Source organism: Diadema antillarum, unplaced genomic scaffold (assembly GCF_040938485.1).
Source record: "Diadema antillarum isolate AM-2024a unplaced genomic scaffold, OU_Dant_1.0 scf00000172, whole genome shotgun sequence".
In the NCBI taxonomy this organism is placed as follows: domain Eukaryota; kingdom Metazoa; phylum Echinodermata; class Echinoidea; order Diadematoida; family Diadematidae; genus Diadema; species Diadema antillarum.
The window spans coordinates 1,563,637-1,622,146 of NW_027271061.1; the positions used below are offsets into that span (position 1 = coordinate 1,563,637).

Sequence of the window (58,510 nt, forward strand, 5' to 3'; positions counted from 1 at the left end):
CAGGTGCAGAAAACAACATAAAAATTACATATGTGTTCATTCTTTGTGTTTTTTCAAATTTTTACGACTAGACCACTAGAAATCTCTAGTGTACTAGCTCTCATCAAATCACCAGCAGAAGACTATCACTCTAAAACATTTTTATGAATACAATTCATTATCTACTGTAGACACCTAAAGGCTAAAGCTCACATTCATAACTAATGAAACAGCATTCTTTTAGTTTTATTTTGGTTTCTGTTATAAATTACATATCGCAAAACTTTGCCAAAAGACAATCTTTTTCAGATAAAATGATGTTAAATATGATTACAAATTTATCACATCATTTAGATTCTAGCAATAAGATTTATAAAGGTGTCATAGCCCCTACAGTATATAATCTTTTTATTATCATTATTCGTACGATCAACGATAGAATAGATAAATGCATTTCTAACAATCAATTTGAACACGTTTGCTGGTTTAAACATTCAATTGCCAATATGGTAAACAGTAAATTAAACTAAAGCTTGATAATCCTTATTTTAATGTGATATTGAAACTTTAGATTAGAATCTAGCGTAGTCTCGTAGACCATATCACTCACAGCTTGGTGTACTACCTTGCCAAGTGGCCCTATCCTTGATTTTGCGGCGTAGGCCTAGCTAGCTAGCTCGCTTTGCTTGAATCCCTTCACTTTCGCAAATATAAGTACATGGGACTATGCAATAACTCAAAAGCTGACCGTTATTTTGACGCAAAAAGTCGCGGTTTTTTCGTCGAAACACAACGAACTGGAATCACTTACCACCTAATTGTATAAATCAAACGGCATGTTTCGATAAATACCGCAAGATCCACCGAACTTCATTGACTAGTCTTGCGGACCATGAAACAAATTCAATTTCGACTCCTTTCCGCCGGTCGGGATTTTCGTAATTCATTCGCATTTCCTTAGTGATGGCGTCCCTCATTAGCATAAGATCGAGTGCGAGCTAGATTGACGAGTGTACAGCTGAGTTGAGGACACGCCCTCGATTGATTTCAGGCAGCTTTACTCGTGTGATGAGTAATACTAGAATCATCATTATCTTGTCATTCAGACACAAATCATAGGCCTGTACATTTGATGTGTTTCTCTCTCCCTCGGATCCCTCTCTCTCTCTCTCTCTTTCTCTCTTTCTTTTTTTTTCTTTAATTCTTCTTCTCTCCCTCCCTCTCTCCCCTCTGTGTAAATCTATGTAGGCCCTGGATGTAACACAACACATTACATTATCTCAACATGATATCCCTCTCTCTCTCTCCCTATCTCCGTGTCAGTTGTGTCGTTATGGAACTGGTTTAAAGAATAACTGGATAGGTTCTACTATAAGAAAATCTAAGAAATCTTTACTTCGAAGGAATTTCATTTAGAAGGTCTCATGCCAAAAGTGATATTGATGGGCCTACCTATAAATGATTTTGAGGGCCCTATATTATTCTCACCTACTTGGCTCGATCTATTTCTTTTATCCACCATTATTATTTGTGCTTTTGAGTGCCTTTCATCTTCACTGAGAATACAACTGATTATACAAAACAATACAATCAATTTAATTCATTCTTCAGTGTCATATGCCTACAGAATTTCATGTCTAGTACTATCTATTGCAAACTTTGCAATGTATAGATCAATTGCAAGTTTTCATTTTTAGAAGGGTGCTACAATTAATTGCAAGTTATAATTGATTGCATATTTGTAATCAGTTGCAAGACTTGATGTTGATTTTGGGGATTTGCAATTGATTGCAAGTTTAATTGCAACACCCCCTCCAAGTATAACTATATACCTAGATAAGTACAGTGTACATACCTTGGTATGACGGGATTGCCCTTACAAGTGTCTGAGAGAGGGCGCTCTTCAAGAACAGTTGGTGAACTGCTCATTTTGACTCTTTTTTTGTTTTTCCATAATCTTTTATTGATTCCATATTCAATACAATTTCATGATAAATCGAATCACATATATTAAAGAATCTACAATTCAACAAAACACAATTATAATGAAATCAAGCCAAGCTGTACTTCCAGCAGAAACAGTGCATTCGTAAAGAATATACAATGCACCGGAAAAACAAAACAAAACAAAAAAACAAGAACATACACTGCTTACTTACTTTCATTAAAATCAAAAGGAGATGACCTTTTAGCATGACAGTGCATTCATAAGAAAAAAAGAATATTTATATTAAATGGAGCTGTACTTTCAGCATGACAGTGCTTCATAAGAAAAAAAGAATATTTAACACATCAATATACACCCAAATAAAATTGATATACAACCAAATGGAATCGATATTCCCTTTAATCACCCCTCCCCCTCCCCCTCCCCCTCCCTTCCCCCTTCCCCGTGGACATCTGGCTCCGGGTCCTTCCATACTTATTTTCAAATTTTCCCATTTACTGAAATGAATGGTTAAAGTTCCCCTCATTGATGCTAATTTCTTTTCCTCAAATCTATCCTCTAAAATCTTATTTTTTTATTTCGTTATATGTAGGCGGCTTTCCATATTCTCTACTTTAAAAAATCAAATATTCTACCAAAATCAAAATATGATTTAACAACTGGTGTTTTCCAATATTGTCCTCCTTCCACCCAAACAGAATTTCTTCCCAAGTACAATTTTTAAAATCAACATCCTCCATCATTTTTTCACATAATTCCCAGATTAATTTCACATGCTCACAAGTGTAGAATAAATGTTTGTATGTTTCTTTTGTTTTGTTTTATCGATCAAAAAAAAAATGCTCATTACAGCGCGACCATTACAAAGGGGGAAGGGAGAGAAGAAGCAAACAAATAAAAATACAGTATACAGCAAAGAACACGCAGTGTAAAGTGTGATATAGCAACCAACCTTAAATCTCTGCTTCCTTTTTGCCACTCTCGAGTTTGTTTCCTGGGTGATGTTCACATACTTTTTAAAACTTTGGAAATGTGGAAAATTTTCCGAAGTTTAGAAACCTAAATATAATTATATGATATGAAAAATATGTAAGTAACATGGTATGTTAATTTCAATCTACTAAAGCTCCGAATGTGCAATCCATAACTTTACCACGCTTGCCAACAGATAAGCTTTTCTGAATTCGGTACAAGGCTGTAGAAAAACAACGTTTATAAACTTTATCTCTGAGAGCAGGAAATACACTTTTGGATCATGCTTCTCCGTTTTAATCAGCTTTGTGATTTTACATTGTTCTCCTTACTTTCCGTAATCCTCTCGACTGACTGCCATCGTCCTTTTCTGTTGAGAATCCGTCGTCAGATAGCACTCTGAACTTTGTTCTCGATATTCCATTGCAATTAATGTTCTCTTCTCTTCTGCTTTCTCGTTTGAGAAATTACTCTGGGATGTAAACCTTTGAAATAAATGCCATATAATGTTTCTCCCAATCTGTGTGCATCTTTATTTAAAGAACATCTTCTTCTTCTTCTTCTTCTTCATCATCATCATCATCACCATCATCATCACCATCATCATCATCATCATCATCATCATCTCCTCCTTCTCCCCCTTTACGTCTTTCAATGTCTCCCTCCTTTTTTTCCTATTCCTGTCTTCTTCTTTTTCATCCCTCATTAAACTTGCGACTTCCTTTAATGTATACTCAAAACTGTTTTATCTCTATAGTATCTATATAGGCTAATACTAATCCTATAAATGTAGTTTCATATCTTAAGATTGATTACATTATATTCTATAATAGGGAAAGATCGGACTAACAGACTTGTTGAAGTCTCATCAATATTGGACAGAAATTGAGCAAGTTATGGAATATGGTAAAGTTTCAACCGTTCGGGCATCATTGGTTATACCACCACATCGATTATGCATTAGTTTTGTCAATCATTTGCGATACCAAAATGATTATACATCGAAATTTGGGTCTGCAGTTTATTTCAGCAGTTACAATCATTTCCCTTTAAATATCATCATTGCTATGAGTTATTGCAATATAACCAAAATGATTATTTTGGGACGAAAATAAGTTTTCCATTTTTATTTAATGGGGAAAATGAAATTAGTGCAAAAATGTTTGTGTCAGTGAGAGATTTACAATGCCAATAGCTTCCCCACCTCATCAGATTTGAATAATTGGTTGCTATACTATTAACGATAATATTATTACTACGAAACTTTAAACATCCAAGACTTTCATATCTTTCCTCCGACTTTCGAACCTCTTATCAATTTTATGTTTGATTTTGCTGTATCCTCACGCATTCAAATCGAACAATAAAAGAAAATAAATCTCATCCTCCCAGTACTCCCCCACAAAACAACACTACCATGGCTACTACTAAAACACTGATCAATTCAGTGCTTATTTACGTCGATGTCATTTGTCAATCAGTTGCAACACTACCATTAGAAATCCCTCTCCACATAAGTGTCAAGTTTGATAACATAATGGGACAGAAAATTACTTGAGTACGTATTTAAAATTCCCACTGAAGTTTTCATGTTACAACAAAAAATGCTTTAACCGGAACCACCATGACATGCAAGTTGAATGAGGCCACGAAGTATCTCCTCATAACCCTTTGACTTCCACAAAAATAAATAATGGTTGTTAAATTTCGTTGTTGATATGATGATTTTGAGGACATACATTGTGAAATTCGTATCTATAAGCCAACGGATATATGCATGCATATAATGATTTGACAATGATGCCTATCAGGGGCGGATCCAGGAATTCTGTAAAAGGGGGGGGGGGGGGGGAGGGCAACTAATATTTCAAGTGTCACTTCCGGGTTTCATTTCATTTTTTTTCTCTTTATTTCTTTTGTTTTTGAAGAAAAATAAGGGGAGGGGGGCTTGCGCCGGTTGCGCCCCCCTTTGGATCCGCCACTAACTATTAAGACGGACGAAGTATTAAATACCAAAATTTTAAAAGTATCGATTACAAACAATATTTCTGTCTATGTTCAAGGTTTTCCACCCCATCCTATCTGGTGGTTTGGTATAGTGACTTATTGATACTTTGTATTGCAACTGCCTCGTGAAAAACAATGATGGGGAAATCCATTAACTGTCCAACTGCAGCGAAATTGCTCCATTTTTGTAAGAGTCACCTTACAAAAGAGATCGAAAAACAATTGAAGATCATACACAGGCTTTGACTATTCTCGTAGAAGAGCCTTACCATCTTTGCTTTCCTCCCTCTTGAGCACCTGTGTTGCACCGTATGCCAACTGATAACATCTTGTTCTTTTCTCTTTCCTTTCGTACATTGTTCACATTTTGTAACTTCACTATAATTATTTGGATTTAATCATTCTTGTATATGGTGATATAAAAGTCGACAATGGACTAGCAGTAGTCAACGGGATTTGCCGGCCAAGTGTAACCGCCCATGATACATGGTTACATCGGTATTTCATGTCGCGTCCTTTCAGATAATGTTTGACCGCAATCAATCACAAAATCTTTCATCGGAGCAGTCCGATGCCGGCTAATACCTTTGTTTTGGGGTTTCCTTTGAAGAATCGATTGATCTTGTGGTTGGATGACTGCATGCGCAGGGGGTAAATTCTCGTTTTCCAATGGTGCAGAACACCTTGTTTGTGATTATGATTCAAACAACATTATGAATATATTATTTTCATCTGAGCCCCTCAAACTTCTAAAATATTTTATAGTCGACAGTTCAACTTCATTTCCCTGTTATTTCAAGGCGCCCCAAGCGCATAATGAAATCCATGCTAGTATTGAACCACGTTAAATAGGAAATAATGAGGATGGAAGGTCACCGTGTCTAACGCGTCGAAGTACAAAACCGCCTCAGCCCGTCCCTTTGGACCACGAATTCCAATCGGTGTTGTATTGACAAAGCATATTACGATCGAAACAGAGGTCACGGGTTGGTGCCGATAACAACAGGCTTGGTATCGCGGATACAGGGCAGGCGACCGTGCTGAGCTGAGGGGCGCATCGGCAGTGCGTGGCATTCGGTAATAAATCGGGGAAATATTTTACAGAATAGTTTCTTCAGTGTTTCAGGTAGGTATAAGTACTTATTAATTTGTACTGAGTATTTTTGTGGTGATATATTGAGTGACATAGATTAAAATGCCCGATAAATGGCCACCAAGTCTTCGCCGGCAAGACTCTATTAGCTAAGGCGCCGTATACGAGCGTACGGCGTGTCACTTCGGCCCGCACTGTGTGAGCTAGAAAGCAGGCAGTTTCTGCAGCAGAGAGTGGTCCTAGCAACGGCCATACTTTTCGTGATATTACCCAAATTCCCCCATAGTATTGTCATTCAACCCAAGTGAGTACTTCTGGTATGTGTATAATCTCTTCTTGGTCGTGAGATTTGTTTATCTACGTTGAAAAAATTAAATTGTAAGCAGTTTTTAAAGTACGTTCACGCCCCGTTCACGGCGGACTCCGTGGTCCATAGCAACCAAGCGTTGTTTATGACACCTGTTCCGTGCAGTGCTTCACCATGTGCGATATGATCGTTCGAGCGCGCCGCTGTTGGTCGCTGCTTATTACCGACCGATAGGCAATTTATTGCTGTCCCAGCCGGAACAGCTTGTATTCTATCAACAAACGAAATCATTTGCAATGGTAGTTCTCATTGAATATGAAGATGTTGTCCTTTGTGTAATTCAACTACATTTGAGAGGTCTGTATGATGATAAAAATTGATTAGATCTACCTTTGAGTATGATAATAAATAATAAATATCATTTATAAAGCACTTATTACAGCGTTTCTAACCTGCCAATATTGTCAGATGATTTCATACACCCAATCATAATGAAACATTAAATATTCCTGTCCATAATCTTCAAACCCTGACTTATATTCTGATACACACAGGTGATTATGCTCAGGTGCACAAGCTTATAACAAATCTAGTGATTGTAGTACCTAATCATGTATTTCCAACATAAAGATGGATCATATCTGTCACCAAAAGCTAGCATATGACTATATAGATAATTTATTAGATATCTATTTTTTAACTACAATGCGAGTCTCCAATTATAGTGCTGTTGACATTTTGCTAGTTTCTGAATATGCTTTTGTGTTCATTTATTACACCTCATTAAGGTAAACTGACTCACATATCCTATGCAGGAAAACTTATAAATGTTACTTTATCTGTAGGATTGAAGCTGAATTATTTGTTGCCCATTGTGGTGGAACAAAGTCTCTTGGTACACTAGCCTTTAAACTGGCAGTGTGTTTTGGTTAGCGTACCAAAGTTCATTGCCATTTGTTAAAACTACTACTCTACATTGGCTTTCTGTGCCAGGGACTTTGGACAGTGTGTAGGCTGATCTGTGCAATGCTATATAGAGTTTATTTATTTTTTTGTTGTGTGTGCCAGCCAGCACTCAAAGCACACAGAGGTTTAAAAAAAAATGGTCATTTCTACATCAGACATACAAATTAATGAAATAAAATGGTATACTTGAAGAGTTTGTTCGCAAAAACCGATAAGTCCATTTTTGAAGATTTTGAAGTACGGTCTCTGTCATAAAGTATACAAAATAATACCTTTTAAATGATATATTGGTCACTACATATAAAGGTACTTTTTGAAGTTATGGTCAAATGAAGCAAACATTTTCTTATTATTCTCCTTATTTTTCTTGACCTTTAATCACAAATATCTCCATTTGGCAAATATAGACTTATCGGTTTTTGCGAACAAACTCTTCACTTTATAAACATGCTTTTTACCTCTCGGGTCGCAAATAGATGCATGAGAGACTTATCAGCTTCCTTTTGACTTTTTGACATCTACTTTCAGGTGAATTACTTTTGAAGATAAATGATAGATATATATACTGCATTGATTCCATGTATACATACATATTTTTCATATAAATTTCTAACTAAGAGCAGCTCTCATCAAAGACAAACTTGCTAAATTTCCCTCTTTGCATTGTTTTCCTAATTTCATCCAGTATATTAAAGCAGACCTCCGGGTGATTCTCAGATTTTTGCATTTGTACAACTATAAATTAGTTATACTGAGGACAGAGTTTCAGAATTTGTGATAATTGGGATGAAGAATAAGAATATTTTCAAAAAATAGAACAAATTGCAATGAACAAGGATGATGACATGGCAGAGTCACCATAAGAATGCCTGAGTTGGGGCTCAAGGAAGCAGAACAAAAGAAAAAGGCATGCATAGATTATAGACAGGTGAACTGGCAAGCAAGCGGTATTGTTATGGAATTACACTGCTATAATTTCTGAAATATGTGAACCTTCTATGTCATCATCCTTGTTCAGTGTAATTTGTTTAAGGTTTTTCAAAGTATTGTTTCTCTGCTCAAGAACCACAATAAATTCCACAAATCTATACAGGGAGTTGTCGATTTATGTACTACATGATGTGAAATTATGAAAATTGTCTGGAATGTCCCTTTAAGTGAAATACAAGGAAGCTGATTCACTCTTTCATACAGCTTGGGATGGGGGAGTAATCAGTGCATATCTCCTCTAGTTTTGAATGGAAATACACATATTGGTAATTTGTTGTTGTGAAGTACTCTTATGTAATTTTAAACCAAGAAATTGCGGTGGTTGAACTCAGTGAGAGAGATTTCATTAAACCTTGACATGAAGTAAGGATGCCATGATATTTTGATATAAGATTTCACAGATATACAAATTAACTATATTTAGGATATTTTGTTGCAACCACACATGTACATGTACATGTACATATATTGTAAATCAGAAGAGATGATGGCGTCTCTTTCAACGTGATCTACAGTCATGTTGACACCCAGTACCATGCTTTTAGAAGTCATGTCAAACTATTAAAAGATTAGCAATACTTGAAATCAAAGAAAACTTCAATGGAAAGGATTGTATACCATTCTTGTCACTTGTTTTTAAAAAAAAAATAGAATTACAAACTGATCTAAGTTAGTTTTTATAATATTGTCTGCAAGCTTTGCATATGTGTGCAAGGTCAAGCGTATGGTAGAAATTTGTAAACACTGTAGAAACCATTACGGAGTCTATTTTTTTTTTTGAGGCATTGTTTGAAACAAAACTGGAGGCAAGGTTTTCTTTCCTCATTTTTTTCTTTTCTGTTAAAATATGATTTCATAATCTATACAATAATGTAGCAGTGTGTTTAGATGTTTCATGTTTTGACCACTCATTAATTTTTTGAGAGTAGCATGTATGGTACAGACCATTTCTACTGATATATTGAATTATGAATGAAACATACTATACAGCTGTATCATATGTGTAGGCCTATGTATGAATTCATAGTTGGATCAACTGAATATGAGATGAAACATATATTACCAAGAGAAACTGTAAAAGTGGATACTTTCACACATTGGTGGGCATAATGGATTTTGCTTGTTTTCAATTCCACGTAATTGAAAACATTAGATAGTGTCATATATCACGAGCAAAAAAAAATTGCATGCTTTTATTTCACCTTAGTTTCTGGTTGTGCAAATTGCATGAAAATTTCCACACCACAAAAATTCCACATTTACAATATCATGGATCATTCTGAATACAATTTTGTTTTTACCTAAAATGACACTCTAGATCATGCCTAATTTTCCACATACCCCTTGTACCCCAATCTAATCTGTAATATATCTCCCTCTCATTCTCTTCCTCTCCCTCTCTCTCTCTCTCTCTCTCTCAATCTCCCAGTATCTGTATAAAACTCTTTTTTTTTCATGCTTTCTATCTTTCAAAGCCCTCCTCACTGTCTGAAAACTTGGACTTCTTCTAGAAGGAACTAAGATAGAGCAGGTGGATGTTCAATGAGCAGTGTTGTTTGGAGCTCTCTGTGAAGCTTGTGAATGCATGGTTGCTATGGAATTGATTGGTTTCAGAATACAGGCAGTGCACAAGCCATCAATTCACACATGTGATTCAGACCTAATTTCTCAAGAGGAGTGTTTGGAGAAGCGTATACTGTTTACCAATACTTGGTTGTCATGGTTTCAGCATGGATAAATGCTGCAGGGAAAAAAACAGAGGCAGTATAAAGTATGAAGAAAGTTGTGATAAAACTGAGAGACACCTCAAGGATATTGGGAGTAACACATCTGTGTGCTGCCTGCATACTCACCAGAGAGGAATTAGTATCTTTTTTTTTTTTTTTTTTTTTTGGCCTGAATGGTAGGTAGTGTGTAATTGGCAATCATCTGGCAATTTTCACCGGATGATGTTTGGCTAGTATGCTTATTATAGATTGGGATAGGGATGTTGAGATGCTAATATTGATGTGCAATTTTCATTTAATTTGTGAAAGAAGGGTTAGGGGCTCCAGTCCTGAGTAATGTATACAGTAATGTATTTGTCAGGTAGTCGGGTATTTCATACAACTGTTTTGCGTCTTGGCTAGTCAGTCTTTTTTTTTCATATATTTCCATCTTTTGATGCAAGGTACATGTATCCATGTTATCGGTTGTGGACAAATGCAATTTCAAATGTTTTTCAAACTCACTAAAATGCATACATTGGCATATGCTGATGCCATGTCTAAGTAAATGCAATACAGCACGATTTAGAATGTGTACATTCAACATTTCATTATGTCTAATTCTATATTGAAAGAGGGAAATACAAGTGTACATGTATGTATGAAGTTATTTGTATTACATCTAGAATCTGCTTACATGCATGGAACTGATGCTGGAGGTAGCTTTTATAGTTTGAAAACATTTTACACTCCTTGAATATCTGTCTGAAGATAAAAAGCAGTATCTGTGCTGTGCATGTGTGTGTGTGTGTGTGTGTGTTGAACTTCACCTCAAAGTCATGCACATGCTTTATGTTGTAGAAATTAATAATTAAGTATATTTTGAAGTTAATATCATTTTGTGTTCTGTTTCTATCATGTTTTAATTCTTGTAAGGTGAAAAGGTTATGACGTCAAAATATACATTGTATTTTAAGTTGTGTTCACAATTGATGGTACTACATGTCTGGTCTTGTTTAGAGATTTAAAAAAAAAAGAAAGAAAAATAATTTGGTGAACGAGGGCTACCATTTCCAGACAAATTATCATTCTCTATAAATATTTAAGTGTCCTCCATTTTAATTTATCAATCTTTAAGGACGCCATGGATGCAATACGCCGAGATGTCTCCCGTCTGAGGGAACGATACAAGGTTCTCCAACAACAGCAGTTCACGTTCATCAATGCTCTGGACAACACACGGTCGGATGCTTATGAGAAGACAAAGCCTCTCAGATCAATAAATCAGGTATGAAATCTTTTGACCTACAGGTATCTGACTTATTGATTTCTTTCTCTGATATATCCAGCATATTTTGTTATTAAAAAGTCACATATACATGTATAACTTATAGGTTCATCTCCTACAATTCTCATTTTAAATCATGAGAAAATGTTGACTAGTGTATTAAAATCAAAGTGGCTACAAGCTACAATGTAGATAGACATCGAAACAACATTTCTGTTAACTGTACACTTTTGACTCAAAGACTTTTTCAAATATTTTCGATTTTATGACAAGCCATTATAACAAGGCTAACGTGAACTTGAATTTACCAATGACAAATATGGGCTTTTTAGCTGGTATTCCTGTTAACTCCAGATACAATAATGCAATCAGACTGTTTCTCCTATTCACACCTGTCAGTAGTTTCATAACATAAGTAAACATCTGAATTGCATAGAATTATAGCAAAATGTGACAGTCACTGGTATGGGAGGTATGGAGAAACGTGCATTAATAACTTGAAAATAACAAAACTTCAATGATTTAGGAAAGAAAAAAACACGAACAAGCATAGATAATGATTACTTGTCATACTACGCAGATCGCTCATCTGTCTTTTGGGTACATTTTATAATTGTCATACCTTTGCTTAAATTACACATGTAACAGTGGCTAAGAACAAAAAAATCATCTTGATTTATAGATAGTGTTAAGCCATGCTGTTAACACTCCAAGTTTTCAGAACGATGCAATTTCTTTTTCTCATTGCCCATCCAAAAAAAACAACAAACAAAAACGTTATGATTCTATTATCACGTTTGTCAATATCTGCTATACTCTTGTCCTGTGAGATAATGCAGTAAAACAAAAATTATCCTATATGTCAGCGTTTTTTCCTTCTAAACTATTTCAGACAATTAGTGTACAACTATTTTATTTTGGGTTGCTTTTCATTGTTCTTGTCCTTGTACATAGGTGAAAGAACTCTTTGAACGTAGCCGGAATGCAACTGACCGTCGTGCCATGAAGCAGTGGTTAGATCTTGTTGGCGAGCTGACCAATGTCGTGATGCGAATATCAAATATCAATCCAGACATTCTCAAGGAAAATCCAGCTAGCCAGGCTCTTGACCGATGCCGTACTCTGCTCAACCCCAGCAATGAATTTTCTGCACTGAGGGCAGGCTATCCTCACCAAGAGGTTAGTAGTTTGTGTTCAAAGTCTAGTCAGCTAACATACAAACAGGGATGTAAAACTTGGCATTGTATTAATTTTGTAGTGAAAAATTAAAGGAATGTTCTTTGGTCCATATTTTGTCTGTTCATCCATATCATCCATTACTCATTCATTCATTTAGCTGTGTATTCATAAATTATAATCTCCTTGTCTCTTCATTATAAGTTAATTCAACTTAAGCAATTAATTTTCTGCCTGAGGCTAAAGCTTTGTTCATGGTCATATCAGTGGCAAATGAAGAAAATCTAGTGGAGGCAAGTGACACAAATAAAATTAAATGGTGTTCACTGCAAATTAATAGATTAAAAACACCAAAAACAATAAAAATTATATCACCTGGGCATCACAAATGGACTTTCTTGGTACAGTATACTTCAAGATTACTAAAATATAAATTCTTTTGCTTTTGTAGCATTCGCTATCAAATAGTTGTAACTTTTTGGTCATTGATGAAGGTGAGAAAGCTTAAAATGCACACGAATAAAAAAATTATATTCCTAAATACTCTGTTTGATAACTACCAACAGGTCAATCATCTAAGTTGCTCTGAGGCTCGTGTTCTATACGGAGGATGCGTCAGTATAGTTCCGCTGGTGTTTGATAACCTCCTGAAGATATACGCTATCTACAGAGAAAGTATGAGCGAGCTGAATGAGACATGGCCGACACAGTCACAAAGACCCCGCAGCGTCCAAAGTGCTAGACATCAGCGATCAAATACTGAGAGTAAGTAGCAAGTCTTGTAGTAGACTGCTCTGAAATATGAGTACGATAGCTTCAGAATGACAATTATGATTGCTCTTGACAAGGTTTTAAAAATGTTTGAAAGAGTCACCCTTTTTGAAATGGGAAATGTCAGCAATTGAACACATGTGTGTCAGATTTATTTCCTATCAAAGTAAAATATCAAAAAAATTGATTTCGGTGGTGTATCTGTACCACATCAAGACATACTCTCCAGAATACATCAATTTGATTATTGTATTGCATGAAATAATCTTTGCAAAGCCTCTGAAATGAAAAGTATATGAAATTGAACTGCACAGCTAATATGTCCATCTAAGAATTTCAGTGTCTTGACATATCAGGAGGGTATGAGATATCTCCTAATTTGAGTTGAAAGTACTTTGCAAATGGCTTCACATACATTTTGTTCTTCATGCATTTGAGCAAAGTCATGCCCCTTCCGCTTAAATTTTCTCTCTGAAAGGGAATGGTGAACAGAAATGTTCCTTGTGATCACAAATACAGTGGACTCCTGTTATAACGAAGCCCTCGGGACTGGCAGTTTTTTTTTCGTTATATCGAAATTTTGTTATAACCGAACAAGTAAACAATAAAAAACATAGAGTGGATAATGCTTGGGCCTGAATTTTTACTTCGTTGTAACCGGAATTTCGTTATAATGGTGTTCGTTATAATGGGAGTGCACTGTACCAGTTTTGATATGTCATGAAAATGTACTACCACGAATTTTGTGACTGTTTATGCTGCAGAGCTTGGCGTATGCAAAGTATTACCAACCATGGAGATGAAATAAAGTAGATTGCTCCTCTAACAGCACGCACTGTTGCTATAATTTTAAACTCACATGGAAAAATGTCTGTCTTTTTATGTCCATCCCAGCCCAAGTAAATGCCAGAGCAAAGACAGCCCTTGGTAATCGCAATGACCAGAAGAACAGGGACAAAGGGACAGACACAAATGACCTCTCCAAGAGGATGCTGAAGCTCTCATTTGGCAAGATGCCGAAGGGCACTGATGAACCGGCCCTCTTTTACCGACGCACTCTCAATGGCCGCGCAGACAAGCTGAACATCACCGGCGGGGAGATCACGTTAGACAAGGCACCGTGGCGAGGGGCATCTTATGATAAAATCAACCATGTTGACCATCGAAGATTTGTAAATTTAGAAGGCAAGTTCTACTGAATGCCTCTCGGAGTACTGGTACTCTAAAACTGTTATGTCTTTTCTCTTTTCTATTACATGCTGAAAAGTTTTCTGTAATGGGTACTGTATATGTCATAGTATTTCACATTTTTTCTTTATTCATGAATTTCACAAATTGACTAACAAATGCAAAATAAACATCCAAAAATATCGCTTCTTGTTGTCGCACAAATGTGGGAGATATTGTCTTAAAAGTGGGATATTGCTAACTTTGTTTCTTTAGAAGGGACGGCATGTATATTTCATTCTCAAATTGTGGTTCTCTACTGTGAATTTAACCTCCATGAAATGGTTTGATAACAAGTCCAGATTAACAAATATATATGGCATATATAGTACCTATCAACTTTATTAACTAAATTGTGAAAGAGAGGGTATGTAAATCTAGAAGATGCAAAATGAGCATAGCTGCTGTAATCAAGGACATGGATATCCATGCTCATATTAGTATATCTGCTGCATTTACAATTTGGTGATGATGAACTTGTCCCATTCTTTCAGAAGATAGGGTTTAACTTTTCTAATGAGGTAAATATGTGATTAGCTCAACAAACTTCAATAATTAGTCCAACTAACAGTCATATGTAGAGAATACCTCCTCTATATAGATTTGTTTTGTGACCAGCTTAAACATGTCCCCCCACAATAAGAAAAAAAAAAATCATGCAGCTGGGCATAGACAGTTCATATTTTGTTTAATGACCACAATATCAGACCTAGAATGTGGTTGTCATTGTGTTGATGATTGAACAAATTGTATTGTACACCCTAGTTTAAGTTAATCCTCACAATGTCCTTATCTGTGAAGCTAGTTGTAGACAGACATGTATACCCTGTGGAAGCTGAAACTTGAATTACTGAGATCCCATGACTTTGTTTATTTGTGTGTTGGGTAGTGTTGTACAATCTTAGGGACATTGTAATTTGTCACAGACTGTGAATTGTTGATATTTATCAAATTTTGCAGTATCAAGTACCATTCTTCATAGGTGTGTGAATAGAGCAATGCTGAACACTAAAATAAACAAATTACCCGAACAAGAACAGCACGTGAACTGTAATTTTATACATTACCGGTAAAACACACATGGTATCCATGGTACTACATGTCCTGTTATACATGTACATGCTGTCTTGTAGAATAAATTCAAATCGTGAAGTAATATCTAATCGAGCAAATACAAGTGAACAATGACTAATGTACCTAATTTTGAAAATATTTTGCAATATAAAACCTGTAAAATATGTTGATGAATTTCAGTTTTTAGTGCACTAGTAAGAGATATTCCAGTTCATGTTCAAGGTTGTAATACACTGAACTGCCATGCTCCATTCACTTTCAACTCCTGGCATTTGGGGAACACCCCCATTGCAAATTGCTGCATTTGTCATGGCAAGAGTCAACAAGATAATACTTTTACCTGTCATCAATCACGGTTTACTTTGACCAGACAATCGAAGGCCGAATCTGTAGTTTAGTACATCAAATATTTAAAATTTGACATTTGAATCCATGATTTAATAACCTGCTAGCTTATGAATACCTTATTACTGTGCTCTGTAATGCCAATTTATTGGCATATTGAAGTTCTTATGTTCATTAGGCAAGATTTCCCTGGTTATCTGGATGGATTCACAACTGACTTAGATTATATGTCAGAAGCAGCAGGCTGAAATAGGCCAAATGGAGTGCATTTTGAAATTTAAAGTGATAAAGGCCAAATCTGAATGTTTGACCAATGCTATTGTTCAGGTGTGTGGCCCACAGAGTAACAGGCTGCAAAGAAGTCTGCAATCACACCTTCAAAACTCTACGGAAATCCTTCCCAATCTTTTTCTTGTACGCCATATTTCAGAGATGCCAAGTTCAAAAAATTTTTATGAATGAGATTTTCATGACTCGGCATCTCGGCGCACGTGCATGCTCGTGAGCGAGGGAGCGAAGCGACTGAGTGGGGAGAGGGTGTGGGAGGGGGCTGTCCTCCCTCCTATGGCTGGGAGCTTTTTCAATTTTTAGCTCTTAATGGTGCGATCTGGTGCATACTTAAGTGACCATTTTTTACTTATTTTAAAAGACAAAAGGGAAATATACCTTCAATGCAACTATCACTTTAATCCTTTGACCTATGGTCCCGATGCATGAGATCGTGAGATGGACCCTAAATGCGTGTGTCTCACGCAGAATGCGTGAGACTTGGTAGCTCTGATATTATAGTGTTTCCAGAAGATTATTGAAAATGAGATGACATAGTACCACTTCATGAAGTTTGTGCATCACATGATAAACACATTTTGCAAAATTCTTGAAAAAACAAATTTAACCATTTCCTTTCTGCAAGATTGTAATTGTACACGGAAGTTTGATCAGAAATTACTTTTTATTGCACTGGTCTATTGAAGAAGATATGATTACGTCTGTAAAGGTGGCAAGTGACTGACTTTTGTACATTTGACACAACAATCACTGAAATTCTGTCAACTTGAAAGGCCATTTGACCCCGCTTATAGGACATGCATACACTCAAATGTGGATCCATCAAGCCATGAAACAAATGTAGTTTTTACTAAGAAAAAAAAAAATGCCTTCAATATTAATGCTACAAACTTTAGTCAGTGAGATACGAGCATTCTGCATGAGAACTTTGCTGAAATGTATTGAAATGGAGAAAAAAATGGATATGTAATCCATGTGTCAGATTAATTGCATGAAATGTAAGAATTCATGTGTTTTTATTGCATGTTCATGTGAGGTAATAGTGGTTTAAGAATGGGCTTTTACAAAACTAGGATTGTAGCCTGACTTTGATGAATTTGCCAAATTAATTAAAGAATCTGTTCAAACTAAGATATGTGTTGTTGATTGCATTTAGCAACTTCAGCAGACAATCCACCCTGTCACTAAGTCACCTGACTGAATATCACAGTTATCACAATTCTCATTACCCTTAGCATGAAAATAATTCACTTATTTTACATCAGTAATTCTAATTTTTTTTTGACTTACATCACCTTGAATATTCACAATGCTTGCAAATACTTTTGTCAATGTACTATTGTGGATGTATATATTGCAATTTTGTAAATTGAAGCATTATGTATACAGCTGTACATAGGGCAGTGGATATGCATGTGACAGATAGTGATAGACAAGTGTTCAAATGCTTCCTTCCATTAACCCTTTTTAGTGCCATGAACTTTAGACAGTGTGTACAATGCTATGGAGTTTTCTGTGCCACTCACCACTCAAAGCACACAGAGGGTTAAGACATTAAACTACAGATTGTATGTAGCAATAAGTCTGTCATTTAGTTCATTTTTACATGTATTACTGTATACGCTGTTATTTTCACGTACAGATATTTTCGCGAATGAGGAGGTCACAGACATTTTCGCGAGATGTTGTTTTCGCAATTTGACACAGAGGCCTACATAAGCGCACTACTACCTAGCGTATGGTGACATTTTGGCGTGTTGTTAAATTCGCGGTCCATCTGAGATTTGCGAAATTTGTGAAAATTAAACCCTCGCGAAAATAACAACTTATACAGTTGTCAGAATAGTTGTTTTTCTGTTGACAGCTGGTTTAACATTATTGTTATCTTACAACTGTAAGCAACATACAATGTATTTTTTTGTTTTTATCAAAGCAGTGAAATGCTGTGCAGTGATTTTTTTTTTCTAAACAGCACATGAAATGCATATATAGTTTGTAATGTTACTTACTCTGTTTTTTATTTTAAACTCTTCACTTTCAGACATTTCCAGAACTTGGAGTGTCACTTTTTCAGTGTTTACTCTAGAAGCTATTTGATTGTGCTATTTTGCAACCATGGTTTTGCGCGCAATTCACTTTTTCCCCCAACATACTGTGTCAAACTGTGTGAATTTGACACTTATGTTGTTATATACTTGTCTTTCTGCAAAATTTACATTGAGCCAATAATTACAGCATTTCTTAGGAAAGCAATTTGTTTTGGAAATCAATGATTTTTAGAATAAAAGAACAGTTGATCTTGAAGCATTATAAACTACAAAGACAGTTTAAAGAAAAAAATATACAATATCCATTACTTGAAGGAGTATGAGATGCTCATGGATAATGTAGTCCTGTGTAACATACTTGAAAAGTCAAAGAAATGCACTGATTATGATCCATTAAAGCTTCCTATTCAATCCTTTTAGATGATTGAATACGAACTATTCTCCAAGTGATGTATTTGAAATGTATGCATAGTAGAACTCCGCAAAACCACACTAACGTTAAAGTGTACACCATATAATACACGCAATGTTCACATTTTTTTCTTTGCACTAAATTGTTTTATTATGTATAAAAACAGCAGCAGATATGTACAATTATGTACAAAGGAGAGCAAATATATGTCCTATATGGACACTTCTGACCACAATGTGTTTCCCCTGGTCATCTTTTGTAAGTGTTACTCATTTTTGTTGAGAGAATCTGACAAGTGCACAGCTCTTGTATTTTTGTTAAAAGAGAATAACATCACCCACATCTAAATCATCAACACCTTCAAATCTTGACTTTGTCCCCAGCTAATTAAATTAATGAAATTTTTATGCATAGTTCCACATGGATATTGGAAAAAGACCTTTCAGATACATTGCCATATCTAAAACATAATTCACTAAGATTGTTTGTGACAGATAATGGTATATTTGTGTTAAGTCATCAAACTCTGCAAATTCATTGTCAACATTCTTTTTACTGAAATATAACTTGTGGGAAACAATTTATGTAATAACAAACAAAACTGATGATTTTTTTTTTTCACTCTTTAAATACAATATTGAAGGGAACAGCAAAACTTCCTTTCTATGCTTGATTAAAAGTGATAATGATACTCTGAAAGGGTGAAAACAGAGGTAAATAACTTCATGTGTATGAACAAACACGACATGGTTTGAGTAATGGTGGTCTTAGCATCAACAATTTGTTAACCAGCAATTCAAACCTGGACACAACAGGATATGACTTCAATTTGAACTGCGTATAGCTAATAGATCACTTGCTACAAGAAATGAAGTGTGGAATCATGACACTACTAAAGTACATGTTGTATACAATGATTTCCACTGACTGCCACACAACATAATATAATCTGATGGAAAGACAATTCTGTCTCAGATCATCAAAAAGCTATGAAGTTATAATCTTCTGTTCTTGGAGGAAAAAAAGCATTTGTTCTATTCAATAATCTGTGAATATCTTTAAAAATTAATGAACCTTTGTTCATTGTTCAGTATTTCAAACTTATTCTATGAACCAACGTATTGATCCAAGCATGATATCGATCTTCCACAAATCAATGCCATTATCAAGTGGTCATGATGATTCAGAAATGATATCAAATACAAGGTGGCTCTCAATCTTTTAACAATGGCTCACTTGTCATGCAAATCAGAGAAACTGATGCTTAACTGATTGCAACCTCCAGTGTCGCAGGAGAGATGCTTGAAAAGAATCTATATCTCTCAAATCTGGCCTGTTGTATTTGGCTCTCCACATAATGCTGATCGCTCATTCTGGCGCCCACAGCTTGAACTTTCTATCAAACGATGCCGTGGCAATGTACTGTTCGTCAGGTGAAAGGTCAACACACATGACCTTACCATCGTGGCCTGCCAGGGTCTTGAGGGGTGACCATCCAGGATGAGCCCAGACCTGTGGGTAGGTGGATTTTAAGCAAAAATAGATAAACAAAAGTCTTCCTTACCCTGAGTCATACCCTTTAATTCATGAAAATCCTAAAGCCTGCTGCACACTATAAGACTATCAGACAACTAAGCAACTTTGGATCTGAAATAAACAAACATGTTTATTCTAAGACTATTGTGATTTATATCAGATCCGAAGTCTGTCAGTCGTATATAGTGTGAAGCGGCTTTTTGCTTCTCTACAATTTTGAATTTCAAAATTATATCTTTCCCTCCTTTAATTTTGCTTGAAGCAACTGGAATGTTACATATGGTATCCAGTGTCACAAAATCTTACATTTCAACACAAATCAAATTCCCTTTGGGTGGTGAAATTGCTCTTCAAAGGTAATTTCATTGTCCTATTTTCATATATAAAGAGCTTGTCTGGACTGGAAAAAGTTTCTTACCTTTGCAGTGCAGTCATAGGAGCAGGTGATGAGGTAGTCACCACGGGAACCTGGAGACGGGAAACGATAGACATACATCCGGGTCTTACAGATTGTAATGCAAAATGCATTCAGTGTTTTGCCATGTAATTGAGCACAATTGATGTGACCTTGTGTCTATTTTGTAATTTCATCTCATTACAAGACATTAATCCTAAGCTGACAAAACCAGTGAATTCCGTTTCACAAACAGTGCTGGTGCAGATGTCTTGTGATTAATCATCATTTCCATTTGCTTCTTCCAAGGTTCACTGTATGCCTGGTATCAAATTTGCAAACACTAAAGTTACATTCAGACGACAAGCCTTAACCTCGAGGTTAGGAAACCTTGAGGTTAAGCTCGTAGTTAGGGACCGTGAAGAGACACTCTTAGTTAGCTAACCTCGAGGTTAGCTCGATGTTAAGAGCCACGAGAAATCTTATGGTTAGCGCTCTAACCACGAGCCGCGGGGGGTCCCCACTCGTACTTAAGCACCGTGTGGACACAAAAATCAACGCTCTCAAAGGGGCAGGAATTTAACCTCGAGGTTAGGGCTTGTCGTCTGAACGTAACTTAAATTTGCAACATACAGTACCTCTCTCTAAAGCCTCAGGCTAGCATCAGGGTTGTAATGAACAACAGCTGTGGAAGAAGAATGCATTCATAAAGCAATCTGGTGAAGATTCCCACCATTCCAGCACAAACAAACACACAAACACACACATGTACACATAATGGTAATAATGATAATGATACATCAACACTTGTAGTGTGCCAGTATCCATCATGAAAAGATGGTCATGGCAAAGAGAAAGGCAGAGAAAAAAAAATATATATACCAGTATACACAAACACACATGCACACATATCTACAGTGTGTAGGAAACCCACACAACACTCTGTCCTCACCTTGAAACTTGACACCTGAGATGAGATTTTGATGGGCTGGAATGGTGTGCAGAAGTTTGTGCTGCCTCATGTCCCACAGCTTCACTGTGTTGTCTTCACTGCCAGTAGCCAGCTGGTACCTGGGCACAGATGAATGCAAAATACGTATGACATTAACAGGTGGAGCAGAAATGCAGTAACACTTGAAACTTATGTCTCTATCTCTACTATTATGGTCTTAATCAGTGTAACTATTTGATAAGTTTTGCATCTGGCAACAACTGGGTTGTGGCCAATTTAGAACAAAAATCTGCAACACACATGATGACAACATGAGCAAGCTCACAGCATTTTTCCTCGTTTTAGTTGATAAAGAACTAGAAATGTCACTACGGCGACTGATGCCTCCGCCATAATACATGATTCTCCCAATAGGTGTATAGTACAATGTCTTCACAATGTGTGATGACAGTTTCACATAACTGGCAAAATATCGAAATAACAGGTTTATCAGAAATATCTTGAATGTTCACTTTCCACGAACTGGGTTTGCTATAATTGTCTATTTAAGAGTACAGGTACACATATTTGGGGAATTGAAAATTTTTACTTGACTTCTGACCGACCTTATTATAAGTTTATGCATTAATTTTCAAGGTATGAAGAAAGAGTGTAATTACAGTACAAAATATATCTTTTTTTTTCATTTAAACCTAACCTTTGACCCTTAACCTTTGACCTTCTGGCTGGAAACTTCCAAGAGAACCTCCATTAAGTAATACATGTACATATATTAAATTTTAAAACTAATAATGCAATTATTGCATATACTAGTATATGAGGGAAATAGTAATATTTTGAGGAGTTGACCTTGACCTTTGACCCCTGACTATTGACCCATGACCCCTAAATTCCCTAGATAATCCCTGCCAGTCAGTATATGCATATGTACCAAGTTCCATGAAGATACATTGAACCATTTGTGAGAAATGTGATATTGCAACATTTTCACCTAACCTTTGACCTTTTGACCTTTCACCTTATGACATGAAACTCTCTCTGGAGAATCTTTATGCAGTAGTACATGTCTACACTAAGTTTCAAGAAAATAACTGCGGGCATTGCATAGATATGGGGGAAATAGCAACATTTTTAGCATTTGACCTTGACCTTTTGACCTTTGACCTCTTGTCAATGTCACTAAAATCTACTCAACTAATTGTCCCATCATATATCATCCTTGGACCAAGTTTGGTGAAAGCTGCTTCATCCAGTTTTGAGTTATCACGTAAACAGATAAATTTTAGGATTTGACCTTGATCTTTGACCTTTGACCTCTGTCCGATTTCACTGAAAAACTAATCAAGTAATTGTCCCATCATACATCATCCTCCAACAAAGTTTGGTGAAATTTGCTCTTTACAGTCTTGAGTTATCGCATAAACGGATAAATTTCATGATTTGACCTTGACCTTTGACCTTTGACCTTTTGCCGATTTCACCTAAAATCTAATCAAATCATTGCCCCATCATACTTCATACTTGGACCAAGTTTGGTAAAATTCCAGTAAATATTACTCAAGTTATCGCGTAAACGAAAGCGGACGGACGTACGTACGGACGTACGGACGGACGGACGGACGGACAACCCGAAAACATAATGCCTCCGGCACCACTACGTGGCGGAGGCATAAAAATTATGCATCAAGTGTTAACAACTACATGCAATAGGGGTCTCTCCTAGATAGAAAACAGATTTTGCACTCTAAAGGCATCAAGACACCAACATGATGCACTTCTGCAAAAAAAATTGGTAAACTAAGCATATAACCTTGCTGAAATATTGTTAAAGTATACACTTCTGCCTGAAAAAAAGAAAAGAATTGATTGAATTATAGTATTGCCAGAAGCCATGTCACCAAGTGAATTACCTTCAAATGAACAAGACAAATGAAGGTAGGATTACACATATAAGTCACATTCTGATCACACTGCAATTTGTAAACGTGAAAAGTCTGATTGTGATTTGGCACTGGTAGACTTGACAGAAGAGTAGCAATGAAATTTCTCCCCACTACAGGGGAACTTTGATATAATGAGGACCTAGATACCATGACAGTTACCTGTAAATCAGATTTCTCTCTCTACTGGGGTACAAAAACCAAGAAAAAAAAACCAGTTAGGGCCTGCAAGATCGTCTTGTTATGAGAGGGTTTTGTTATATCTCACCACTTTATAATGAGGTTCCACAGAATTAGCATGAAGGCGTAAGGAAGACTTACCCATTTGGGGAAAAGTTGATTGCCAACACAGACTTGAGATGCCCTTCCAGGAACATGATGCATCGACCCGTTCTCAGATCCCACACCCTTCCAAAGGCATCCATCCCTCTGATGAAAGGAGCAAGCAGAAAGTAAGAATATAATAACCACTGGCCTTACAAAACATTAAAAGTTACAGAACAGGGGAGCATACACATGATATTGACTGGAAGTCAAAAGATTGAAGAGTTCTAATCACATCGCTGCCATTTCTTATTCTTGATTAATTTTCTCCTCAAATTATTAAAGTGCGAGGCTCAGAGTGGTTATGCTTTATCTGCAGGTCTGGGTGAAGTTCAAAACTACTATCTGCTTGTGTCACTGTCAGCATTAATACTATTGGGTCACTCAGATGTAGTAGCTTGCATGGGGTAACTCACCACATAACCACCCAAAGCAAGGACCCTTTTAAAGATGGCACAGTGATGTATCAATGTACCGTATCAGGGCAATTACCCCCCCCCCCCCTTCTCTCCCTGCTAAATACTAGTTTAAGGTTAGAGTAAAGATTAGGATTAGGGTTAGGTTTAGGGTTAGAGTTTGGCTTTGGGTTAGGATAAGGTTTAGGATTAGGGTTCAGGTCAGGGGAAGGGTCTGGCGTAATTGTCCTAGGTAGAACCCAATATAAAACACCAAAGCCTCTTTCTTCAGCGCAATAGGGAGGCTGAACATCAGTGACACTGGCATTGAAGTGTGATGCATTGTATTTAATTTCCTCTCTAGCAAAAATGATGATTCAGAGCAGTGTTTGGGTGTATTTGTTGCAATGCAAAACATACTGGGAGCAGTATAATGGCATTTAAGTGAAGTACAGCCTGGAGCATGTCTCACCCTGTGGCACAGAGGGCACCATCTCTTTGGAAGTCAATGGCATAGACAGCCTTGCTGTGGCCTTCTTGGTGAAGAATCTCTTCTTGTGCCTCCAGGTCCCAAAGACGCCATGAGGAGTCAAAACTGGTATATAATAAAAGCGAGGGGGGCAATAGTAAAAAGAAAAATGCCTGAAATTTACATTTGACAGAACATGACCTGCACAGAGGAATCTTGCAAAAGATGTGCCTATAAATTCTAATCTACACAATAAAGTGCACTCCCATTATAACCAACATGGATATAACTAAATTTTGTTACAATGAAGTACAAATTCAGCCCCCCTCTTTTAAATTATCATCTTTGTCATACTTTATTCATTTAGCTACGACAAAATTTTGGCTATAACAAAAGAAAACTGTTGCTTCTGAGAACTTCATTACACAAGAAATTGACAACAAAATATAAACATACTTAAGGTGGGCATCTGGGCAGCTTTGGGGGGAAAAAAAAATAATAAGACTAGAGCACAAGATTTTACAAGGCTGTACCACATTGTGCCCAATTACACACAAGCAAAACATCCCAAAGGGCAATTGGCTAGATTTCATTATTTATGCAGTTATCAGAAGATGAATATATGTCAGCAAACATTCTAAAGTTTTGCAGGACCTGCCCAGGAGACTGGTGGAGTACTTTAAAAGGCTGATTAAACCATGATCGACTGGCAGACTATCTTACCATGTGGTACCCAGGAACCTGCCAGATGGATGGTATTCCACTCTTGCTACTCGAGACTCGTGACCCTCGATGTTTGCCACTGGCTCCTCACTGAAATCAACACAAACACAAAACAGCATTTTCTTCACATTTATGTATCAGTTATCACAACTGCGAAAGCAAACAGTTTCATTTAAAGGAGACCTCCAGATAATTTTCAGACTTTTGATTTACAGCTATAAACAAGTTATATTAGGCGTTTTCACATCAGCCCGATAAAAATCCAAGCTCGAGATATTTTTTAACTTCCCAAGTCAGAAAATAGCGCGCTATCTCGAAACATCGGGCTGATGTGAAAACGCCTATAGAGTACAGAGTTTCAGAATTTATAGTGATGGGGTTGAGAAATAAGAATGTTTTCAAAATTTAAAACATATTGCAATGAACAAGGATGATGACACGGCAGCCTCACCATAAGAATGCACGAGTTGGGGCTCAAGGAAGCAGAACAAAAGAAGAATTCATGTATAAATTTCACACAGGTGAACATGTTAAACAAGCGGTATTGTAATGGAATTATTGTACACTGCTAGATTTCTGACATATGTGAGGCTTCCATGTTATTAATACTGTTTAGTGTAATTTGTTTAAGATTTTTCAGAGTATTGGTTTCTCTGCTCAAGGACCACAATAAATTCCACAAATCCACATATGGAGCTGTCAATTTATGTACTACATGATGTGAAATTATGAAAATCATCTAGAATGCCCCTTCAAGACACTAGAATAAACTCTGGCATATTTTCTGCACCCTATAACCCTGAATGATAGCACTACCTGTATCTGGATACAAGGCTCACCTTTCTAGTGACCAGAGTTTGACAGCACCGTCTGCTGAGCATGATGCCATGCAGCAGGCAGAGGGTGCCAGAGACAGGGTGGCCTGGGGGTGGAACACCACGCAGCCAACATTGTTGTTATGACCACGCAGCGTCTTGATGTGATTGAACTCCGGTGTTGTCCAAAGCTTTATGAGACCACTCCTATTTCAGAAGTAAACAGGAATAAGAACTGATATAGTTCATGAGAAAAGAATGCAACCATCACCATGCATGTTATGAAATTATCACCATTAGACAGTATTTGTGGTGGGAAATAGTGACCACTTCAGTAAATAATCACATCTGATTTCCTGTTCATTTTGTATTATGCACATGATAGCACTGTGAGCTTTGAGCACAGCCGGAGGGCCACAGGTTGATGCACTTTCACTCCTTAATGCTGTGAGCAGTTTGACTGTAAAAAAGGAGTTCTACTTTATTTTGTTTGGCTCTTTCATATCAATGCCATTATTTTCCCCTGTATAAAACACTACAAAACACATTGTTTGATTGCCTAATCCTAAAATCAACTTGAATGCACCTATCAATACATTATGTATATGGTATCTACTGAAGTTTGCTTTCTTAAAATTGCATGGTTGAGAAACAAATGCAAACATCTTATTTGGGTAAGACTTTCATTGGTTTATCAAACACACTGTTAGCCCTTTAGGCTAAAACATTTTGTGCTTCACAGCATTGCTAGGAACATGTAGAAATAATCACACACATTGGACTCACCAAGACGCTGTTGCTAACATTTTGGAATCAGGACTAAATCTGCAAAACGAGATTGGTCTCTGGTCTCCAACTTCACTTCCAATTGCTGTCAGGTTCTGTTCACATTCAGCAACAAAAAGAATAGAAACATGAGAGAAGGAGAAACAGGTAAAAGGTATAACCAGATAAAAAACTCAATAAAAGTCATGTCACATGATGTACTATCGAGAAAAATTGGGGAAAAATCTATAATGACAAGCATACGGAAATATGATCTGTCCTCTAATTTCAGTTAATAAGAATTTTAACAATGAAACCAAACAATTCTAAAAATACAGACAAATCGTATGTTGTAGTTTTACTTCAGTTTCTTGTTGTTCATGAAAATTGCTAATATGATGCAATTCTTTCAATCAGTCATATTTTTGTTATATAATTGAAGAGAAAGCACACTCACTTTCACTACCACCATGCCTCTTAACTCTTAATGTGCCAGGCCAAAAACCCCTAACGTGCCAGAGGTTTTTACCTAACGCCAGAACGTTTCGAAACTGGACTGACAATGAAATTTGAAACCGCCATATCTCTGAAACTATTGACGGTTTTGAATTGAGTTCTACACAACATATATGAAGAAATGTTTGCTCTTTCATGTCATGCAGTCAGTTTGCCACAGTATCTATCTGAATCTGAAATATTGCAGAAATATTTGATACATCAAAAAAATTATTAGAAATTTTTGTGTAGTATGGAAAAAAAGAGTCAGTCATGTTTTTTCTTCAATGGAACGCTCCCTTGACTCTGTGAGAAAGTTTTAGAGCAACATTTCCTCTTTCAAGTGATAACAAAATTGCCTTCTAGAATTGTATGATTCCAAAGATACTAGCAGTTTATTTTGTCGTAGCAATTTCTCTTTCTGCCTCAGTAATTCATTCCCAAATCTGAGTCCTTTAGTCCCAGATCCTGTATTTGAAACTAAAGTAATTGTCCCGGGCCCTGGAATAGTGTCTTTTGTCCACCTGAGAAGGAAATACCTGCTAATCCTCCTTTTGTCTACGCGGACCGCGGGCGGGCGTACTCTATTGAAATCGGCAGACCTTTGTCCACGCGCAATTCCTATGCTAGCGTGGGGACGATTAGTGACGTTCACCAAAACAAAAGGATGAAAGACTTGACCGACGAACGAAAGCTGACCCTCTTTGAGGGACAAAATCAAAGCAGCTTCCCTCAGGACAGCGTCCAAGCGGAACAATGCGAGTGGAACCGCATAGACAATACACGCAGAGTCAATAGCATACACACGTGTGGTTTACCTATGAGACTTTTGACCCATACACATCTCGCAGAGGGTGCGCCCACTGCGGATTTTCCCGATGTGAAAAAAATACATCTAGCTGAAAAATCGTGTATTTACTCAAAATTTTCCAATGTAAGCATGCTCATATTTTTAGTGGAAACGATGGCTATGCTAATCAGCTACCAGTACATATCATTGGCAGTTGCTTGGTGTAACACATTACGGTACCAAAAGAACTTAAATGATCAATGCTTTTCTCGCTGTTCTTAGTCGCCGATCGGCGACCATGGCACGTCAGGACTAAGGTCGCCGTTTGGCGACCATGGCACGTTAAGAGTTAAACCAAATTAAAACATTCTTCAAGGCTCTCTCCACATTTGATACTATTCTCTATTGCCACCTCTGCAACACTAAAGAACAAATCCAACTTGATTCTAACATTTCCAAATAAAAGTCTAGCTCTTCATTTGTCATCACTAGTCCCTTTCATTAAATTATCCAATTTAGGAACAGAATTATATTGCTTTTCATGGCTTTTTGTTCGAATCTACTTTACATGTATTTTGTACCCACCCTAGCCTTTCTATGAAGCTCCTGTCTCCGTGCATTGGTTTGTGACTCTGGGATGTTCTGAGCCTTTCGTGCCTCTTCTAATCTCTTGGCCGCCCTGAGTTTCAAAATCAGAATACATTTTAGCATAATATCATTGGTGATTAATTAATGAACATCGTGTCAATTATAGAATATATGCATAAAGGGCAAGACTTCAAAATGTGAAACAGACACATGGTCACTGCTATGTGTGTGGTCTTTATATAGAGGTTGAATTGATGGCAATGTTGACTTTTTTTTTTTTTTTTAATGTGTATGTGAATATCTTGATATTTCCTGAGACATATGCTGTGGCCAAGTATCATCACTGGATTAATCTCCCACTGCCCCTCTCTCATTTGTTTTTGATAATTCTAAAATATTCATCTAAAGCATATTCTGTTTCAATATAACATATGTCAGAAAGCAGCATCTTTGGAAAAAATAAAGGTAAGTACAAATTTGATTTATGTGGCCACTAGGGAAGCAAATGCAACATGCAAGCAAGCCTGGAACCAACAGCTGTATTAAAGTCCCCTTTGATGAACTAGATTAAGAAACTATAGTGCCTTGTCTACAGAGAGGGAATTACAACCAATGCTAATGTACTCAAACTGAGGACTTTATGCACTCAAGATCACATGGTCTAAACCACTGGGCTACAACGGGTCTGAGTCATCTGAATAATGTTTGAAAAGATGCATGCGTACCTTGTACACATACATTTTACACAATGGAGCTACACCATGGAGCTATACCTGGACACAATTGATATGCACATGAATTCCTCTCATTATTATTCTTACAAGACTTCCAAGAACTTGACTGATATTGCATATAAAGTTTGTTGTGATGATATATCTTACCTAGGTAATGAGTATTCTGCAATCCAGAACCTGGCACTCTTGAGGCTCTCTGGGCCTTCATGGTACCAAGTGGTCTCTTTTTCCTGCTTACAAAAAAACAGGAGATGGCCAGACAAAACATAAAGACATAGACAGACACAAAGCTAGACAGTAAAACAATAAACTTTAGTGCTACACAACATTCTTTTATATTCCAGTCATATTCTGGAGCATCCTATCAAACCAATACAGAGCAAAGAACAAACTGTATTCAAAAGAACGGAGAAATTGATAAATTGCTTCTTCAGCAAACGTATGTCTACTTTATAAATCAAATAAAAAAAAGCAACAGAAAGAGGATGACTAGGTTTATTTGGGCTAAAAGGAAATGCCTCTTGCCAGATTACTGTATGTTTAGAGGCTTCTAACTGATATGATAATTTTTAATGCTCTTTGATTCTTTAATGCTATCATTAAAATACTTGGTGCTCTGGGGTAAGAGATATATTCATCATTGCCACAAACCACAGCCTGAAAAAAAAAAATTAGGAAGGTTAATTAAATGCTGGCAAATTTGGTTTACACTGCTCTGTTAAGAAGAATAGCAACTGTGAAGCAGCCAATCTGCAGTGCATACTGAGGTGACTGTCATGGACGCTGCAATTACTACACAAGACAGACCCTTTCAGGAGCAAAGCCTAGGGCAACATTTATATTTTTAATATTTAAAGCCATTGTTTACCATTTACAGATGAAACAAAAAGACAGCTTTAGGGCTTCAAAATAGTTCTAAAATGTGAGTTAGGGATAGAAACAATCAGTGTAAAAAAGGCAATCAGTATAATCAATGTTAAGTATGGTTAGATATACAAAGTTTGAACAATAGTTATAATAAAATTGTTTCCAGCCTAAACTGTCAACAGTTATGGTTTAGTACTAAAAAAATAGTGATATCTCCATATATTCTAGGCTTTCTTGCAAATTTTTTATATGGTAGGATGTTTTGTGATACAACTGACCTACACATATGCATCAAATGTGATAACTCGAACATTTTTAAACTCACTGCTCCGAATGGTAAGCAGCACCTTTAATATTTGCTTATATTTTTTTTCTCCTAAACTCACTGCTTGCTCTTCCTTGGCCTTCTCCCTGCTGGCCTTCTTGGCCTGCTTGTCTTGGTCAGCCATCTCACCCAGGGCTGCAAGGAGGTGACGCAGACGCTCTCGCCTCTCCGCCGGACCTTCCCCAAACAAACCTGGGCAAAGGAAGACATCAGAGGTATATGACCAGCTCACCATCATATTCCACATATCACACAAGTCATGTCACATTCAAAGAAAGTTGGTCTTCAGCATATACCATAGTGTTTTCTTCTTTTTTTTCTGACTATATTTCTATGACAATATATCAGTAATTCAGAGATTTTTTTTTCTCTCACATGACTTCAGAGAATCTAAATTTACCATCCAAACTTATTTTATTCCATATTTGTGTGTTTACCTTATGTAAAATTGCAGAGCCTAACATTATGAATCCAAAATTCTGAAACATTACATGAAACAACATATTTGCTTTTTTTTTTTTAATTCAAAATATTAAAAAACACATTCTTACATATTGGCTCTCCATATTTCCTCAGCTGGGCCTTCACTTCGGAGTCATCGGTTGACACTGTAATTTGCCTTGCCTGAAAAAAAAGGTGATATTTGCAAAAAGGAAATAAACCACAGAATTTTCTACATAGATTGCATCTTTATCTCCAAATAATTTGCTGTGAAAGATGCCACTTACATCATTGACCCATCACAAAAATATGAGCTAAACAGATTTCAATAAAGAATCATGAATATATTTTTGGATATACTTTGTTATGACTTCTATATTAGTGCTTAATATAAATGAAAAGTGCCATTAACAACGAGCAACAGGAAAATAGACATGGTCACATATGGGCTAATCTTTTCATCACATTCATTTCCATAAAGTACATCAAATAAAATTCTGCAATGCACTCTTTCTTAGCATTTACCATAATATTTTACAATTTTCTTTATGTTTATGTGTGTTCTTGTCCTATAACACATTTTCTTTACTTTTTATTACAGCAATGCAAAGGAGATGGATCATCTTAATCAAACCACATAAAGCCATTCAAATATTACAATCTGACTCACAAACAGAAAAAAACAAGCATGCTGTCATTAAAAAAAAAAAAAATAGGTGTACCAAAAAAAATATGAAAGAAGGTGCAGAAATACATGTAATAAGCAAATTATGCATGTAAAAATTAGTCAGCAAATTAAGACTGAAAAGGGGTCTCCCAAGCATCACAAATATATGCAAGCTTACCTTCCTTCGCCTTTCAAATTCTGCTAAAAGCTCTTTTCTCCTTTCACTTATATGCTCCTCCAAGTCAAATGTTTCTCCTGGGAAACAAAGGGGGGAAACAGAGGAAAAGGAAGAAAGACAGAAAAAGACAGAGAGGGGGGGGGGGGGGGGGGTAACATAGTAGATGAGATATGTAGTTCTGTTTTATTGACACATTTTTCTGGTTCTCATAAACTGAAAAGCATTCATCCCTTGATTCTGATATGGTGTACACTATACTGTACCTTCTAACTGCCTTAAAGCTATTGAGTAGAGGATGTATATTTGCTATAATGATTTCCCCTGTTACAAAAGAGCCACTAATCATTTGTTCCCTCATCAAACACACACACACACACACACTGAATAAAAGAAAGAAATAAAACAAGCAATTGAAGCAAATACACAAGATAATAATCAGATATAGAGCCTATCAATATGCTTTTAAAATGTTACTTTCATATTTCCCCACCAAGCTATACACAGAGTTGAAGAAACACAAACAAACCCAACTTTATTCAAGTTGGTTCACGAGCTGCTGCTACTGAAACAGTTCCCTAAATACGCACCAGCAGACATGCTGATGTTGCCGGCTTCTGCACCAGAGCTACTGGGATCTGCAGTCATCTGCTTCTTGAGTTGTTTTTCCAGAGACCCATAATACACACGCTGCTTCTTCAGGGCTGGCGCCCCTTCGTCGTCAGACATGATTTTGGTCCTTTTGAAGTCCGATGACCCTTCCTAGCAAGGAGATAGTAAAAAAAGATAATAAAATAAATGATAATGAATAAAAACAACAACAACAAAATGATATCAAATAAGAAGAAAAAAACACAAAAACCTAGCACGTATGTATGATAGCAGGTGTAATTTCAGTTCATGTGTAGATTTATTGGGGAATACATGGCCCTCGTCCACTCAATCTTGACCACTGTGTTTGTCATTGGTCATATTTTTTGATAACAATAACATTTTTTTTTTGGAATCATCCCGCGATGCAACGTCACATCACATCACGCATCCAGCACATACAGACAGCGCGCAAGCTGAGAGATTTTCAGAGCGAGCTTGCGCACGCACGCTCGCCTTGAAAATCACACAGCTTGCGTGCTGTCTGTATGTCCTGGATGGGGATGTGTGATGTGATGTAACTTCGTGTCTCCGATGACCCTTCCTAGCAAGGAGATAGTAAAAAAAGATAATAAAATAAATGATAATGAATAAAAACAACAACAACAAAATGATATCAAATAAGAAGAAAAAAACACAAAAACCTAGCACCTATGTATGATAGCAGGTGTAATTTCAGTTCATGTGTAGATTTATTGGGGAATACATGGCCCTCGTCCACTCAATCTTGACCACTGTGTTTGTCATTGGTCATATTTTTTGATAACAATAACATTTTTTTTTTTGGAATCATCCCGCGATGCAACGTCACATCACATCACGCATCCAGCACATACAGACAGCGCGTAAGCTGAGAGATTTTCAGAGCGAGCTTGCGCACGCACGCTCGCCTTGAAAATCTCACAGCTTGCGTGCTGTCTGTATGTCCTGGATGGGGATGTGTGATGTGATGTAACTTCGTGTCTCGGATTTCCAGAAAAAGCGCCCAAAGGTTAGTGGACGGCGGAATTGACGAAGAAAGTGAACCCATCATACCTACAAAGTGATTAGTTTGCTAACAAACTGGAGTACCCACCTACTCTATCAGCGTGGAATAGTAATTTGGAATATATGCACAAGATCAGGTTAGTACTGATTTTATTTTTCTCGTTACGAATTTTTGTAAAGAGATGTCAGACTTCAGCTTCACGAGGCTGATTGGTGCGCGGAGAGGCGAGAGCCGCAGAAAAAAGCACCCAAAATATTTAGTCGGATCAGGCCGCTAGGTGCGGCAGCCTTGCATTTAGCGAACCCGCTGGCGCCCGTGTTTCGATGGGTCGCTGTGCATCGGTTGATTAAAACTTGATTGTTCTAAAAAAAAACAGACAGAATTTTTTCTTCTTTTCATCATGGATAGTGGACATGTGTGTGTAACAAAAATTCACCGTGCAAAGTTGCGACAATTTATATGTCAGATATGAGATGAATAAAAAGTGAACAGGGAGCTTCATGAGTCTCTCTCTCCGGGAGCATCATGAGGCTCTCCGTAGGCCTCCTGAGGCAGAGGAGTGCTCGTTCGGGGCGGGGGAGCAGGCCTCGTGAGCGGGTTTCCCGGACTGACATTCAAAAGCGTAAAAGTATTCACAGTGTGTGATGTGACACTACTCAACTAGGGTAACATCCCCAGTATTCGGTCACTTAAGCTTTTTTGCAATATTTTTCAAACTAAAATAATACATACATACATTGTGTGTACATCATATCTACAGCAATGTATGTGAAATATATCAAATTTCTTTAATCTCAATTTTTATTTTGTTAAATATCACACAGAATTTCACAAAATCGCAAAATATATCACCTTGAAAATTCCCCAGTATACGGTCACCGGCTCCAGTATTCGGTCACGCGATATGCGCGTTCAAAGTCAATGCGTGTTCAAGGCAGCTGAAAAACGCGCGCGCGCGCTACCTTGTTGGCGCAAAATTGCATCGGCGACGTTGCGGCGCCCGTTGGTGACCGAATACTGGGGACTCGGCACTTGCATTCAACCCTTGTGTATTGAGACACTGTATCGGCACGTACGGAAATTTTGTTTTTCCTTTGCGTTTTTGAGGATACCATCACACTCCAAGCTTGCGATAAACAAAAAATCCCGCGAGAGAACGGCCTATTTCTCGATTTTTAGCGCTTTTTCGGCGACCCGTATTCTTAAGACTGGGCCTTATCCGCGCGCGCTTTTGGAAAGTTGCGCCGATTCTGCACTTTTGACGGTAAAATTTGGGATTTTGGATGGATTTTTAGAGGGGGCTAAGGGAGTTTCCTGTTGTGAATGAGTGTGCAAGTATGTGAATTAGTGTGATTTGCGTGTGTTGTGACAGTTGAACTTACTGGCTGGTGACTAGTAATAGATTATGAGTGGTCTATTAATAAGTGACCGAATACCGGGGGCTGACCGAATACTGGTGCCCTTACCCTACTGCAAGTACATAGGTGGAGGCGCCGTCAGCTGCCTGTCGCTGTTTCCAATCCTCTCACATCTCATGCATCATGCACGCCCCGCTCCCGCCCCGGTGCGGTGGAGTCAACTCGTACTCACCGTGGACTCATGCCATGAGTCGTCATGGCCATGCATTTATGCAATGTGGCTAGCCACAAACGTGACACCGACTTGAGTATGTGGGACCGAAGTAAGTAACCGGGCTCCTTTTTAAAATTCCATTTTCGTAACTTTTGAAGAATTATTATTGCAATGGAAAATACCCATCGACAAAAATTACAATGGATTTCTATCGGTTCTTATAATTCACTTAAGATACTCACAATAAACTCTGCAAAGTAAGACAAATAGGCTCGGATGGTTAACGATTTCGTTCGGATTCCGCAGACTTGAACGTTCAATACTTTGCATTTTGATATCCATTAAAAGATCACAGAAAAACACAATTCATTATTTCTTATCTAATTTTAAATAAATAAATCTATTTACGATTTTTATCATTGCATATTAAAGCTAATTTTTGCATTTCATGTAATTCATAATTTGATTGTACGCACATATCTTATCTCTTCTCTTTTTAATTCCACGTAGACTCTGCTACCGCAGCAAAATCGGGGTAATGAAGACAAATGTAGACCTTTCAGAGAGTTATTTCTCGCAAGTATATTCCTCCATATACTTTCTAGTGCTTTAGCTGTTGTTTGTGACTATTTCTTTAAAGAAAAGCCGTGTTCAGATGCTCCAGTAACTAGCAACTCTACAGTCTGGTCGAACTACCTAGTCCTACCCGTGCTGAACGGTGTTTGTTTATCGTAAACCGCAAGTAGGGACACGCAGCGCAGCAGAGGCGGAGGGGGAAAGCAGTATTGAGACGATCCATTCAGTAGATAATCTGATATTGATATTGCAGTACTGCAGAAATGGTGTTGATGACAATGATTGCCCGTGTAGCTGATGGACTGCCGTTAGCAGCATCCATGCAGGAAGATGAACAGGTACGTATAAAATAAAATTTAGTTATTTATGCCATCAATATATTTCATGCCATGTATCGTCAGTATAGAGCCTAGTATTACTCTATGTATTATTGTCACGTCAGTAAAGATTTTCTAGAAAATTTACCATTTAGCACCTCTATCTATCCATTATCTATGGGTCGTGATTAATGCATGTGAGGCTGACAAAGCTCCCCGAGTTATTTTTGACTAGGGTCTCACTCTATTAGATTAAACCAGACTTGCAAATGTTGGTATTTAAATTTAAATGTAAAGACAAGTTTACACACCATATTATAGCCATGCATGATAGCTACCAAAGGAAATAGATCGTCGGCACTACAATATAGAAAATAATAATAAAGTTGTGATGGTTATTTCAAAAATGAATTGTAATTTCAGTATTCATTATGATGATTAACTGTCTGTCATTTAAAAGTCAGCCATGCAAAATTTGACCATAACGCCATCCACAATTTGACTGAGCACTGGCTTATCCTTTTTGCGTGCGGTCCAATTTTGGCAGGGGAGGTCAAATTTAGTGTATTTATATAGTGATCTCTATTGTCATCAAGCTGGACTCAGTTCGGGAAACCCACTCACAAGGGGGGCCCCTCCTTATAAGTAACCCGTCCCCCTTATAAGTAACCCCGTCCCCCTTGTAAGTAACCCCCGGGGCACCCCTTATAAGGAGTCTCCACGCTTTTTTGCAATGCAATGCGAAAATGAAAGGACTGCGGCAATTCACTTGATTATGTCCATAAAGCTTCACAAGTTTCCTAGTTACTCACGAAATTTGAGCAAAATCGGTTTGAGGCATCATATCTAAAATCATGGATTTAAATGCGATGTCAAACGACCCATGCGAATGCTGAAATGCGAGCGATTACTGGCGCGAGTGTCGCCAGGCGCGGCGGCGCGGCAATGCTTGAGTGCAGACGTGGCGACTGAGTACATGTACTCAGTCGCCACGTCTGCACTCAAGCATGGGTCGTTTGACATCGCATTTAAATCCATGATTTTAGATATGATGCCTCAAATATTCAAACCGATTTTGCTCAAATTTCGTGAGTAACTAGGAAACTTGTGAAGCTTTATGGACATAATCAAGCGAATTGCCGCAGTCCTTTCATTTTCGCATTGCATTGCAAAAAAGCGTGGAGACTCCTTATAAGGGGTGCCCCGGGGGTTACTTATAAGGGGGACGGGGTTACTTATAAGGGGGACGGGTTACTTATAAGGAGGGGCCCCCCTTGTGAGTGGGTTTCCCGAACTGGACTGTAGTAGGTCAAGCTTCCAAGGTCTACTCATGAAATACTTTACAAGACCCCATTGATATCCATCTCCTTACTTCATTGCTAGTGAAGCTGTATAACTGGTCTGTGTATGCAGTATGCATCCAAAATTTTGTTTGATACCTGTTTCCAGAACGTGGTTTGATTTTTAAACTTGAAAAGAAGAGCACAGTGCACTTCAGTTATTCACTGTAACATTTTTAAAAATTTTTTTTAAAAACAAGATATTCAATTATGGTTTGTTCATCATTCTTCTGCTTACTTCCCATATGCAGGCTGGGCGAAGTCTGCAAGATTATCAGAATCAAGCCAAGATGCTGTTTCGGAAGCTGAATGACCAGTCACCATCAAAGTGCAGTATTGAATCTGGACCAATGATTTTTCAGTGAGTTTGAAGGAGTGGATTACATTGAAGAACTTGGTATCAGTGATTTAAGGAGTCAGTTCTTCTGAGGATCTTTGGAGATTGTGTAGAACCACAAAGCTTTATCATTAGTCCACAGCATTTCAATCATAAATGGTCTATTAGCATATTGTCAATAGATTGTTTTCAAAGGTAGTCATCTGTTTGAAGTTCATGGGCATCCTAAATGATTATCATATATCTTTTAGCACAAAAATGCAAGTGAAGTTTGCCATTTTGTCTTCTGTCTTTTGTTTTAAGAAGTGTAAATGTAGATTATAAAATTGTATCCAGTATCTGAGGAATCCTCTGTCATTCTCATGTAATATGTATACCAGTAATATAATGCTCTATCCCATTACCTCAATACACACAGTTACCATAAACTCATGAATATTTCTGTTTTTCTGTGTGCATTATCAACATAAGTTATTTGATCCAGACTGGCATCTGTTACCTGACTCTGTGTGAGAAATCGTTCTCGAAGAGATTGGCCTTCAATTACCTGGAAGAGCTGCACCAAGAATTCTACTCACAGTATGGCAAGCGGGTGGCAACAGTCTCGAGGCCATATTCTTTCATTGAATTCGGTGAGAAAGCCCCCTCCTATGTGGCTTCAATGTACTGCACACTGATAGCATGTAATGGCAAACTTTCTAGATAGTTTATACTGACACAGATGGACGTTTCCATCATTGTAGGATATGGACGAACATGTTATTCTATTTGCTTATGATGATGATGAAACACTTTCTGAAAAAAAAAGTGACAACAGTAATGAGGATCTGGACAGATTTTCACGAAAAAAATTCCAGGTTTTGTCACCCCAAAATGGTCAGACACAGAAGCACCTTACTCAACAATTGATGTGCAAGTGAAGACATGAGAGATTATTCTGCTTTTTCAGTAACATTTTCATTTTATATGAATAGAGCATCTTAAGAATTGTTCTTTCAGCTATTCCCGTAGATGCGAGGTTAATCTTAGTTGAGGTTGTTGAGTCTGTAAATTGCTATATATTCATTAATGTACAGAAAACAAATGTGTGAGAATGACTTTATACCCTGCAGGAAGTGGAAAACGGACGCTGTGCAATATTTGTACAGGTATAATAAGGAATATGCTTTATGGATCCGTATCTAGGTTGAAACATATAGCTATGAAAAAAAAAAAAATTACCTCTTTTAAACATTTGTTTTTGCTATTTTCTTCATCGTGAAACAGATACATACCTCCAAAAGATTAAGAAGTCATATACGGACACAAGAGCACGGAGAAATTTGTCCACTATCAACTCTGAGCTGCAAGATGTGCAGAAAATCATGGTACAAAACATAGACGATGTCATGCAGAGGGGTGTTGCATTATCAGGTGAGACGGTTTGTGAGCTTCTAGTGCTCGCTGTAGCAGTTTTCTTTTGACGGTTCCCAAATCGTTGGTCAATATTTCAGGTGCCATGAACTCTGAATCCACAGTAATTGCTTCTCAAGTTGTAAGTTAGTGAAACTTTAACTGGTTTCTAACAAAGCAAAATTTATTTTTCAATTTTGGGAAATCCAGGAGAGAATCACAGATGGGTGAGAGTAGCATTGAGCCAAATGTGTATCATGGTGCTCACAAATAACTTGGTTAACTTCAGACAGGTGATCATCATGTGTGCTATGCTGAAGTTTTGAAACCTGTTCAAGTTGTTTTTCTTTTGTTTTCTGTCTATATAATTGACTCAATGTTTCACTGAAGGGGTATTCCATGCGGAGTTGCTCAATCACCTTTGTCTCAAAATTGTTTTTGTTCGCAGAATTGGACAACCAGGCTTCCAGACTGTCAACAATGTCACAGCAATACAAAAAAGATGCCAAGTCCTTAAATCTCCGATCAAGAAATGCTAAAATTGCTGCTGTGTTAGTCATCGTATTCCTTGTGTCCCTTGCAGTGTACTTCTGGTGGTGATTGAAATCTTGATTTCCAGCATTATGACCCACATTTTTCCTCTTGCTCTGCAAAGTATTTGTAACTAACAAGTTGTGCACGCATCCAAAATCAAAGTGTAAGGTTAAGACATTCCTGTAAATAGTTGAAATTCATAACAAATGTTTCTAACCTTGGTAATGCATTCATCAGTAATAGAATGAGATGATGATGAGAAGGTCATTTTGGATCTATAGGTAAGTGCTTGTGCATAATATTTCGTAAATATTTCAGAAATCAGAATACAGCAAATGAGTAATCACTTTGTTACATATTTATTAGATGAATTGAAAGTGTACATATTAGATCATTGTGAAAGCTTCTTTGGAATCACATCATTATTGTTAATCCAACTTCTTCCCCTGCACTCTCTCTCTCTCTCTCTGCCAGCTATCTTTAGTTTTCACTCTTCACAAATATACTAACAATATATGCCCGGAAAGCAGTAGATGACAGGTTCGAGTACCACTGGTTCCTTTTTTCCGACATATTTGTTAATTTACAGATCAGCAGTTGCGATCTTAACAAATTTGATTTGTAGAGGGAGACAAAGTGAAGAAACTCGCACCTGAATACATGTACTTTTGTTTACTTTATATGCTTTGTGTGGTATGCTTGAGCTTCTTAGTCTCAGTTGTATATGTATGCTATGATTGAGAGGCCACTATAAGCAGGTATCAAAAGGATAAGTTTAGCTTGATGTCTTGACCGCTATTGTTTGGTTGTTATTGGGGTTCTTTTTTTTGGGGGGGGAGAGAGGACTGATTATCGGTGTCTAGCATCAACTCCCTCAGGTAGATTGACTTTTTATGTCATGTGCATACATTTTATTGACGGCCTCTAGAAAAGATTTCAGCGCAAAGCGTTCAATTCAATTAAACTCAAAGCATATCTCTGGTTTGCCCATTAGTACGTGTATTTTTGTCAAAGGTTTGATATTTGTAGTTACAATATTTACAAAGGCTTACAGACTGGGTAAAATATAAAAGCTCTTTGCATATCATTCATTTTCATAAAGGTTAATGGATAATGATAATTATGATAATAATAATGATAGAAATACTAGCAACATCAACAACAACAAGAATGAGAAAAGCACTCGGAGAGCGCAGGCCTTCGCCAAGCAGCTCATTTCCACTAATAACATGCATGCTGAAAATTGCTCAATTTCCCAATGGTGAAGAAGCCTTGTATTTACTGGTATGTCATCAGCTTCCTGCATGCTGCGCAGCGCCGCAAGCAGGGCATGCACCATATTGCGCGCATGTAAACCTCAAATATGTGCAGCTTGAACTCCAAAGTTCATTTACTTAATCTGCCAAATGATAAGAAAATCCTTCAAAATTCATACAAATTTCTTTACGACTACGAAATTTTCCTGTAAATTTCATTCAAATCTGTTCACAACTTCTTGACTTATTTTGCAGACAGACAAACCAATGCCTACAAAGAGATAACTTGGCAGAGGTAATACAATAATACCTAAATATTGTCATCATTATCATTATTATAATCATGAGTATTTCTGTTTTTAATGTTGAATACCTGTGATGCAAAGCATTATTTATGATGATGATGATGATGATTCAGGGATAGGTATTCATATATCTGTTTTGAAAACAATTTATGGAATTCATAAGTCATCATAAAATTCATAAGTATTCTTGTGATCACATATTAAGCTCCCACATGCTTCTTTGAAAATGCGATGTATATTGTCATCATTGGCAAACTTGTAGAAAAAACTTTGTTATTGGTAAGAGCTACACAATGTACATTTAAAAATGATAGATAACAACCCATAACCAGCTACTGCATTGTATACGATGTGATTGATAAAGTGACAAGATGCAGTGTGCAAAGAATTGAAATTGTGTGCTGCATTGTGCTGAACAACAAATTGTACTACAAACATGTGACAAGACTTGAAGGCTTGCCTCATGGCAGTGATGATAATTTATGACCTTTCTTAACATATGGAAGACAGACACCAGCATTTCTGCCATTTGAGAAGGTCCGTTTTGTTTTTACTTTAGCAATTGTATGATTTGCTTAGCTATTAGCCTCTGTTTTGTATCATCTGCATTTATGTGACTTGCATGCTAAGAAAGCAGTGGCAGATTGATTTTGGGAAAATGTCTTTGAAATACATTCTATTGTAAAGCATCGGTTTTCATCACCATACTTTATTTGCTGGAGCTTGTAAATGCAGGGTTTCTTTTGTTTGTGTTTTAGGCGAGTGATCTTTTTCTCAGTATTTTAACAATATAGGGCCTAGTAGATGTTCAAATCGTGTCACTGAAAACAATTATTGCAAAAGAAGGCAAATGACTTTTTAACACTTCGAATATATGTAATAGAGACAGACATTTTCCGAGTGAAAGACCAGTCAAATGTACATGTATAGCAAGTTTTCATAGTGTACATGTATGTCACGAAAAGTACTTTCTGTAGAATTTACAATTAAATATCAACTCGCTGTGACCCTGATATTTTGTATCATTACTTTTTTAATTTGAAAGGACAGCAAAAATTACATATCTTACCATTTAAAGTAAATTAGAAGTGCTATAGGATGTGAAAGGTCCACAGTGCTCATCTATGCTAGAGAAAGGTTGATGACAAGCAGGTTGTTTAAGTACTGCCGGACTGCATACTATATTGTATAAGCTGTTATTTTCGCAAGGGTTTAATTTTCGCGAATTTCGCGAATCACTCTAGGACCGTGAATTTAACAACACACAAAATGCCGCTATATGCGACAGGTTAATACACGTGCAGTACCCTTACAATAGCCAAAGTTTCCATTCGCGAAAACAACATCTCGCGAAGATGTCCCGAGACCTCCTCATTCTGCGAAAATATCTGTACGAGAAAATAACAGCTTATACAGTATTGTGCACATTAACTAATTACAGTGTACCAGTACCCTGGTAAATGCCTTCTTTTTTTTGTGTAAAATGCCTGTGATAACTCAGTCTCCCAGTACAAATCTGGAGGAAATGTGTTGTGTCCAGTTTATTACACAGAGTGCCTGTGGAGCACTAAAATGTGAAGTAAAATGTGGCTTTACAGGTAGTTCTCAATCATTGCAATGCAAGATGCTGTGATAAAGCGGATGTTAATAAAATTTTTATGATGTGAACATGAATTATGTGGTGTGAGCTCATTTCTTTTACCCAGGTTTTGACAGTGTTCAAGTCATAGTGGATGACTTGAGATCTTGATGTGCTAAGTTTATGCATAGTTTTTTTATTTGTATGTGTATAAATGTCAATACACATACATTTACATAAATGAACTTTATCAAAGGTCCCATTGTCTTTGCAACTTTGATAGAACATTGTGCATAACAGAGATCCATTGCCAAGTGTGGGGACCAAATCCTATGAATCACCTCTTGTAATCTGAGTTTGCCATCACTCTCACTCTCACACTCTTTGATGATAAAATACAAATTGATACCCCAAAAAGCATTGTTATTGACATTTATTCATTGTCCTGTGCTTTAAGATGTAGTAGACATGAACTGCAATAAATAGCATCACAGATGCAATATGACCGTAATGACAGCCAGCATTGATTTTACCAAAAATGTTGTCACATGATGAGGTTAAATTCATTTAAGACCTAAAATGCAAGTGCAAGTAAGTACATCACGGGCATGAAGTAATGGAATACATGCCGCGTGCTGCGCTGCCCTACTTTGGCAAAAGGAAGCAAGTGACATCGAGTACAAATGCTACAAATGAAGAAAATATGTTTTTGGGTAGGCCCTTCAACATGGAAGTTTGTGATGAGAAATAATGTTGGTATTCCTGCAAGTCATATGGTGATGCATTTATGACAATTCGAAGAATTTTTATATTCCCATACAAACTCATTATCATGTAACTTGCTTCCTTTTGCCAAAGTACTATAGATTTGTGGCAAACATGAAAAATCTGGCAAAAGGAAATGTGATAATCATATATCACGAGTATGTTACTTGCTTCCTTTTGCCAAAGTATTATAGATTTGTAGCAAACATAAAGAATTGCCAAAAGGAAGCAAGTGACAATCATATCATGAGAATTTTACTTGCTTCCTTTTGCCAAAGTATTATAGATTTGTAGCAAACATAAAAAATTGGCAAAAGGAAGCAAGTGACAATCATATAAGGATGTTACTTGCTCCCTTTTGCCAAAGCATTTTAGATTGTGTGTAAATATGTATGATTTGGCAAAGGGAAGCAAGTGACAATCAGATCATGAGGTTGTAACTTGCTTCCTTTTGCCATTTTTTTTTCATGCAAATTTGTGCACTTGCTTTTGCCACCCGAATATCTCAGAAATGGGCCAAAATTGTAACTTTTGGATTTTTCAGTTAAATAGAGCATGCCTCAAATATGCCAAATCAATAAAAAAGTCAATACAGTGTATCCATAAAAATGTAACTTGCTTCCTTTTGCCAAAGTAGGGCAGTGCTGTATCCCCACAGTCCGTCTGTACAAGATGTCCTTCCCGAGGAATACAGACACACTTTCTGTACTAGCCATACCTTTCTCATACAATTATGCACTCGAGTGCCAGCGAAATAGATGCCTTGAAGCAACAGTGGCTAACAATCTCTTGGTAAACATAGAAAGAGTGCGTATCCAAGTCACTCAGAGACTGGTGTTCAGTTTCTCTTTTTGGAGCAATAAGGATGGGCTAATTCTGCGGACAATGTGATGTTCCATTTGGAAGCAGAAAACAGCTATGCAGAAAAGCATGGCTGCCAACGTTTGTATGCAGACAAGGTACCCTAATAATGAATTCTGTACAAATATAATGGAAGAAAATGGTACTGGGCACTCCTGCATCTCTGCTACTCGTAGTTTCCTTGAAAGGGGTCTACTGGTATATTCAACAGATCAAGTGTGACTAGATTCTATGAATATCTGATGACACGCACTTATATTCCTTGAATGTGAAAAGTTGCTTGGGGGAAAAAAATGCTCACACACACCATATTTCCCTCATATAAGTCAGAAGTGAAGCATTCACTGGAGATAAAGGCGTTGAAGTGTTGGCTTGTTGACTTGCATGCTCAAACTCGAGTTGACATTGCTGACTACATTCCAAGCCTTGTGTTCCGGATGTTTAATAGTGTGTCAACACTCCTGCGCCAGTAACACACATTTTTCCGCTTGCACATTGGAGGCAAGAATCTCTATTTCAAGGTACAACTCCACCACCGCTGCACTTCCAAACTTTGGTTTGGGCAGTCCCTGATAATCTCGGCATGGATAAAGTCTAATGAATTCACTGGAATCAGAATATCGTCAGTTTTTTGTGTCCATCTCGATGGTCTTTCTGCCTTTCCAGTTTCTTCTCTGAAGACCTGACAGTAATGAGGTATTGCTCTGCCTTGGCTATCTCGGCTTGAATTGTTACACAGGCTGCCTTGTCTCTGTCAATATATAAATAAATAAAGAAATAATATAAAGAAATGTTAAAAACAAGGAAAACCAAAGAAATAAAAAAAGGTAATACATGTAGACAATAAGTCTGGCTTTCACATATTGACTCTCAAAGGTTGTAAATCTGTGTTACAAGCAATCTACTTTTCCCTAGCAACAAATATGACAGGATGTCATAAAGGGAAGATAAATCTGGTCCATTATAGCAACATGAATGTAAAATTCGCATATGAACTTTATTGAAGTCTAATCTAAAGCCGTTTTCACATCCATCTAAAAACACTTCAGCTTTTGCTGCCCAATAAAAACAAGGAAAAGTAGAAATTACGCGGTGCGTAACATATGTCCCCGCCGGAAGTAGCATTTTGTAACAAAATGTGCAATATAGGTAAAAAATCAAGGTCAAAGGTCAAAGAAGTCAAAGGTCAAAATTCTGTGTAGAAGTTTTGAAGCCCTCACCTAGTGCCATCACATAAAGCAAATGGAATCGAAATTGGGTTAGAAATGGCGAAGGAGTAGCATTTTGTAGCCAATGTACAATATAGGTCAAAAATCAAGGTCAAAGGTCAAAGGTCAAAGAAGACAAAGGTCAAAATTCTGTGTAGAAGTTTTGAAGCCCTCACCTAGTGCTATCACATAAAGCAAACGGAATCGAAATCGGGTTAGAAATGGCGAAGGAGTAGCATTCTGTAGCAAAATGCACAATATAGGTCAAAAATCAAGGTCAAAGGTCAAAGAAGTCAAAGGTCAAAATTCTGTGTAGAAGTTTTGAAGCCCTCAACTAGTGCCATCATATAAAGCAAACGGAATCGAAATCGGGTTAAAAATGGCGAAGGAGTAGCATTTCGTAGCAAAATGTACAATATAGGTCAAAAATCAAGGTCAAAGGTCAAAGAAGTCAAAGGTCAAAATTCTGTGTAGAAGTTTTGAAGCCCTCACCTAGTGCCATCACATAAAGCAAACGGAATCGAAATTGGGTTAGAAATGGCGAAGGAGTAGCATTTTGTAGCAAAATGTACAATATAGGTCAAAAAATCAAGGTCAAAGGTCAAAGAAGTCAAAGGTCAAAATTCTGTGTAGAAGTTTTGAAGCCCTCACCTAGTGCCATCACATAAAGCAAACGGAATCGAAATCGGGTTTGAAATGGCGAAGGAGTAGCATTTTGTAGCAAAATGTACAATATAGGTCAAAGGTCAAGGTCAAAGGTCACGACTGAAATTCTGTGTAGAAGTTTCAAAGCTCCCATGTAGTGCTATCATATAAAGCAAACAGAATCAAAATTGGCTCATAAATGACAGAGAAGTAGCAAATTGAAGATTTTGATCACACACGGACGCACACACGGACACACGGACGGACGGACGGACAGACACACGGACGGACGGACGGACGGACACACGGACACACACACGTACGGAGCCCGTTTCATAGTCCCCTGCTCGAACTCGTTCGGCAGGGACAATAACTGTTTAAAATCAAGTGTGAATGGATGAAATTACATGCAGTTATCATGTCTTAAAATGTCAGAATCATCAAAATCCTGTGTTGACTGCTTTAATGTAAAAAATAATGAAATTTTGTGTCATCCAGCTCTCTGTCTCTTGAAGTCATAGACCAAGAAAACTGGAGGACGACAAATGTGAAGTAACTTAATATGTAGTAGTTAATACCATGGACTCCTGTTATAACGAAGTCCTCGGGACCGGCAGTTTTCTTTCGTAATATTGAAATTTGTTATAACCGAACAAATAAACAATATAAACACAGAGCAGATAATAATGTGGCTCAATTCTTACTTTGTTATAACAAAAATTTTGTCATAACCGTGTTCATTACAACGGGAGTGCACCATATTACCTGTACAAAAGTCTGCTCACTCAAGTGATTAACCTGTAAATTTTCTCTTTACAGAATATTCTTTTCTTGGCTTCTGAACCACATCCACGTAAAAAGACTATTAAAAATGCACAGCATATTCCATCTACTTTCTAAACCTGATATGTTGTGGAAAGTGCTTGACTAACTTTTAAGAATAACTAGTTGCTGCAGTTTTTATGCTTATATCTTTTTTCCTCTTACAATTCAAGTTGAAATCGAGGTAAAGAGCTGTCAATGAAATGGCAGAAGAAAATGGCACTTACCCTTTGTTCCTTGCAAGTGATTGTTGTAGATGTGACAATCTCTTCTCTGTAGCCCTCACCTCTTCTTGTGTCTTCATAAGCTGTTCCATAAAAGTGAGAAGTGCAGAAGAAATAGCATAGGAATAACAAAAGGAAATACGTATGACATATTTTGTACTGTAATGTCACCACAACCAATCATGCAAATTTGCTGAAATGGCAAATAAGGGCCCAATATGTAATGCCTCTCCCAGCTCTAATACTGTACGAGCTGAAATTTTCGCGTACCGATATTTTTGAAAATTGCTACTTGGAGGACATTTTCGCGTGCTGTTAATTTCGCGGTTACGAGGGTCTAACTGAACTTAGTTAATCGCGCGTTGTTATTTTCGCGGTTCGAAGGCGATTCGCGAAATTCGAGAAAATAAAACCACCATGAAAATTTCAGCTCGTACAGTACCATGTGCATGACATTAACCTGTGGAGGAAGAGTCCCACGTATACTTGGGCAGGTGTCTATGGGAAATGCATGTTGTATTAGGAAAATCAGCCTGTCCTCAATGGGTTAAATGTTAAAAATGTGACAAAATACTTTTGTGTTCAGTTTTCACATAAAAGTTAATTAACACAAAGCACTTTATGGAGCAACTTGAATATGTCCAAGCAGAAACTTCACTCACTTCATTGCCGGTTGAACTCATTTTCATGAGTACCAAGATAAACTGTCTCATGTGCAATTTAAATCATATACCAATATGTGTCTTGATGCGTCTTGAGGCCACTAGAAAAGCCTGCCTTTATACCACAGTGTTCTTCACTCAGTTTTACATTGAACCTGTGGTTGAACATCTCTCATAGGAAGCACAGATACTGTATACACTGTTATTTTCGCGTACAGATATTTTTGCAAATGAGGATGGCACGGACATTTTTGCAAGGTATTGTTTTCGCGAATTGACACAGAGCCCATCATAAGTGCACTATTATCTTAGCGCATGATGACATTTTCGCGTGTTGTTAAATTCACGGTCCAACTGTGATTCGCGAAAATTAAACCCTCACTATTAAAAATAACAGCTTATACAGTAGCTTTTGCTGACAGAGGTTGTAACACACAAACATCAAAACATATCCACACCAATTCTAGAGAGATCCAGTTTAATGGTCTTTCTGCACAGGTAGTCACTACAGACGGTTTGACTGTCCCTACTCACCTGTACATTGATTTGCCGACTCTTTGCAATTCTCTCCCCTTTGCTTTCCTCTCTTGGTCTCTTCTGTGACTTGACCAGAGTCGCATTGTCCGCCAGGAGCTCGTTAACTTTCACTAAAATAGAGAGGAATAGTGTTACGGAAAGAAAGAAGGTGGCTTCACTGTTAAATACCAAATGATGAAAAAATGAAACCATAAACACAGTCTTCAAATATCTGCAGTGGTCATATAAACTTACGAGGGAAACTGTCTGTTTTTTTTTTTTAAAGGCTGAGTATGTGTTGCTCATGTTTATGCACTCCCTCTAAAAAAAAAAAAAGAGATAATGGCAAATGATGATGACATTCAAAATATTTTGAAATTTTAAGTACGACAGGAATGAGAGCTCATCAAGGATATCCCCTAAAGATTGCTAATACCAAGGGCTTTGTTACTAAAGAAAAAGAATAAAAAGAATTGCTTTTACCCTGTGACATCATTTTGTAGAAGTGCGCACTTACAAGCATACAACATGGCTCGCAATGCTTTTCTTAAATGCACTATCAGTGGGAGAAGATCATTTTAACATACTATGGCAATAACAACAGAAAAAGAAAACAGAAAAGAAAAAGAAATCAGAATACAACATAACAGGAGATGCAGATGTCATACACTTTCTCACAAGGCATCATCAGTTACATTATGAGATCATATTACACAGTCACACTATGAGATCATATTACAGTCACATTATGACATTATATTACACAGATGTACACATACAGCTTTGGTGTATTGACACAAATCTCACCTGGAAGGATTACACGAGAAAAAAAAAAATCACAATATGATGATATTTGTTCAAATCGATTATTTGCAATGACGATATTTGTTTGCAGACAAGAGTGTGAAAAGATCAACCACGTCTCATCGACCCACCTTTCTTTGCTCCAAGATGTGTGTTGATGAACTCAAAGACATCCCTGGGTTTCTTTACAGTGGTTCCAGCACCTCCCGCACCTTTTTTCTTCTTTTTCTTTCCCTTGCCTTTCTTTTTGGCTTTCTTCTTCCCAACAATTCCAAGCTTTTTCATTTCTCTCAGCTTCATGCACGTGTCTAGTGATTTTCCTGTGGGGGGAAACAAAAGTCAGATAATGGTGTGAGTAATGTGATGCAAAAGACAACCTTAACCCGTTGGAGACAAATCCCAAGAATACCTGGGCAGGTGTCTATTGGAAGTGCATGTTATAGCCAAATCAGTCCGTCCTCAACGGGTTAACCCCTTGCTCACATGTGTGCCAGAAATCAACAATATGAGGAATTACAATTACATCGTATATTGAGGCACTGGGTTGACTGTTGTTTAATTTTCATCATTTGTTTTTAATGGTCTCTCTGACAAACATGGTAACAGTCTTTTTTTTTTAATTGAGAGAATAACAAAACAAAGCATGACATAAGAGCCCAAGTGGGCTTCAGCTCATCTGAAGTTTAAGACTGAATGAATGGACTTTTGAGGCAACCACTCTATGGTGCAACTTGAGGATGTGCCATTAAACTAAAATGCAACTATCTCTTCACAGGCACTGACAATATGTACTGCTCTTTTACCTAAAGTGGTATCTAAACACAATTCAATTTAGCTACACTACTGGATAGAGAGATGAGGACTGAAATTCTGAGTGTTTTAGCCCTGCTCCAAGGCCCCCGTAGGAACTGCATGTACTGTTTAAATAACCCTGGATTCCCTGCTCGTTGAGATGATTCCTGCCAAAATCTGAGCAGAATGCACAGACAATTTCTCTCAGCTATACCCAAGCATCATGACCAAAGTTTTTTTTTTTGGTTGTACTTACCTGCGGGAACTATGACTGCTTCTACAGGCTCAGTCCTGCCCTCACCATTCTTTCCCAGACCTTTCCTGTACAACAAATCAATTTAAAGAGAATGTACTAAAGATGACATTGACAAAGCATGTAGGTCTACATGATTTGTACTATTTTTCTGGAATTAATGTGGACCTCCCAAACTTTCTGACTGAAAAATAGGGATGATTTAGCTCAAAAGTAGCAAAGAAAGAGCAGTTCCCACAGGAGTGTGCAGTAAAATCATCCCAACAAAAATAGGAAATTACTGTTGAAACAAGAGCTGGAAATGGTCAAAATTCAGATTCTTTCCTCCAAATTCAGTATGGTTGAGAGGTCTGCTAATGCTGAAAACTCGGGGTATCATAATTCAGGACATACATTTTACTGGAACTACATACCACACATGGTGAACTTGGTAAAAAAAAGTCAATTGTGCTGCACTGAAGATAGTGAATCCAGGATTCTTAACATCTTAGAGCGAGGTTGAAGCTTAGAACCGGACAGTAACGTAAAAGCTCCACTACACATCCAGCAATCTACGCTACTTTTCCACATGGCCATTGCTCACCCGATCTCGTAGCCCATCTTGGCCATGAGCCTGGAGGCGATGCCCCTCGTGTGTGCCTCCCACTCCCCCAGACGACAGGAGGGGCCAGTGGGCACCCACAGCACATCTGCCATCTCCTCCTCCTCCTCTTCTCCTTCTCGCTGGGCACCGAGACGAGAGAGTGATGACAGCGAAGACGATGTCGAAGGGTGGTCGTGGTCACTGCAATCGCTGTCCATATCATCAGCATCTTTGTCATCTTCACCTTCATCATCATCACTTTGGTTGTCTTGTGAGCCTATGATTTTTTTTTTTCAGAGAATACACACTGACAATAAAAATCAAGATTGGTGGAAACTGCAATGGAAAATATGACGTCAAGTAAATGTAAAATGGTTATGATGAGGCAAACTAGGATTATCCCATCCCCCCCCCCAAAAAAAAAAAGATAAAAAAATAGAAAAAAGAAAGGACTAGAGTACTCTTGGTGATAACCACTTACATATTCATTAAAACAGAAATCAACTTTGAGGTGGGGGTTTTCTTCAATTTTTCTCTCTATACAAATGAAACTTGTAAGATCGCAACTGATAATCTATAATTTAACAAACATGTTAGGAAAAAGGAACCACCGGACTCGAACCTGTCATCTTACAAATTTTATTTGTGGAGGGAGACAAATTGAAGAAAACTCATACCTCAACCTTCACCCGTCCACTTAATAATCTCTTGCTTTCATGAACCAAGTTTGTTTGTTTGTCTGTGTGTTTGTGTGTTTGTTTGTTTTTTAACTTTCGGATGTATGCCCATACTTACAGTTTAGGACACACCTCTATTAGTTTCTTACATTGCATAACATTTAGAATCATCAATGAAAAATGCAGCAAACGAAAGAGGGCTAAGCAAATTACCAAGGGGTAGCACATCCTTCACACCCAACGTCTTGCTGTCACCATAGGACTCAAAACACACTGTGATCCGCTCAGCCTCAGTGTCTATGTCAATCACCTCCGCTGGGTACCAGATGTCATCAGTATACTTAGCCAGACACCTCGCTTCGATTGACAGGCAGCTGTTGTTGTTTAGCAAACAATACACAGAAAGAAAAGGAGATGGGCAGATAACAACACAGAAAGAGAGAACGAGTGAAAGTGAAGGAAAGGATTAGATGAATTCTAATTTTTGAAAACTTATACTCTCAGATGACAGAAATTCTCTATCAAGCCTCATGTCTCAAATAGAAAAAAAAAGAGAAAAAGGTGGAAATGAACACTGCTAAAAGCCAACATATTAATGTGAAGAAGCAGCGGGAAAACTGACGCAATATCAGAAAGACATCATATGGGATGTACACTAGTATTGACCCACACAGACTTCTTTGAACCTTCCTATGGAAAAAAAGACAATATAACACCTGAGGTAATTTATGAAATAGATTCCAGCTTCAGTGGGTTAACCAATTTTATAAGAACTCTCCACAGATGCACTAAACAATTCAGCAGTCAGCCAGCTTACCTCAGATCAACTTCCTGGAATGACTTCAGGTCTGTCACCTTCACACTGAAACCATGGGAAAACCTGTATGAAAGTTGAAATGCGCAAACAAACTTATTACCACTAAAATCTCATTTCCAACTCTAGTCCTCTACTCATTGTTGCTGACACACAACCTGGAAAATATTGCACTCACAGAAGACAATGCAAACACAGACTCACAATTTAAGAGAAAACGACACATACAAGCTAATCTGAAAACAATGAACTTGATAAATGAAAGAATATGGACACAATTGACCCCGTTTGACTGTCTACTCATGAGGTGTGCAAAGATAAAATTCTTTGAAAAAATTCTATACGAATGTCTACTGCCTTGTGCCTCAGAATGTCCAAGAAAAGTCTTCACCCTAAAATGGTCACAATCTTAATGATTGTTCCTTTTGCCACAGTAGCTGCAATCATTGTTTTCATTGTAACTTCTGTACATATTTTATTTTATGATAAACAGGTGACGGGAAATTCCTTTATTCATTATCATGAATAGTGATGTTAGACACAATGAGACATTTTTTGATCAAAGTAATCTTCTTCTTTCAGGCCTGGGGAGGGGGATGGGGGGATTTGATATATGTCGCTGTAAGTAGTTACCTGCAGTCCTCCTCTGTGAATCGACATTCTCCTTTGAAGAAGAAGGGACATGGTTTCATGGCAGCGTTGGTGGGATTGCAGAACAACACACGCACTCGAACCTGGTTGACAGAGAAAACAAAACAGAAAGATCAACGAGTATCGATTTAAAAACTCTTGAGCCTAATCTGAAATGGTATTAGACACCAAATCCAGGATTTAAATTTAGCCCGTGGATTACAAGTGCAAAATACCCATATCTTGTGCATGCACATGTGTTCATTATTTGATGTATGTGGGTATACATTGAATGTGTTGTGCCCACTTATGTTATCAATACTTGCATAGTCTATGGCCTGATTCATACTTCCTTTGTGTATTCTGGCCAGTAAGTCTGACTGTATACATGCCTTGCAAAGCATGGATGATACTGGAACATATTTTCAACTCATCTGTTTGAACATGGATAGAACAAATAAGGGATGCCAACATCTGTAAACCAGAAAACATACTCGTCTATACAAAAACACCTACCCCAAAACACATTCTGAAGGCAAATACAATACCAGGTATCTTATCTGCGAACTCAAATTGCATAACACAAACAAACAAAAAATCATTCAGAATACAATGAGTTTTACGGATGAACAAAGATTAAACAAACTAAATACCATTATTTTATTCAAAAACGAAGCAGTCATGCAGCTCTGTATATAAAGAACATGCCAAGGCCCAGATAAGTCAGATGGACATACATTATATTTATGCGTCAATGGAAGGTCCCTATGATGTGATTATATCCTTACCAAAAAAAAAAAAAAAAAAAAAGTAGCACAAGCCAAGAATGAAGATTTTTCAGCCACAGATCAGATACAGTCTGTCTCTTCTGGCCCCTACAAACGTACCTCATCATCTTTAGCACGGGAAGGCTCCACAGATAGCACGACAGCATTGTGCCTCTGCTGGGCTCCCCACTCGTGCCGATAAACAATGCTACACTTGGTGCCTGTAATGTCACTCAGGCGTCTGTCCTCCTCTTCTTCATCCTCCTCCTTATCATCATCATCATCATCGCTGTCATTGTCTGGTGTCTCCTCATCCTCTCGCTTGTAGTCGCTCTTCTCCCATCGATGCACAGCATTTGGATTGCACTCTGTGTGAACTGGGGATGCAGGTCGTGAGCTACCCTCGTCTGCTATTGCAGCCTGTGAAAAATGTATCAATGGTCCCATGTCATGTTAACTCCATAGCATGATGATTAATTTTACACCAGTTATGAGATAGAATGTATGAAAAAAGGAATGAAAAAGACTGTATGCAAAAAGGAATCCTCATGGTATCACATTTTCATTGCTCACTTTTCATTTTAGGAAAGATACAGCAGCAAGTACATGAAATTTAATATTCAGTAAATATTGGATTTACTGTGGTTTCACCTCATCAGTCTTGGTTTTATGGACAGCTGAACAAATTGTTACTGTTATTCTTTTTTTAAATCTAGGCAATCTCCAATAAAGTTATTTAGTGTTTTCTTGGTAGAATATCTTACTTTAGTTGGAATTGAAAAGTTAACTATAGAAGAAATAAATTACAAAGGAGCATACACAGTGTAGAGTAGATGTGTGAGCCACAACATGCATACATGTGTATAAGTAAACATTTGTACATATTGAACAATTATATTTGTCCATCTGATCTAACAATTCATTGAGTATTAACAGTGATGGAAAATGTGTGCAGTGTATTAGTAAATTGTCTCACTGTCATGTACATTGACCAAACTTTCTAATACAGGAAAACTGAAAATATGCAAAGTCTGAATCACCTGAAATGCTGCAAATTCTTCATCCATACTATTACTGAGTGGTGGGTCTTCATTCTCTCTGCCTTTACAGGTATGGCTGTTTGTTGTTGTAGCAGGTTTGGTTGTGATGTCATCAACATAGCTCAGCAGTTCGCTCTTCTTCAGAGACAGCAAACTCCCTGTGGAAAAAACAATACATAGTACAGAGTATGTCAATCATTTGATCTTGCACACTTATACTCTTCCACTTGTAAAAGCAATGCCAATAATATACTGACATGTTCATTGCAATCTAAATCAACTGAGTTTTCCACAGAAATGTCAACATTTTGGTATTTTGCTAATAATAATTTGTAACACGTATAAATGTTACAAATTTCACACAGATATCATTTCCATGACTTTACAAGCAAGAGGATCAAATCATCCTAGGTGATGATGGATGATATACAGGTATATTCTGGGAGAATGGTGATTTTACAGCTGTTATAAGACATCACAATCTTGTTTCATAATTAGGGAGCTTTGTACTCTGATTATGAATAATCATATATTAAAATATTAATATTTTTTGCAGGTGATGGAAATTATGAGCAATTTAATACCTGCTAGTACTTTGATGCTTTCGTGGAGCTCCTGTTATGACCCAAGTCTGAACCAAGTTGAATAAATTTTGTTGTTGTTAGGAAGGGTAAGGTCAGACAATTTCTTGTTCTCAGGTGAATATGTTGTCAAGATGTGCATAACACTTGAATACACTTTTGAAACAACCTTAAATACTGAATACTGGGAGCAATATTATCTTAATGACATGTATAAACAAATTCCCTCAATATGCAATTTGCATAGCCCTGTTTGTGTACCTTGAGTGAGCTCAATGACTTCTCTCAGGTCATTTTGAAGCTGTGTAAGGTTAGCTGCCTCCTCGCCGCTGGCATTCTGGCAGATTGCTTCCACCTGCTGGAGCTGTTATGACATAAAAAGAGGTACCATACCGGGTATTTGAGATGTTTATCTTGAGGGCAGTGGTGGTACAGGTGAATTAAGAGCCATTGAGAAGAAGAATGAGACAGAGGAAAACCAAAAACAACAAGGAAAAGTAGAAATTACGCGGTGCGTAATATATGTCCCCGCCGGAAGTAGCATTTTGTAGCAAAATGTGCAATATAGGTAAAAAATCAAGGTCAAAGGTCAAAGATGTCAAAGGTCAAAATTCTGTGTAAAAGTTTTGAAGCCCTCACCTAGTGCCATCACATAAAGCAAACAGAATCGAAATCGGGTTAGAAATGGCGAAGGAGTAGCATTTTGTAGCCAATGTACAATACAGGTCAAAAATCAAGGTCAAAGGTCAAAGAAGGCAAAGGTCAAAATTCTGTGTAGAAGTTTTGAAGCCCTCACCTAGTGCCATCACATAAAGCAAACGGAATCGAAATCGGGTTAGAAATGGCGAAGGAGTAGCATTTTGTAGCCAATGTACAATACAGGTCAAATATCAAGGTCAAAGGTCAAAGAAGGCAAAGGTCAAAATTCTGTGTAGAAGTTTTGAAGCCCTCACCTAGTGCCATCACATAAAGCAAACGGAATCGAAATCGGGTTAGAAATGGCGAAGGAGTAGCATTTTGTAGCCAATGTACAATACAGGTCAAAAATCAAGGTCAAAGGTCAAAGAAGGCAAAGGTCAAAATTCTGTGTAGAAGTTTTGAAGCCCTCACCTAGTGCCATCACATAAAGCAAACGGAATCGAAATCGGGTTAGAAATGGCGAAGGAGTAGCATTTTGTAGCAAAATGTACAATATAGGTAAAAAATCAAGGTCAAAGGTCAAAGAAGGCAAAGGTCAAAATTCTGTGTAGAAGTTTTGAAGCCTTCACCTAGTGCCATCACATAAAGCAAACGGAATCGAAATCGGGTTAGAAATGGCGAAGGAGTAGCATTTTGTAGCAAAATGTACAATATAGGTCAAAAATCAAGGTCAAAGGTCAAAGAAGTCAAAGGTTAAAATTCTGTGTAGAAGTTTTGAAGCCCTCACCTAGTGCCATCATATAAAGCAAACGGAATCGAAATCGGGTTAGAAATGGCGAAGGAGTAGCATTTTGTAGCAAAATGTACAATATAGGTCAAAGGTCAAGGTCAAAGGTCACGACTGAAATTCTGTGTAGAAGTTTCAAAGCTCCCTTGTAGTCCTATCATATAAAGCAAACAGAATTAAAATTGGCTCATAAATGACAGAGAAGTAGCAAATTGAAGATTTTGATCACACACGGACGCACACACGGACACACGGACGGACACACACACGTACGGAGCCCGTTTCATAGTCCCCTGCTCGAACTCGTTCGGCGGGGACAAAAATGAGGATAAAAAAGCTGTAGTACAGAAAAAGGTGTTAGGATAGAAAAAAAAAAACATGTGGAGGAAGACGAAATGCCACAACTCACAAGATTAACATAAGGGATGGGATATAGGGTAGGTGAATAGTGAGAGATGAATACAAGAAAACACGCAAGGAGGAAAACACAGAAAAATTAGGAACAAGAAAACAGGAAAAAAATGCTAATACAGTAAACAATATTTTGGACAAGATTAAAAATTAATATCTTCTTCTTTCTTTCTTTCTTCTTTTTTTCCTTTTCTCCTTCTTTTCCTTGCCTTTTCTTCTTCATCTTCTTTGGTTTGACTGTGCACAAAAACCTTCAGACAGGTTAATTTCTACATGTAGCATAGCAGGAGGTGTGGTGTAGAATTAATGGGCCGCTTGCGTTTATAATACTGACAGTATTTTGTCTGCCTTTCACGCTGCTGTTCAATCTAAACTGAACATGCAAAATAAACAACGTATGGGACTGAAACACCCAACACTAGTCAAGAGTCTAATTACATTACTCTGATGATATACTTGACACTTGGAAGTACTAATTTCACTGAAGCGTGACGATATTTGCCAACATTCACTCAAGACAAAATTGTCAAGAAGGATAGGATTACGAAAGAACCAACCTGTTGCTTATAAGCGGCAATTGTTGCCTCTAAAGTTGCCTCATCCATCTTATCTTCAGTGAGCTCCTGCGATGAGGTGACGGGCTGCGTACGCGGCCGGCCGGCTGGGCAGCTGCAGCTGCGGGGCCGGGCGGCCTGGCAGATGGCGGTAGGGCCAGGGAGCGGCGCGGCGGTGATCTAGCTTCAGCTCCAGCGCAAGCGAGCACGGCTAGCTTCATAACTGCACGTTCGAGGCGGATCTTCTACCGCACCCCGCTGCAGCGTTGTAGCATGCAGTGCAGTGACCCTTGCATAGCCCAGCGCATGCAGCAGCGTGCATGTGTAGTGTCTGTCTAGCAAGTCATTTTCCGAGGTACGTGTTGTCTACAGTACGTACAGTACATTGTACACGGGGTTGAGAGATGAAAGAAACAGCAAGAACAAGCTACTGTATGATGGCAACAAGTGGAACTATAAACCGCCAGTAGACATCGGTCTCATATATTTATCAGTAAACCTGTGTGGGCAAACCTGTGACCTATGTAAGCAGGTGAGTACAGAATCTATTCTAAGCTATCCGAACTTTTGTCGATACACGTAAATTTTAATCTCATTCGTCTCATCACATCTCGATCGATCTCGAATGAAATGGCC

General features: G+C 37.6%; 4 protein-coding genes across 4 annotated transcripts; 2 read left to right on the forward strand and 2 right to left on the reverse strand.

Annotated features, from left to right (window-relative positions):
• The first annotated feature begins 5,938 nt into the window (after window positions 1-5,938).
• LOC139722789 (sperm acrosome-associated protein 9-like) lies at window positions 5,939-14,855 on the forward strand. The gene is made up of 5 exons (XM_071634077.1): window positions 5,939-6,032; window positions 11,107-11,256; window positions 12,211-12,435; window positions 12,999-13,197; window positions 14,098-14,855. The coding sequence occupies exons 2-5, from the start codon at window positions 11,113-11,115 to the stop codon at window positions 14,400-14,402; spliced, it is 873 nt and encodes a 290-aa protein (XP_071490178.1). The 5' UTR covers window positions 5,939-6,032; window positions 11,107-11,112; the 3' UTR covers window positions 14,403-14,855.
• A 4,939-nt stretch (window positions 14,856-19,794) lies between these two features.
• LOC139722790 (U4/U6 small nuclear ribonucleoprotein Prp4-like) lies at window positions 19,795-32,721 on the reverse strand. Its single transcript, XM_071634078.1, has 14 exons — window positions 32,583-32,721; window positions 31,996-32,072; window positions 31,261-31,333; window positions 30,771-30,901; window positions 29,665-29,747; window positions 28,781-28,874; window positions 26,932-27,026; window positions 26,170-26,352; window positions 25,331-25,420; window positions 24,611-24,733; window positions 23,741-23,848; window positions 21,480-21,598; window positions 20,552-20,601; window positions 19,795-20,109 (listed from the first exon to the last, which is right to left on the reverse strand). Exons 1-14 carry the CDS (start codon window positions 32,719-32,721, stop codon window positions 19,966-19,968), a joined length of 1,509 nt encoding a protein of 502 aa, XP_071490179.1. The 3' UTR covers window positions 19,795-19,965.
• A 3,293-nt stretch (window positions 32,722-36,014) lies between these two features.
• On the forward strand, window positions 36,015-39,958 carry LOC139722791 (vesicle-trafficking protein SEC22b-like). The gene is made up of 5 exons (XM_071634080.1): window positions 36,015-36,117; window positions 37,688-37,797; window positions 38,245-38,405; window positions 39,040-39,186; window positions 39,614-39,958. Exons 1-5 carry the CDS (start codon window positions 36,043-36,045, stop codon window positions 39,763-39,765), a joined length of 645 nt encoding a protein of 214 aa, XP_071490181.1. The 5' UTR covers window positions 36,015-36,042; the 3' UTR covers window positions 39,766-39,958.
• A 4,393-nt stretch (window positions 39,959-44,351) lies between these two features.
• LOC139722792 (zinc finger CCCH-type with G patch domain-containing protein-like) lies at window positions 44,352-57,925 on the reverse strand. The gene is made up of 13 exons (XM_071634081.1): window positions 57,878-57,925; window positions 55,745-55,847; window positions 54,903-55,060; window positions 53,983-54,282; window positions 53,099-53,199; window positions 52,469-52,531; window positions 51,865-52,025; window positions 50,975-51,251; window positions 50,395-50,459; window positions 49,478-49,666; window positions 48,561-48,673; window positions 47,368-47,447; window positions 44,352-45,216 (listed from the first exon to the last, which is right to left on the reverse strand). Exons 1-13 carry the CDS (start codon window positions 57,923-57,925, stop codon window positions 45,078-45,080), a joined length of 1,797 nt encoding a protein of 598 aa, XP_071490182.1. The 3' UTR covers window positions 44,352-45,077.
• Between the last annotated feature and the right edge of the window lie 585 nt (window positions 57,926-58,510).

Bases quoted from the DNA above. Each gene is read 5' to 3' on its own strand.
- LOC139722789 (XM_071634077.1), top strand. From the start codon at position 11,113: ATGGATGCAATACGCCGAGATGTCTCCCGTCTGAGGGAACGATACAAG. The intron at 11,257-12,210 runs GTATGAAATCTT...CCTTGTACATAG, and splicing joins CTCTCAGATCAATAAATCAG to GTGAAAGAACTCTTTGAACG. The intron at 12,436-12,998 runs GTTAGTAGTTTG...AACTACCAACAG, and splicing joins CAGGCTATCCTCACCAAGAG to GTCAATCATCTAAGTTGCTC.
- LOC139722790 (XM_071634078.1), bottom strand. From the start codon at position 32,721: ATGTCTGACGACGAAGGGGCGCCAGCCCTGAAGAAGCAGCGTGTGTAT. The intron at 25,421-26,169 runs GTGAGCCTTGTA...TGTTGATTTCAG, and splicing joins AAACTCTGGTCACTAGAAAG to TGAGGAGCCAGTGGCAAACA. The intron at 23,849-24,610 runs GTGAGACATGCT...TCCTTTCATCAG, and splicing joins GGTGCCCTCTGTGCCACAGG to AGGGATGGATGCCTTTGGAA.
- LOC139722791 (XM_071634080.1), top strand. From the start codon at position 36,043: ATGGTGTTGATGACAATGATTGCCCGTGTAGCTGATGGACTGCCGTTA. The intron at 38,406-39,039 runs GTGAGAAAGCCC...ATCGTGAAACAG, and splicing joins ATATTCTTTCATTGAATTCG to ATACATACCTCCAAAAGATT. The intron at 39,187-39,613 runs GTGAGACGGTTT...TTTTGTTCGCAG, and splicing joins GAGGGGTGTTGCATTATCAG to AATTGGACAACCAGGCTTCC.
- LOC139722792 (XM_071634081.1), bottom strand. From the start codon at position 57,925: ATGGATGAGGCAACTTTAGAGGCAACAATTGCCGCTTATAAGCAACAG. The intron at 54,283-54,902 runs GTGATTCAGACT...CATTTTTCACAG, and splicing joins AAGAATTTGCAGCATTTCAG to GCTGCAATAGCAGACGAGGG. The intron at 50,460-50,974 runs GTGAGCAATGGC...TTTGTTGTACAG, and splicing joins AAGATGGGCTACGAGATCGG to GAAAGGTCTGGGAAAGAATG.